This window comes from Bidens hawaiensis, unplaced genomic scaffold, assembly GCF_021521415.1.
Source record: "Bidens hawaiensis isolate Kalapana, Puna unplaced genomic scaffold, B.hawaiensis_p1.1 tig00018938_1, whole genome shotgun sequence".
Lineage (NCBI taxonomy): Eukaryota > Viridiplantae > Streptophyta > Magnoliopsida > Asterales > Asteraceae > Bidens > Bidens hawaiensis.
In genome coordinates this window covers 394,981-459,674 of record NW_027492874.1, presented here as the reverse complement: position 1 = coordinate 459,674, position 64,694 = coordinate 394,981, and the positions used below count along the sequence as shown (strand labels likewise).

The window sequence follows — 64,694 nt, the reverse complement described above, 5'->3', positions numbered from 1 at the left end:
ATTGCATTTGATTGTCTCACTCATGTGTTGTTTAACTTTACAATGGTTCGGTTGTATATATATGGAGTGGATATTAGGAGTTATTAGTATAAGGCCGTAGGCCCATGAATCACAAACAGGGCCCAAATTGATTCAGAATATGTTGGAAGCTCTCAAATGTTTAAGAATTCAAACTCGTGCGTGAGCTATCAACTCCATTGATTGGGCGGGTTAGGGACATAGAGTTGAGCCTGAAAACTTGGCTCTCGAGGCGATTTCTGTTGGGTTATCAAGTCATGCCTTCAAGCTCGGTTTAACTCATGATATGAGTTCAATTTTTTTATTTTTTTTGTGGAAGGCAAATTTCTTTATCTTTGGATGTATAAAGACTTTGTCTTTGTCACTAGGCCACCAACCGCAACCGCATGATATAAGTAAATAACGAAACAATTACCATTAGAGATGCTTTAACTAGTCCTTTCCCCAATAAGTATATGTATTATTTTAACAACTAATATTCTATTCTTAAATCCACTAAATTTGAACCCTCTACCTGCAAAGGGATGGGGTACGTATTAGACCACTAGATACCATTGAGCTAAATATACATTTAAACGGTTTGTTGGCAATGTTTCAAATGGATGTTTCGATTTCTGGCTTTTTGTAGTTCAATTATGTTCGATTGTTTAATTCATTGTGTACAAACTTGGCCCAAGGGTTAACACCTGGATTAACACTCAACTTTCTTTTCTAGTAGCGTGCTTCTATAGTTCTAATTGTTTTTGTTCTCTTTTTGTTTTTTATGACCGATAAGAGGCACTCGTTTCTGAATCATCATTGTGCTTGACACGCCTCTCTTTCCTGGGAGTGTCCCGATCAAGTTTATGACCACTCTAGATGAGACATGGTACAAATTATGCAGCATGCCAAATCAACAAAGGAAACATGATGTGTTTTCCTGGCCTTGAAAATGATTCACAATCCTTCTTTTGTTACTGTCAATTGTCATCATTTTTGGGGATCATTTTTCTCATGTTCTTTTTAATTCATGAAGCTCTCTCTATAGATGGTGACAGTTAATGCTGCCTATATGCAGGATATGTACTATCTAGTTACTGGCACTACTAGATGCTTAAATCTAACATTTACTTCTTACACATTTTACCAATTTTCAGTCTTAACATTATGGCAATACATTACTTCCTAAAATACTTAACTAATTTCAGCTTGACTTGAGTCACTTGAAGTTGAACTTGTGTTTAAGTTAATTGTTTTTAATGGGAATCCCTTTATGTAACCTTGTCAAGACCACTAGTAGCTAGCCAGAGAATACTGAAATGCAGTGGTCGTAATGTAAACTAGGTGTCAACTTGAACCCAAATGGCCATTTCATAAGAAAAACGTGTGTACTCCACACCTCCTGTTAGCCTTAATTGATTGATAGAATTTTGATAAAAGCTTATAGTCAATTATCTAATTAATAAATTTGATGAGTTTTTAATATTATAATAAAATGATCAAATTACAATAGAGAGGCAGGTAAGCGGACAATAAGCTGCGCCGCCACCCCCCCTTTTGAATGGCGAAATCGATCATACTAAAAACAAAGTTATCGTTTTTCGGCGTCGCTAAATTACTGTGCATGACCCGCTGAACTCTTTTCAGAAGCGTAGCCGCATCGGGCAGGAGACCCAAATGTATCAAAAGCAAAAGGAATGAAGGAGTGTTGATTCTCAATACACGCTTTCTAGTGCTTAGCATTTTTTCCTGATTCTACCTTTAACATGGCCTGCCTAGTAACAAATTCGGTGTCCCTAAGCCCGATAAGAGGGGACACCCCAGTAAGGTCCACACAAGCATACTCCCTCCCCAAATCCAAACACAAGAATGTCCGTTGGTCGGAGAGTAGACCTTCCTTCACGAGGATCCGACAAGAAATTCACAGGAGCCTTTTTTTACCGAGATTCCCACCTGTTTTAACACATCACAAAGGACATCTCTGACCAAATCATGTCTATATTTAAACCCTAGAAGTTTCTCCGGTAGTCCACTGCTGACATGTGTTGCCTAACCCTTAAATGGAGATGACAGTCAAAAAGTCTTGAGCAAGATGAGCTTTAAGACATTATAATACCGCTCTCTGATGAGGGGACATGCCAAACTTTTCTCCTAAACTTTGGACGGTTTTACTATAAAGGGCACTCGCCAAAGCATTTTGGGCTTTGAGGGGGGGGGGGGGGGTCCTTACTAGCGAACCCGCCAAGATCAAGATCGGGAATAGAGTTGTGCAAAAAATCCAACGCACACCCCAAATCGGAATCTAACCCATCAACAACCACAATCACGCAAAATGTGGTCCTGTAACTTCCAAGATTGTGCTCTCAAGGTTACGAAAGCATAGTTGGAAACATCCCCAAATGGAATATAACCCTAAACCATCAAGACGGATAGGGAGAGAGGCTAGTCTTTATTGAAAATCCTCCAAAATCGGACCTCCACATACCACAATATCCTAAATCGCCGCTCGGAGCCCTTTGTCAAAAACTAAAAAGCAGAGACAACATCTAAATTAATGTAAAGCATATTTTAAGTCTTTTGAGTATTTGTAAGTAGTATAAGGTTTAGTTTGTATATATGTATAGTCAGTAACCGTTTAAAATACGTGTCTAGTTTAGGGTGTGTCCGATTCCAAATTGACGCATTGGTCTTCATTGTCGATGGGCACCATGTAAACATACAAGTGATTTGATCGATCAATACAATTGTATTTAGGTTTCATCATGTCTTTATTGTTCTTGTTTGATGATTGATTTTTGATCTCCCGTGCCACTACCTCCTAACTCGTATCACTCTATATTCCTATTTCCATTTAGTCTTTAAATAAATTCAGATTACTCAAATAACTTGATGACACTAAAATCACCAACAGTGGTAGCGTGCTACTATCATTCTATATGTTTTTGTTTACTTTTGTTTTTTTGATCGATAAAAGGCACTTGTTTCTTAATCATTATTGCACTTGACACGCAGCCTCTCGTTCTTGGGAGTGTCTAGTTTGAAATTATGGCCACTCTACGACCGAGTCCTGGTACAAAATTATGCATCATGCCAAAGCAACATAAGGAGATATGATGAGTTTTGCTGGCCATGAAAATGACTTCACACTCCTACTATTATTGTCGTCATTTTTGGGGATCATTTAAACAATCATTTTTCTCATGATCTTTGTGCTTCTTGATACTTCTCTTTGGATGGTGACTGTTAATACTGCTTATGTGAGTACTATCTGCTAACTGACAGTACTTGTTGCTTAAATCTAACATTTTCTTCTCACACGTTTTACCAACATTACTACCTTCGTATCTAATTAACTTATTTCGCGTGATTTAATTAGGTTAATTGTTTTTTATGGGATTCCTTTTATGTACCCTTGTCAAGCTAGACTCTAGCTAGAGGATATTGAAATCCAGTGGTTGTAATGGAAATTAAGTGTCCACTTGCACCCAACTGGCCATTTCATGATCAGCACCAATTCCCTTTGAAAAGGAGATCCTTCTTAAAATGTAATGCATGTACCAATCAAGGCACTATATCCTTATCAACTACAATGAGTAGACTTTGAATTTGACATACATCTTTTTGAAAGGCTAAATTGATTTAATATTCATACAATAGTAAGCTGCAGTTAGCACCAGAGGTAGTGATAGTAGTATGTGTTTGTTGTCTTGAAGAATAGAAACATATGTCTAGATCCTACTGGGACCATTTAGTTTCTTCTTAATTAACCTCTATATTTATTTTGTCTGCTAGAATTAATACCTGTGGTATCCCTGTGCATTTATAAGTCTTGAAACTCTCTCTTCTTTCTCATGTCTTGTCTCTATCTTTGCTAGACTACCTGTATATCACTCTGACATAGAAGTTAAAGATCTAAAGCCTAGGGTCGTCCATGCTAGAAAAGCAAAAAAATAGTTCATAACACAAAGATACATATATACACAAATATAAGTTCGGATGAATTAGCTCTGTTAACTTACTTTTTTTAGAACGGCCAACGGAAGTAAAATTATATTAAAAAAAAAACATACAACCGACCCGGAACTAGCAAGACACTAGCCCGAGGACCAAGATACACCCAATACACAGAACGTTTACAAAACACGCATAGCGCGCTATACCTTGAACCTACACCGATCCAATCCTCCCAAGACAAGCTAGACCCACCCGACTATTTTTAACCAAAAGGTATCCGAGTGCTTTTATATCCCCCACCACGGTTTCCACCGTAACCGCCATGCCATTAAACACTATGTCATTTCTCGCCTTCCCATAAGCACCACATCGACACCACACAAACCGTGTAGAACAAGTTCGCCTTTCATTTTTAAAACCCTTTATAAATTTATATCTCAAGAATATCTTGATTACTAAACGGGGGACCTTACACCAAATTGAAACCGCTTGCCACGCTGCTTGAGCCAAACCGCACGAGACAAAGAAATGCTCGGTTGTCTCTTCCCTTTCACCATGTACAAACTGGACAATCCAACGACTAACATTACATTTTGCCAATAAGGACAACACCATAATCCTATCCAACTCCGCTCACCACGCTAGAATACCCACTTTATCAGGACCAGTTGTGCCACTTTAATTTGAACCGGGGTGGCTGAGCCTAACCTCATTAACTTGCATGATGGCATTGCATGTGTAAGTGCAGTTATGTGGAAACTAAAGAAGTATGATATTATAGCTCAGTTTCTAAAGATATTACTTTCTAATTAACATAGTATTTCAAATGTTTTGGTCCTAATTAATCCTGTGATTTGTGCACTTGATAATTAATTCAAAACTTTTAACGGAATGTTAATTGTCACCGGACCATCAAAGTTAAGGTATATCGTCAGCTAAAAAACGAGTATCACCGACGGATTACAGAACTTACGTTTCTACACAGTCAAAAAAAGTTTCAAAGCTGCGAAAGAGGGGAGTTAACTTTTAAAATAGATTTGTGTAGTGGTATTCTATTCTTTTTGGACCTTGTTTTCAGATTTTTGGTAAGGTTGCTCCAAAACAGCTATTTCTTTTTTTACAAAATTCTTCGAAATATAACCAAAGTAGGTAGCTAGGCCACATTCTTAGCTTTGCTGTTTTCCTTTTCAGTTTTCCCAATAATTAATCATAAAAGTGAAGCATCAATGATTTAGGGTATGATCAATTCTAGGGATCGTTTCCTTTTCTTTGCTTAAACTATTGGTGCAGTTTCTATATAGGGTTCCATGCTGATATAATTAGTTATATAAAAGAACACCATATAATCAATGAGTTTAGGGTTTGATCAATTCTAGGGATTTTTTCCTTCTCTTTTGTTAAACAACTGGTATTGTCTATATAAGGCTTGATGCTGCTAAAATTAGATTAAAGAACACCGAAAACATGATTCTAGTATCAAACAATATAAGGTGAGGTTTCAATCATTCTAGGGTTTGACTTATTCTTCAATCTCCTTTTCTTTTCTGAAACTATTATTGTTATCTATATAGAGTTTCTTGCTTGTTTGAATATTTACATCATACAAAAATACAGTAAACAATTAAAAGCTTCACTGGCAGCTGCAGCCATAACAGTTTTGCTGCAGGCTTCACAGTCCATATATTTCTACAGCAACCATATCCACCCGGTAAAATCCCACACATAACCATGCCTCTTCCAGCGAAACCCCTGGCTCCAAATAGTCCATATATTTCTATTTTTATCAGAGTTTTAAGTGCATTTGAAGTATCCTTTCTGAGCTCTTAAGTATGTTTTTATATATAGTTAGCTCTCATGTTTTTTTGCTAACCATATATATTTGATTCACCAATCAATCCAGCAAGAAAGTAGTTAATTACCTTCAGCTTTATTTCCAAAAAATTAAGAATTCACCTCCCTAGCTAACCCTACCCCTTTATCAAAAAAAGAACAGTTAAAGCTTTAACTTTAGAGTTATCTTTACACCTTTTTTTATATCAAGTCCCAAACAAGCCAACTACAGGTTTAAATTTCTTTGATACTCGTTAATTAGGAAACAATATTTGTAATATACATTGGAAGTTTATGTTTATTCATTATATTATATCTCATTGCATCATAATATATGGTTATCTCAGGCGGTCCCCGGCCAGAGCAATATATAAGCAATGTAACTGTGAGATATCTTTTGAATTTCTTATTCCTTTGGTCCCTCATCTACATACAGTAGCTAGCTAGCTTTATCTAAGCTGTAATCCTTCTCTGGATTACGCCACAGCTTTCTCCAAGATCAACATCCTTCAAAACTCAACTAATAAACTAATTAAATATCCTTTTTACATTCATTGTAAAGATTATAAAAAAGGTTGTTTTTTCTTCAATAGCATGTCTAAAAATGTTACACATGAGAGGAGAATACTTTTAGAGAAGGATCAAGTCCCGTATCGATAATCAACACACGAATATTAAACAAATAACTCTCGTTTATATTAATCAGAAAATCTTACTCAAAAAACTGATTACAAACCCTCAAACCCTAACTCGGTTTGACTCTTGATGAACCCTAACTCGGTTACATCTCGTATGTGTCTCTAGATGAACCCTAACTAGGTTGCATCTCACACCACCACAATCTATAATGTCAAACCATGACATGTTTATATAGACTAACCTAACTTGCTAGCCAAGACATATCTATTATAATCACAATACAATTAGGAAACATATCATAACTAGGAAACATAACAAACTATGACCAGCTTGTCAACATTGGTCCCTCAAGTTCACCGACTTGTGACTCGCAGTCTAAAATTACTTCCAACAATCTCCCCTTAATTTCTGACTCGAAATAGGTGGCACTTCAACTCCGAGCATATCTCTTTTGCCATGTTTGATTTGACCCATGAGCTTGACCTTCTCGGCTTTCACAACCATCTTGGTCTTCATCATCTCGATCTTGATCTCCTAGAACTCTCCTTGATCCATGACTGTGTTCTTTCGGCTCCCCCGAACTCGACTACCTCTGTAACCATGTTCATGACCATTCACCCGGTCGTATGAAAACGCATAACCACACCTTTGGCTGCAATCCCGATCATCTAATCGAGCGAAGAGCAATCTTCCTTGATCCTCTTTTGCTCCCGAACCAAAACACGAGCACATCGTTCAAATCAAAATCTTACAAACTTGATTGCTTCACACAACCGACTTCTCGTCTCGTTCTTGATTGATTCACACAATCACTCTTTGATCAATCTGTCACGGATTGACAACTTTCTTCTTCACCGGTATCACACCGTACCACCCGAATCACTCAGGTAAACTTCACACCTCTCACAGTTGATCAATTTTTCACGCAATCTGAATCGCTCAGATTGATGTCTCGTAGTTGCCTCGCACAACCCCCTTTGCTCCACTTTGTTGGAACAAATACAACCAATTCAGTCCGTCCTGAACCTCTTTTTAGAACCAAACAAGTTCGCTCGCAAAACCCCGTTCACAAATACCTCTTGAAAGAAAAATACATATTATGCATAAACTTTTATTTGTAAATTATTCTTTTTTTTCTTACGATAATCAACACACGAATATTAAACGAATAACTCTCGTTTATATTAATAAGAAAATCTTACTCAAAAAACTGATTACAAACCCTCAAACCCTAATTCGGTTTGACTCTTGATGAACCCTAACTCGATTACATCTTGTGTGTGTCTCTAGATGAACCCTAACTAGGTTGCATCTCACACCACCACAATCTATAATGTCAAACCATGACATGTTTATATAGACTAACCTAACTTGCTAGCCAAGACATACATATTATAATCACAATACAATTAGGAAACATATCATAACTAGGAAACATAACCAACTATGAGCAGCTTGTCAACATTGGTCCCTCAAGTTCACCGACTTGTGACTCGCAGTCTGAAATTACTCCCAACAACGGAGAATAGTAAGTGTTAAATGTGAAAAAGTGGATCAAGACTCTCACCCAAGGAGCGTATATGTAGGGTTAAGTAGTGTTGTTCTAGTAGTACTTTGAAACGACGAGCGAGGGGAGAGGGGTCAACGTGCCATGTCTTGTTGTGCGGTTGTTCACTATTAGAAAACAAAATTTACCAACGGGTAAAATTAGCAAAATCCTGAAAAAGAAAATTTATTTCTTAGAAAGTCCGTTGGTGGGTTGCCTCCGTCACATCACACAACTTACACAGCAATAGATAAATTTTCGGTTTTTTAAAGGTATGTCCGTGATCTGTTAGAAATCAACGACGAATCTCTGGTGATAGAACCTAATATACTAATATACATGTGTGTAGGTATCCTTACACTACAAGAAAAAAGGGGGCATACATTGAGAATGTTGCCGCTAATGCCCCTATCCACGTGAATTTTACTCTAGCGTTGATTAGGCCGTCAATCTTGAGAGAGATCCAACAGTTGGGGTTTTATCGTACAAAACTCATTAGCTTCGACGTGTCTCTAATGCCAGAAAGGTAACAGACCGGGCGTATTTCCCTCCATCTTTGTCATGGATATTTGCGGATAGTATTCCTTTAGGTCTTTTTAGTAATTGTCGGGTAAGGGCATATTTGTGACTAACAATTAATTGATGATCCGTCACAAAATTTAAAGATAAGATTTATGTAAGTCTTTTAGTATTTTTCATAAAACCTTTTATATTCACATCTTTGTTCTCGATCTCTACGGTCCTAGTGTTTACTGACATACCTAAGGTAGTGGTATTAGAACTAAAGTTGCCACGCGTGGTCTTGTATCCTTCACACTATAAATTAGAGGATTTGTCGCTACACTGTTGGCGAAGATCTAACCGTCAATGATAGTTGGCGGCTGCCATGTTAATTAAAAAAAAACCAAGCATTGAAAAATCCCGAACCCACAGAATAAAATTCCTAGCTCCGTGATACGGTTTATTCGAGACAACCGTCAATCTTCCAAGAACACAAGAGAATAAGAGAATATAAACCCAAAATAATAATTCTTTCTTATTCTTTTTCTCAAACAAAGATTACAATATACAGGAAAACAAAGACATAAAACTAGAAAAAAATAAACAATAAGGAAACATAATTTGATTATAATAAGGAAACTAAATAAAAGATAAACTTAAATAATAATAAAATAATATACTTATTAATATAATAGGATCGTATCACTCCGCCACTGGTAGAAGAATCACCTACATTTTGGATCTTCACCAATGGCGTAGCTATGGACCTTTCCATTGGTGAAATGCATTGACGTACCAGAACCAACCACCCGTGGAGCTCTGGTCATGATTTAGTGGTTTGGATGGGGTTAACCCATCACTAGCTTGTATATGTTTATACGCATCATTAATCATTTAGCACTTGTTTTCTAGCGTATGTTTTTATTCGATTCAACCACTAGGTAAGATTGTATTGTTAAAACTTAAAACTCCATACAGTTAGAAAGAACACAAATTACACTAATAATAAAAAGAATGTAATTGCCCAAATTAGTGTCCAACCCCAAGTTTATTTTCTCTAGATGTATGTATGTGTGTATTATATACTTATGTTTCTATCTTCTTGCATAATGTACTTTTGAGTGTGGATGATCAAGCATGCATACGCACACCTTAGAATTGACAGATAAAGCGGGTCATATGTGGTGTCAATAAAGCATTAAGCCCCTTTCTCTAAATAGGCTAGAATGGTCCATGTATAGTTGAAATTTGTATACATATACATTGAGTTGTTTAACTTTAACCATACACCATCATACATCACTGATATATAAGCACGTGATTACTAAAGGATAGACTAGTTGAACTTTCTTCACTAATTAATTACCAGAATTTTTATTGTGTGGTATGAACCTGTGAAACTTTCTTTTCGGCTGATAGACACCATTAAGTCGCAAATTCGCCATTCCTTTTTCTTCACTTTAGTTTGCAACATGGTGAGATTCTAAGAAATATTATCTTTTCATATTTACAAAAATATAATAATACGAATATATTGGAAAATATTATAAATAGAGATATGCAGATATAGACATACGATGCTTCCTTTTGTTGCAATAATTGGAAGTCAGATTTTTATACAGCTTGCTGATCAAGAACTTGCATACTAGATTCTTCCTCAATTTAATTCCATTTGGAATCTGGAGACTTTCTTGAAACTGCACAAGAAACTTTGCAATTGAATGCTGCCTGATCTGCAGTACCGAAGGCAGATGACAGTTTCACTCACCGTGAGTTCATTTTTGTGATCTATATCTTTCAATTTGCAGGTATTAATTAGCCATAAAATGGATATATTATATAAATTTCACTTATTTATTCTCATTATCTAATCTTTCATCTGTTGCTAGTTATAACAAAATATAAAATATGCTAATATATCATGTTTTAGATCTGGAAAACAAAAACCCTAGTTTGTTGTTCGTATCTATCGATCATCAAGGAATATTCAATTTGCAGGTATTAATTAGCCATAAAATGGATATATTATATAAATTTCACTTATTTATTCTCATTATCTAATCTTTCATCTGTTGCTAGTTATAACAAAATATAAAATATGTTAATATATCATGTTTTAGATCTGGAAAACAAAAACCCTAGTTTGTTGTTCGTATCTATCGATCATCAAGGAATATTCAACTGAAATTTGTCATGTTGAAACCCTACTTTGTGATCTCCCTAAATTTGTCTAGATTGGAGACACACTTCTTGCTCATGTTATGAAATCGTTTTCGAAATTAAAATTTTTAGTGTTTAATCTATTAACCTGGTCTGATGATTAGTATAGCTTAACCAAACACCATTTCAGAAAACTGAAATATAATCATTATATGAAGATAAGTAACCTGTGAACAGTTGTGTGTTTAGCTGCTTTTTGCAGCCAGATGATGCAAACAGGAAGATGTTCAACAATACTTCAGGAAGAAAAGATTTTCAATCAAAGCAAGAAGGCGATAGCAATCATGAGAACATGTTACCAATGTATACATCAACTTCAAGACAATGGGCAGGTTTCAAGAACCCGCGAATCGTAAGGGTATCTAAGGCTTTTGGAGGGAAAGATCGACATAGCAAGGTTTGCACAGTAAAAGGATTAAGAGACCGAAGGATTCGGCTTTCGGTTCCTACAGCCATTCAATTGTATGATCTTCAAGATAAGCTAGGGTTAAGCCAACCTAGCAAGGTCATAGATTGGCTGCTTGATTCAACTAAAGATGATATTGATCAGCTTCCACCCCTCCAAATGCTAGTTGGAGATTTTAGTCAATTCAATCCATTATCAGCAGCCTTTATTCCTCAAGATTTAAATTCACCTCAAATTTCTCTCTCTCAATCTCTTAATCCTCCGAATGCAACATTTGTGAAAGATCATGACATCAATGGAGACCATCAAAGAAAGAAGAAAGGAAAGGAAGCACTAGTCGAAAACAAATCATACGACCACGAAAGTGGAGGTTTGAACTTTTTCCCCATACCTCAATATTCTTATCCAGGATTGTTTCCATACAACCCTTACTCTAATTGGGAACCTTGTTCAAATCTTTCAATGTCTCAATTTGGAAACCAAGGACTAGTTTCATCTCAAACTGATTCTTCGATGGCTCTCCCATCTGCATCCCAGTTATTTTTGGGTCCTCCTACCGCCATCACACCTTCAGCTTTCCCTCCATTTATCATGCCCAATTTAGGAGAAAATAACCATGATCTTGTTAGACAAAACAATTACTTTCATTTGTTAAGCTCAAGTTCCCAACATGTACCACCAAATTCGCTCATGCCATTATTCAACCCGAATGATTCTCAAGAGAAGGTACCCTTTGGTTTGGATGCGCATCTCAAGGTTAATTGTTTTCATAACAATGATGATAGGTGATCTCCTTTAATTGAGATTACAAAGACAACACTTCATATCCTTTATAGTTTTCATTATCTATTACACATATATGGTTTCTTGTATTTAATGTTAAGGGTGTGTGATATATATACCAACTTCTTCAGGCGTTTGAACTCCTTGATTTTGTAGTTATATTTATCTGGATCCTCTTTCAAATCCATGGTTTTTTGTGTAAAACATTTGATTTTGCAGTAAATGGGTTTGTTCATCATTTGAATTTCAATCAGCGTACTGATATTAGTCATGGTGAACTGCAAGGGGTGCATTGTTATTTGATAGACACATAAAAATGAGTAGCTAGGATTGAGTGACAAATGTTCATATGAACATATTAGCCAGAAAATGGCAGATGAATTGTTTCTTATGGAAGTTAATATGAGATGTGAAACTCCTTATAAGAAACTAACAAGGGCTACTTGGATAGGTTGGTAAGTTGAGTTGTTTAATCTAATCGTTTGCAGATTGTTACACCGTTGGAAATCAAGAAACACCAAATTATAAACACAATTGATATAGGAATGAGATTTGAGAATAAAACAAACACAAACTGCACTTGATTGATATAGGCTAGAACTAATCATAATACAAATTCACACACAAGACTCGATTGTTGTTAACTAACCCTACTTATACTAGACGAACTGGCCGGTGCAAATGATGAATGTGATGTTTATTCTAAGCATTGGTTCTATAACCGCTAAACCTAATGACCTAACACAATACTTTAATGTTTAAGTTTACATAATACATAAGGACTCTTCTAATTTAAAATTTATAATTTTGACCCATATATAAATATAAATCTAGCTTAATAAAATCAACATAAGCGTCTCCACTCTTTTCAACACTTAGTAATTAATATTATGTAGCTGTAAAACCTACAAAGAAATATTGTGTTCTTCGTTTTTCTGTATTGTGTGTTTCATCCCTATGAGTGTAAACAGTATCCATATGAAATCGTTGTTTTATGCGATTTCCTGCCGGTTTAATTACATGGATATTATGAATTTGAAATTTAATCTTGATTTTATGTGAGTTTGAGAAAGATGTTAGAAACTTCAGTGATTGTTAGCAACACTCATGTCACATCCAGATTTATGTTTTACTAATCAATCCACTAATGTTTTAGTACGCATCATGATATTATGCTACATAGAAATCTGAACCAATGCTTTGATATGTTATTATTATCTTTCACCATAATTAGAGATTGTGAATATGCGTAAAACTAGTTGCGGATCCATGTAGTCACTTATCACATATAAGATATTACACTTCAAAGTTTTTACAGATGTACACTTAGTAATAAACAATATATGTACAGTATATAAGTATACAGATCGATTTAATGTTACTCACTGACAATCTAATCCTACAATGTTCACAAATTACAAATGGCCGTTTGAAGGTTAGGCTTGACATCAATGCCCCCTCCTACTTTTAAATGGTAGTTTTAAACTTTTAATTAAGGATTCGTCGAAAGCTCGCTTGAGGGTGACGTAAATTTGGCGGCGGCGTGGGATTAGAAAGAAAAATGGTCTGAGGTTATCAATGAAGAATTGAGGCTTATTTGAAAGTTAAGAGAAATATAAGTTAAAGCTGTGTTACTTTATGTGAATTATAAGAGTTTGTAGAATGTGAAAATAGATTTGTGCATCTAAAATAGATGTTGGTGTATGCGCAACCCCCTATGAGGAAAAAAATAAGATGAATTTTAAAAGAATGCAGAAAGAGTAATATAGAAGTGTAAGAGCTATGAATTAAAAGTTTAATAGAAGGTGAACTTGCTAATGTGGGATGCGGCCTTGCTTCTTGGACGTGAGTTCTTGGGTTCAAATCCAGGCATAAGATGTATTAGCTATTAGTATAAGAGTAAGAATAATGTAGATTTGCAACTAAATAGAGAAAAGAAAAAAAAAAGATGAGGTGAAGTTATAGATTTTGAAATATAGGTTCGGGCGTATTTAATTTCACCGCCATAAATCATGTTGTGAATCTGATCATTAATTAGTATTGGGTCGCAATTACCAGTGGAATTGTAGGAGGGCGCTGGCGAGGATGTCTTTGTTGCAAACTATCTATGCTTTGATCTAAACAAATATAAAAATAAGCAAGTCACGTGATTAAGTAATTTTGTCTAGAGTTAAATATCAACTTTAATTCTAATAAGTTAAATAATAAAAAAAAACAAATTAAAGAAAAATATTTGTTAAAAAAGAAAAAAATATATAATGACCAAACTTATAACTCAATTAAAGTTCAGGGGTATGAATGTAAATCATTTAAAGGGATTTATTAAAGTTCATAAGCCATGATGACTTTATTAAAGTTCGGTGATAAAAATGTAAATCGGTTAAGATGATAATAATAGAAAAATGGACATGCATGTAAATCGTTTAAAGAAAAAAAAAACTAATGAAGTTAATGACTACGATAACTTATTTTAAAGGATAAAAAATGTAAGTTGTTTAAATTAAAAATAAATAAATAATAATTGGTCCAATAAGAAAAAGCCACGTGCACTAACCAAAATATCAAGTTCACATCAATTCAAATTATTAAGGTGGGGTATACTTTAACCCATTTTAACTCCACATAAGTTTCACATCACTCATTTTTTTCTTTTTCACTCTATGTCATCCAAAGAAAATGGTTTAACCCCCATTTAACACATAATTAATATAACAAATCAATACATAATTAATGCATATTGTTCTTTTTAACCCGTTAAAAGCATAACCCATAGGCCATTTTAATACACTTAACACAAGTGGGGATTGGTTTAATCCATCTTTAAAGTGTCATGTCACTTTAACCTATGTATAGGTAAGAGTATACCCCATAGCCTAATAGTTAGAATAAGATTGCAATTAAGTTATCTAAGCCTTCTTTATTTGAGAGTCTTATAAAATAGGCATAAATTAAGTTAGGAATAAAGTTTAATGTTATGATGTTAAGTTGCAATGCATGTTCTAGTTTTGTGAATACGTGGTACACTTGCCAATAGAAGGTCTGAAGGCATTTCTATAACCATCGATATATTACGCAAGTTGACACTCCAACTTGATTCCTCAAAGTCTAAGGCGAATTAAAACAACCTTATCTTTTGTCGGTCGATCGTATTCATGAAATAATGACTGGACATGTTAGGTGTCAAATCGTAACAATGTTGCAGGAATCAAAGATTTGGTAATTGGTGTCATTTAAACATCATCATCATCATCATCATCATCATCATACTCAGTATATCCCACCAATAGCAATGCTATGGTAGGGTCTGAGGAGGGTAAGATGTAGACAGTCTTACCTCTATCCCATAGGGATAGAGAGGCTGCTTCCGGTGAGACCCCCGGCTCGATAGTAGTTTTGCATCAAGCCTTGGACATAAGGCACATAGCACTCAATCATCAGGGACACCGGCTGATTGGTGCATGTGCCCTTGTCTTTCGGCTATCAACGCCACCACATGATGCCTGATTAACCTTCCGCCACTTTTAACGTTATTTTCACGAGATTAGTAAAATAACGTCAAAATTAGTGCACTTTTACTTTTGCCCACCCGAGGGTTCACACATATATACATTATATGCGCGCACCGCAAGCAGGGCGTGTAATTGGTGTCATTTAAACAATATACGTATTTGCTTTGTCTCTTTAGTTGTTCAAGGGTCATTAATCAGGCATTTTTGCTATATTCCTTAGATTTTATATATTGAGCAAAAGACTTGGTATCCCTTACGTGCTCGTATTTCTATTTTTTTATACTCATGTGCTCTCAAGATCTAAGTTAAAATCTGTTTTATTATTAACAAAGAAAATTAAGGAGTATAATTGTACACAGTGGCGTAGCTTAGTCGGGGCCACGGGTAGCCCTGACCCCTCTGTTTTTTCGCTCGGTAGTGTAACTTTATTTTTTTTTCGGCCGAAAAATTTTATACATAGTGTAAATTTACCCGTTTCCGACCGAAATTTTGAGCCCAGCCCCCTCCGTTTTTTGCTCGGTAGTGTAAATTTATCTTTTTTCGGCTGAAAATTTTTATACATAGTGTAAATTTACCCATTTCCGACCGAAATTTTGAGTCCGGCCCCTCCGTTTTTTCGCTTGGTAGTGTAAATTTATCCTTTTTTGGCCGAAATTTTTTTATACGTAGTGTAAATTTACATGTTTCCGACCAAAATTTTGAGCCCACCCCCCTCTAGTTGATGAATTTTTTATATATATTGAGTTCGGCCACCAAGCTTCGTCACTGATTGTACATCTTAATGTATAAATATACATTGTGAGACACATAAACACACGCTACAAGAATCTTTATCTGACCTAGCAACCTATCCCCACGTCACGTTTATCCCGTTTGGCCTGAAATTTGTATGCATGTATACATTTATATGTATGTATGTATAGTTTTTATCTATATGTATTATGTATATAACTATATATGCGTATGTACAATGTATGAATGTATGAATGTTAGTATGTTTGCTATGTTAAAGACGGATTTTGTATTTGTGCTTTGTTGAACTACATACCTCCAAGTACGGAATTTGTATGAACTTCGCAGTCTTTTAATGTTAGTTTGAAATTTAAGAACTACGTTTGTGTGTAAGCCCAACCCCTGGTACGTTGGAAAATTTGTGGCATTTCAGTTACACCTACATTGAGTTTTGATTAACTTCAATATCAACAATTTGTGGCAAAACACAAAATAATGTAGGAAAATTACTTAATTTGTAGGTGTTTCAAGTCACAATTGGTAGAGGAAACTCACGATAGTGATAGCAAGGCGGTGGTGGCGATAAACAGTGGTGGGTGGAGGTAGTTTGAGAGATATATGCGAGCTGGAGATTTGATAAAATGATGAAGAGTGAGAAGCAAAGGTTGATTTGTTTCGCTTTAGGGTGAGCCAATACAACACTTTTTATTTATTGCGTATTAAAATAATTAAATATTACAGATTTATTTTTGTTGACGACATGTCGCCGGCATAGGGGTGCCGACATGTTTCTATGTAATAAAAGAAAATAATAAATGAAAATAAACTAGTGTATCCTAACGTCATATCCTATCCTGGCGACACGTCGTCGGTATAGGTTGCACCAAAATTAAATGTTGGTCAAACCTTATGAGAACAATGCTTCTCTAAGTATAGAGATGTAATATTCCTTCTATATGTAAATTTTCTATACTTATGTGTGAGTTAGTGAGTGAAAAAAAAAAGGGGAAAAAATAATAATAAATGAAAGAATAAATAAGTATGGAATTGAATAGAGATTAGAGTTTGAGATATGAAAAGTTTTTAAAAAAAAGTTAAAACTTTAGAGTTATATGTGTTTTTTAGCCAAGTTACATATATAGAGACACATAAACTAATGTGAGTGGAAAACATATTGTAATTAAGAAACATAGCCAAGTATAGCCGGCTAATGAATATTGATTTTTCAAGCTCACAAACTTATAACTTGAAGTCCATAATTTACCTATTTGAGTTCTAAACAACTATTGTGTGTTTACCTTTGCAATCATCAATCCAAAAATCAAACTTCAATTCTTTCTTACAATCCATTTAAAATTCAAGTGTCTAAAGATTAAAAAATGAAAGTAAGTAAATAAATAAAGGGTCCCTTAAAATTCAAGTTGAATAGATTTGGGCGGCTGGGGATGGCATTATATAGTATACATCAGACAACACTTCTTATCCTATAACATATCTTCCCTTCAATCTAGATCTGATCTGATCTGATCTGCTCTGATCCATTCCAACACACACTCCGGTAGTAACTTCTTATCCTATACTTTCATATCTTATTAGTTTCACATTTTATGTTTCAATTTAATATCTAGTCTCAAATTCATATGGATCTGGAATTTGGTGTGTGTGTGTTAGACCAAATGTTGAAATGTAAATTATGTAATATTGTAATTACTGTTATTTACTTAATTATTTCTTCGCTTAAACATGAGTTTCAAAGATATGTATAGAATAATAATTACCAGTGATCTTGTTCTAAAATCAGCTAGCAATGAAGAATATAAGTATGTATAACTTAGGGTTTGATCCAATTATCATGTTTGTATAGAGTTTTGTTTAATAAAGTAGAATTCAACAAATAATGTCTTGGTTCATAAGCAGAAATCATGGGCCGTGGAGTCAGTAGCGGTGGAGGACAGAGTTCACTCGACTACCTCTTTGGAAGCGATGAGCCAAAGCCCACCACACGCAAGACAGAGGTGGTGGCTAGAGCTCCAGTGGAGCACTAGCCACCACCTAAGCCTACAGCTGTTGTACCCCAGCCGGAAAATACAAAACAGATTCCGGCTGGGATACAAGGTACTCAGACCAACAACTACTTTCGGGCTGATGGTCAGAACACTGGAAACTTTCTCACGGTATAATTTATTGTTAAGTTATGATGTATGAGTATGTATTATGTTTCGGTGTTTGTTTAAACGGTCTGGTTTTGTGCAGGACCGACCTTCGACTAAGGTTCATGCAGCACCAGGCGGTGGGTCTTCTTTAGGTTACTTGTTTGGTGGCAGTGGTGGTGGAAAGTGAAACCATGAAGGGGTGTTTGATGTCAAATTGACAATTTAGACTTTGCTTATGGTCTCCATTTCTTGGGATTTATTTGGATTTGTAATATATATTATATTGTATTGGATTATATCAATCATTGCAATCTTCCCCTAATTCTTTGGTTTATTTGTTATTTTTGTTAATTCCAATATTGAACTAATTCAATCCAATCAGTTTGATAACTAATGTGCATTTCATAATGTGAGACAAAAACAAAAAGATTTGAGATTGTGTTGCGTTTCATAATGGTACCGAACATATGATCATATGACAAGAGAGTTAGTTCTACATTTTTAAATTTTGTTGCAAGCTTTGTTGAACCACCACCGACCATTCAGCTCGTGCAATGCAAGAAACCAGAGGAGCCAAACATGGTAAATGCAAGCAGATCAGAGACAGTGGTGTTTATTTACTGACCATGACTCTTTGGAAAGTCCAATGATCACCTACAAGAGAGATGTTTGGGTTAGACCATGATCATTTAATGAGTTGCTTAGTAGTTGTGTCAAATTGACTTTAGACTAAACGAACCTTGAAAGTTAAAGTCCAACATTTGATCTGCTTCTTAAAGATTCATACTTGCTGTGTCAGAGTCAAGGGATCATGTTCTTCAAGTTTGGGGTGACCTTCTACAACCACAAAAACGCGATTGGTGTACATACAGAGCATAATAAAGCACTATAAAAAATTAAAAAGGTTCCTATACCATGGTTAGGAATTGAATTGGCAGTGTCTTCAGCTGCGGTTGATGTATTCATTGTGTTTAATTCCAAAGACGACTTTCTATCTCCTGAAACCTGCATATTAAACAAAAAATAAACTCAGCTTCAAGATTAAACTAAAAGTGACAATCTTGTGTTTCTCAGATTGTCTTGATTTTTGCAGATGCACGTAAATTGAATAATTTGTAACAATACATAATTGTGTCATTTTTTGTCATTTTATCAAATAATTCTTACAGAATCAAAACTCATCAAGTATTATCATGGCCAACAACTTCAAGCAGACACACATCCTAATTCCTAACACCATCTCCTGCAGGGCATTCTATTACAACCCATTATACACCTCTGATTATTCATCATCACAAATCATTATAGGACACAGTTGATTAATTTTATATGATTGGTTCTTCAAAGGCATACACAAGCAACACCCCCCCCCCCCCGATATACATCAGGTTCGGTTTATTAAGCCAATTAACTGGATCACATACTTACCCGAACCCGAAGAGCCACCATGATCCGAACCACGAGCCTTGATTTTCTAGCATGCAACCATGCTTATTTGTCATTTGTTATTATATTATCTCTTTTATTTAATTTCATATTTTCTTTCAAGTCATGTAGTAGTGGACTAGCGGTCAAGGTAGTTTCCTATATTTTAGGGGTAGTTATTTTAATTTCTATGTAATTGTTTCGGATGAAAGGAAATAGGGCAGATGTTTATGTTGAAAAGTTTTTCTTGGTTAATTTTATCTCAATGAATTTTGAGTAAAATTGATTTTGTCTATGCTAGCTCGATTTTGGCATCTCGAGTGGTGTTCTTAGACACGGTTTCTTATCCGGAGTGGTGTGTCTGTATCTTCGGTTAAAAATCGCAGCCCGACTGTTTGTTTCGGTGGTGAATCTGTATCCGAAACGAGCCGTTGATCTATCCGTTATATATACAATTTCAATTCCTACCCGTTACCGGTGATATTGCTATCCCCCCCCCCCCCCCCAATTTAAGAGAAAAGGTAAAACCATAATGGCTAAAAGCAGTAAATGGAGCAATGAAGATACATTTGTAGGTTCTGTTACCTAGAAGAACAAACTTGTAACTTATATCTCAACTTACCTAGAAGTGTGGACTTAAGAGCATTCACAATGAGAAGCTCTATCCCCATCCATATAATTTAACCAACTACACATATATTCATAAAATTTGTTCACTTCTAATAAATCTTCCACATCTGAATCCGTATATACATTGATAATCTATTAAACAATACACATATCTACTCACAACCATATTAAAATATAAGATTTGGGGGGGGGGTGAAAAATGAACACCCAAATATGGGGTTTTGGTTTAGTTTCCCATATAATTTGGGGTATTGGGTATGAGGATGGGGACTCCAATGTGGAAGTAAAAATTACCAATTTTACATATCTTCCCTATAATTGGGTATGGGGTAGGGGATGGGGACTCCATTCTGAGAGCATTCTCAATCCGTTCCTCATCCCTATCTCTATAATTACACTAAAAAACACTACATTTCTCTCTCCTGTTCAATTAAATAATATTTTTTATACCTTTATCATTACAGTTTACTCTCTCCTCTATTCACAACCAATCCAACAAATAATAAAAAATAAATAGGAGAAACAATGTTTCCCCAGATTTACAAAAAATCACTACATTTCTCTCTCCACCCTATAATTTACACTCACAATCACTCACAACCTCATCCTATAATTTGCAAACTTCCCTCACAAAATTATAGGTAATGGGATGAGAATGCTCTGAATGCTCTAACATTGATCTTACTTAAACTAAAATCTTCGGTGAAGCATAAATACTACATAGAAGAAAAAGAAATGCAACCTAATAAGAAATCACATCCACTAATTTCATTAAGTATAAAAGTTAAAATGAATTTAATTGCTATATTTTCTATTAACGTCTATGCAAGCCTAGAACTTTGAAGTTTGAACTAACTAATATTACGATACTAACTAATATTACGATCTAATTCCTAGATTTTCTATTAACTAATCTTTTTGAAATTTTGATACTATACTTCATTTTAACTTCTTGTTTTGATGGTATCTGATTCTTAAGTTTATTTTGGAAACTGTGCCTTGGAGTGATACGTGATTTGCTCTGTCAACATATATGTACATCAAATCTGTACTACTTGGACTATTAGCTACTAGATGCATATGATTGTGTTATTTATGCTGCCTGTATAAATCTTTATTAGTTGGTTAGTTAGGAAATCTTAAACCACTCTCTTATCTTTAAAGTATATTTTTCTAATCATCTGCAAGTGCTCGTTTTCTTGAACTAATATAATGTTACTATGTGATTTTTTTTAATAGCCATCAACCTTCTTACAGCACCAAGAGTTTGTTATAACTTATGATATATCATTTAACCATAAAAAAAATAAATGCTAACCTCATGGGACGGAGACACGTTAGAAGTTGCTGGAGTCTTCACATCTGAAGCAGCTGACGTGGCGCCTGGAGTTTGGTGTTCAGGACTTCTTGTGTTATCCATCATAACATTCTCAAAATCCTTTTTCACATCTTCAACTACAACCCTTTTCCTGTCATTTATAACACCCAAATTAAACCAGATTAACTATCATAAAGCACATTAAATTATCAGATACATGAGTCCATTTATCAAAACAAAATGGCATTTTTAACCTTCTTAAATCATCAGCAGCTGGCTTCTTGGACCCTAAGTTGTTTGAGAATAAAACCCCACGCAGAGGCTTCCCGTCTATAATCGTCTCAATTGTATAGCAATTTGTCATGCCTTTTGTCACTTTTGCTTGAAATGTTCTCTTCCCATTTGCATTATGATATTCATTTAAATAAATATTCTGTCCATCTACACACCAAAAAAACACATAAATATCCCCAAGAACATCTAACGCCACTGATTCAAAATAATATGTTCAAAATCATACTTGGTGAAAAGTGAGTACGTGTAGGCATTGGCATGTGTTTATTAGCATTAAAATTCGTCTCCATTGGACTATCACACACAGGATTCACAGCTTGATGTTCTTGACTTTTCAATCTTAACTGCTTCCTCAAAGATAACTTTTCTAACTTTCTTTCATCTCGCGCATTTTCAATTACAAGCCCTAAAAATCCATAATAGTTAGCATATATATAAATAGAGCGAGGTTCATTATAGAACACTACATTATTGCGAGAATAAAAAGAAAAAACCTAAGTTGTTAATTTTATCAATGGTTCATATTTTTTTTATAAGTACTTCTTAAATACATCCATGTGTAGGTAATATAAGATTAGAGGTTTAGAACCTACACCTAACTTACACGTGTAGATTCTACATAAAAAAAGGAAACTTCCGTTCTTTTGGAATTTCAGAAGAAATTAAGAAAACATTGCATTTCAACCATTTTCTTATATTTTACTGAGTGTGTTTGTTTGTGTACTTCTTATACTTTAAAAAAACAGTAAGATTGGAAAAATCAATGATTATTTTGTCCTATGTGTTATCGCAAAAAATTGTGTTCTACTTAGAATCCTACCCTGTATAAACATACATACATGCATAAACTGTAAAAATAATTAAAACCTGTGTGTAAGTAGAACATATCATCTAGCGCCTCAAGACTCTTATTACAGCCACCCATGAATATAAGAACACCACCATTATGCGGATGCAAAGTGCTTCCCGCCATAGAAAATCTAGCAGAGGGCCCCACTCCTACCGTCATAATCTTGGTCCACTTAAAAGTTTCTGCACATAATTTATAAAGATCAAGTTCAAACATATACAATTCCAAGATACTGATTTATATATCACAATATATTACCAAGATCAAACATATATAAGTCATCAAAAAGGTCTTCAGCATCGGTAAAACCTCCAAACACAAACAAGTTTTTGCCCAATGCAATTGTTGTATGACCAGCCCTAGGTGGCAATGGCTCGCCATTGGTTACCAACTTTGTCCAGGTAAGCGTATCTATAATAAACAAATCACATACTATTAAATAACTTCAGATGAATCATAAGCCTCGGGTCAACAAAGTCAAACTTGAAACCTGTATCAAGCATCTGCACATCAGATAAATAGTAGTTTTGAGTATCTTCCCCACCAATGACAATAATTTTGTTCGACCACGAGACACATGTATGACTGTTACGCTTAGCTGGCGGGATCCCCATTGTTGCCACGCGTTTCCATACCATTGTCTCTGTATTTAATATGTATAAATCATCAAAATACTCTTCAACGAGAGTGTCAGAAGACTTGCCACATCCCCCAAATATAAAAAGGCGTTTGCCAATAGCCGCAGCGCTGTGTCCTTCCCGTGCTTCCGGGCCCTCCCCTCTAACCGACGGAGTCATCCACGTATTTGTAGCTAAACATACACATTACTTATTATCCAATAAATCAAATAATTCAACAATTAAATACCAATAGCACAACTCACAGGTTTCCAAAATATGCAAGTCTTTGAGAGGTACGTTTCCATCCGTGCCCCCGAAGACAAACAACTTATCACCAATCGCGGTGCAGCTGTGGCTATCTCTAGGCACGGGCAGGGCGCCTTGCATTTCCAGTTCACTCCATGTTCTCTTAGCTTAACAATAAATAATTATTAATCAAAATGAGTTAATCATAACATTTGAATCAATTGAATTATTCGTAAATATTATTATGATTTGGGTTAGCAATGTGTAATATGTTAAACTAGAATCTCAATTAAAAACCCTAATAAATGAATTAAAATGGGGTTGCATAAGTAACGTACTGGTGTTGTAAAGGTGAACTTGATTAGTCTGAGTGTTGTCTTCGCCGTAGCCACCGAAGACGTAGAGGAGTTGACCACCACGAACGGCGTTGCACGTGTGGCCCCATCGTTTACCCGGACCTCCGTTTTCAATCTCCAGTTTTTCCCACCTCATCATCTTATTATTATTATTATTATTACTGCCGCCTGCGAAACGAAATGTGGTTAGGTTTTAGTAAAATTGGCAGAGGGTTTTCCAGATTTACAGTGTCTAGCGATTGAATTGAATTGAGATGTTTAATTTAGGGAAAGAAAGAAGGAGAGATTTGGGTTTTAGGTATTCTTTGTTGGAATATGTGAAATCGTCATGTGGGGAAACTACAAATGTCTCTTTTGGATTTATTTAGACAATTAATTGTTGAAAATTTTAAACTTTAACCATTAAGTGAAATATATTCAAGAAATTGATTATATATTGTTAATACAATTACAATTCATTCATTCATAATAATTATCTTTTTTAACAAAATAATAGCAATACCAAAATACCAAGAGTAAAGATAAAATAATCATTGTATCAAATGTTACACGTTTTGTCCTTTATTTTTAATCAAGTTAAGTTTTTCTTTTATGTCAAGTCACACAAGGGTATTTTTATTCTACGCACCCCACACTGCTCGCCACCGCCACCACCCATCTATCTCTCTAACAATGCCACCATATAAGGAGAGAGAGTTTACGAAATGCTCTTTGTAAAGAACGTGGTTGGGTTCTTCTTTATAATGGCACCACATTTCGCAAGGTATGCATTCAACTGTTGATGGTTGTTTTTAGATCTTAATGCTTGTTAGCGAGATCAAATTATTCGCAATTAGGGTTAATTACTTAAGTTTTGTTATTAGATTTATTTATTTTTTTACTTGGGGATTTAGGGATATTATGGGGTTCCAGACCACCATTGTCATCAATTAAAATTTAAAACTACAACCACAACATCTCTTCTTCACAAAGACTAAGCCTAATTTTGTCATACCAATGCAGCTCGACATCCTCAACATTCCTAAACATGTTTAACTTGGACATGAACAATAGTTCGTTTACATATCTTTAAACTGAGATTCCATGATCACTTTCGCCTCTATTTTTCAAATAGTACCTTGGTGAGGTGAGGCAATGGTGGTTGATGGTGTCGGTGGTAGAGAGAGAGAGAGAGAAACGGGGGGGAGATGGTGATGTGTAGAAAGACTAACTGCCCTTGTGTGACCTAATTTAACCCAGAAAAAAATTAATTGGGTTAGGGCCGAAAGACAAAACGTGTTACATTTAGAAAGATTACGTAAAAACCGCATCAATTTAAAAGATAAATGACATACGTTGAAATTTGGTATAACTATTATTTAATTGTTTTTTATTTGATCATGTTAGTTAATTGTTCTTAATTTGTTATCTAGTGTGTGTGTTTTTGGTATTGAAGTCGTTGCCAATGATATCATTTTGGAGTTATGTAATCAAGAAAAAACATTAGACTATGATAAGATTTGGTGGCAAACATTGTTAGCCTACCGAACTTGAACATCCCAAGTAGTTGTTATTTATGTTTTTTATTGTTATCTTTCGTGTCGGTTTCTTAATAATTAACGGAAAAGTAATATTGTTTGTTAATATTTATTATTATGATAGTTGCCCGTGTAATACACGGACGGAAAATAATACATTTGTTAGGTAAATTTAACATTTAAACTTATAATTTGTAATCTTGAACTTAATAATTTTTAAACTTATAATTATAAGGCTAACCATAAAAAAAAATATAAGTTAAGAACCTAACAATTTGTAAGTAATGAATTTTTTAAATTATTACAAAATAAATATTCAAGAAACACTTATATTGTCATTTTTTTCATTAACACTAAAAATCTACTATTGATAACTTTAAACCGTAAAATAATATTGAAAATACATTTAGATGTGCATGTTTATTAAAAATCATCACTCGAGTTTTCATCTCACCATGTGTACGTCAGAGAGTTCTACTCTTGTGGCAGCACAACGATGTCAAGTGGCAGTTGGCGGTATGGTTTTCCGGGGAATATCCAAGCCAAACTTTATAGCCAACGTGGGCCCGGTTAAGACAACTTAGTCTGATCATAGTGGGGCATCAGGGCTCTTCAAATTTGGAGAGTGAAGTAGCCTAAATACAAGAAAGTCGTCGTTTTAAAAAAGTTAATAATTTTTTTTTAATAAAGTTACATCTCCAAAATATCTATTTTACTTAAAACATCATACAACATTTGTAAAACTTAAAAACTACATGAACCTTTGAAATCAGAAAATCCACTACTTGAAAACGTTAGCTTAAATTCGATTGCCCATGTATTTAACAAAACTTATAAATTAACTGGTGACAAACTTTCTTTGAAATACAAAAAAACTTAATACTTGATTTAAAAAACAAGTCAGCAAGATCATGAAATATATATACAGAAAATAAAATAAGGAATCATCTAAAAATGTGAAATATTATATATTTGTTTTAGCAGTTACCATACACTATCGGAAATCTTGTTATAATGTAAAAGATTGACTTCGAAATTTTTGGCAATAATTATAATATTATATATTTGAAATATTCTTTTTGTTTTATTGCTTTTAAAAAATAAAACGTTTATCGTAATTAAGAATGTCAGTTACATATTTTAACTTTGAATTATAGTAAAAAAGAGTTTAAAATTGCAAAAAGAAATACTATTTTAGAAAATTGAGTATTAATAGTCAATTAAGTGATTATTGAATTTGATTAATAATGGATTAGGTGGAAATATTATACATAGTAACATATTGTGTGGCATCCTATGTAGACAAACTAATATAGTGTCATGTGAATAATATGTTTTGTTTTAATAGTATAATTAGATTTAACATGCTACTCCGTGTAATACTAAGGGGGTGTCTGGGATTCCTTATTTTGTCTTCTTGTAACTTTTTATTAAATTAATAAATTACAAAAGTGTAACTTATGGAACTTGTTCTCTCACAATATAATCAATCTCGAAACCTTATTACTTTTCAAAAAGTTTATAAGTTATAAGTTACTGAAAATAAACAATCCCAACACCCCCCACCCCCCCCCCCAAGCCTATGGTCTGGATAATCATACCAGTCATACCACGACCCATTTTTGTTTGGGCCTTCTAGTTATTCAACACAGTAAACTTGGTGTTAACCAGCCCACCCATTTTTTGGGCCTTAGTCATCACAGTAAATTTGGTGTTACCTAGCCCAGGGAAGGAAAAAAAACATAAAGGTCCAGAAAACCCTGGATGGAGAGAGAGATGTACAAAATAAAAACATTCATCGAGTTAAAAGGTCCTTTGATTTAAAATAGAAAATGAAAAGTTAATAAGAAAACAGACCTAATAAGAGGCAATGTTAAGGATAAAATTATCACATGTTTAATATCAACGCGTTAAGCAATATAGTTTAAAAGAAACCAAGCAAAATAGTTTTTTTTAGTTTTTAGGGTAAGCGGTGCATGGGGTAAGATGGGTAAGAGGTTGAGTTATCGCAACGGTTTTATCGGGCTCGGTAATTGGATTAAAGTTTCATGTTCATGAAGCCGATGATGTTAAGGTATTGTAGAAATATGTTTTCAAATTGAGCTTGATTCACTTTTATTTGGGCCTATCACACAAAAGCTTATAAAAAACCCTATGACATAGACTCCCTATATAAGCGTGACACTCCAACCCCTCTATGGGGTGTCTTCTTCTTCCATAATACATTACATACAAAATTATTCCATAATGAATCAAAAGCTAACTTGAGCGTCGTAGGTTGGTCCAAAGATCTCGCTCTCTGACCCTAATGTGGTTTTCATGATTTTGAAAATATGTGACTAGTCCGAGAAGACGTAGTCGTGGAGTAGAAAAAAATAACTGCATTTATAGTGTAATTTTTTTTAATGAAGAGTGGACTAATTTATAGTGCTATTTATCTAATATAAATTTAAATAGTAATTGGGTTGAAACGGTCATGGAGATGTTGGGTAGCGACTACCACTAAACCGTTATTTACATGAGTGTCGGTATCGTATCATGACTAGCCAAATTGGTTCCGACCGAACATAGGTACCTGCATCATTAATTTTGGAGTCAATCCCGATATAATTTTTATGTGAAAAACGTATTTGACTCAGATAGAGTATAATTTTTATATTAAAACTATATGAGTGTTTGTATCATATGTCGAATTAAGTTTCATTTTCACCTCTCATACAATAATTAATATAATCATTATCTTAATATATTTATTATTCACTTTACTTTTGCCTAATAACTTGCAGTACTTAACTTAAAAAAAAAGTAATATGACTTAAAATCGAACCAAGTTTCAAAAGTGTTTCAGTTAAGTCACTCAAACATTTTCTCCTCGAATCAGGTCATTAAATCTTCAAATCGAGTCTTACCGATTTTTTTGTGCGTCAAGAAATAAATGGAGGATAAGATATGTCGGAATTTGCAATATATATAGTTAAATTTAAAAAAAAATTAAAAACCCTGTTAATTATATTAAAATTTAAAAATACATAATTTAATTCACGTCGTCACTCAACGTCAACATAAAAAAAAGATAAAAGATTTCCTATGTGAAACAAAAAAGAAAAAGGCGAAAAAACATGTTAAACCTTTAATTTAATAAAATATGAAAGTTGAATGACTTAATTATAACACTTTTTTAAAGTTGAGTGGCGTAATTGAAACAATTTTAAAACTTGGTTACCCTTCCATTAAAAAAAACAACAAAATAGGCAACTAAGTTTTGAAAAAGAAAAATTCTCGATTTTGTGTATTTTTTTTAAATGAACTTTTATTCAAAACAAAGTATTTTATAATTCACGTCGTCACTTAACATAAACATAAAAAAAGATAAAAGATTTTCTATGTGAAACAAAAAAAAGACGAAAAAACATGTTAAACATTTAATTTAATAAAATATGAAAGTTGAGTATACATAATATAATTCACGTCGCCACTCTACGTCAACATAAAAAAAAGATAAAAGATTTCCCATGTGAAACAAAAAAGAAAAAGACGAAAAAAACATGTTAAACCTTTAATTTAATAAAATATAAAAGTTGAGTGACTCAATTATAACACTTTTTAAAGTTGAGTTGCCTAATTAAAACAATTTTAAAACTTGGTTACTCTTCCATTAAAAAAAACAACAAAATAGGCAACTAAGTTTTGAAAAAGAAGATTCTCGATTTCGTGTATTTTTTTAAGGGAACTTTTATTCAAAACAAAGTATTTTATATATCGTAAACTAAATGAGTATTGGTATCATGAGGAAACAAACTGATTCCTGCCTAATGATATCAGTGTCAATGTGCCATAACGAACCAAGTCATATTCATGTTGTATCACACGAGAAGTGGCACTAGTGTTTTTTAGAACAGTGACAGCTTATAGTATAACTGGGTGGTCAAAGGTCAGTTTGCGGCCAACCCCGATTCTGAATTTAGAACGACAATTTACGGTATGACTGGGTGGTCACAGGTCGGCTTGCGCCGACCCTGGTTCGGAATTTTGAACGGCAGTTTACGGTATGACTGGGTGGTTATAAGTCGGTTTGCGGTCGACCCCATTTCAGAACCTCTAGAGAGTTTCTCCTATAGAGTTACTCCCATAGGGCATAACTCTAATTCTCGGGCACTCCTTGCGTCCTCGGAGAAACCATCCCCCGATGCCATTTAACACCCGTTGCACCGCCACAAAAGTTGAAAACCTATGGTGTAACGTAGGAAGGAAATGGTGGTTATATTCAAACACCAGCCTCCTGGTGTGTAAATAAGTCTATAAGGCCCGTATATGGCCTATACGAGTCGTATAACCCTAACTTATTGATATGCGTACGGAGGTGACAGTGTGACAACGTTTTTCATTATATACGAGTCGTATTGGTTTTCTAGCTCGTATAGCCCACTTAACTCGTCTGACCTGTGCGAGCCGTATATACGACTCATATACAACATGTCAACCTGCACTTTGACTGGAGATCTATATTATTTTCTTATTTTCTTGTCTATACAAGCCGTATAGATGGTATACGACCCGTACAAACCATGTATTAATTTTTTTGCTCCAACCATTTAAGATTTATGTAATATAACCAACTCAGATGTTATTTATAATATATTTTGTAATTTTAAAGTAATCTTAAAAAAGAACACATATACAAGTCATAAAGGCTCTATACGAGTCGCATAGCCATATACGGCTCGTACAGGGGCTATACGGTACACATGTAATTCTTAACCGAAAATAACTTGACTTTGTACCTATACGAATTGTATAAACCTCATACGAGTCATACATACTCTCCTGGTGTTTAAATAACGTTCTTGGTGTGTGTAACTCAAGACGAAGAAAAAAAAGCCTTATTCACACTCGCTAATATTATAATGACAATAACACTTAACTATTATTGTTATTTTATCTTTTGTTGTTTGAAATAATAGTACACCGGTAACATTGGTAAAGCAGAAGATAAAGATGAGCATGAAGTACTATGTACTTTTGACAAGTAACGTCATAGTCTTTGCAGTGATCGTGGTACCTAAATTAACACCCGCCCTTCATTTTTCTTACTACACAGACTATCCTATGACCTATTTTTTACATTTAATATAAAAGATAAAATTTATAAAAAAATAAACATTTTGAGCTCCAACTTTGAGGGGACGCCGGTATGGTTCTCCGGTGGAGACCCACTTCGAGCTCCAACTTTAGTGTTTCTTCATTGGCGCCATCCGTGCATAAAAGCTAGAATTAATTTTCTCAGTTTTTTCAAAACCTCTGGAAAGATGGTTAAGGTTACTCCGGTGCCAAGGCCAGCGAGTGACCAAGAAACCCCGGTAACCACAACCCCAGCTACTGGGGGGAACACCGGCGAGTACACAAATTTTACGAACACTACCCCGGTTACCCAAGCCGGGGCAAGTGCAGTAAACAATCATCCCCTGGGATTCATTGATACCCAGTTGGAGAAACAACAAACGAGGCTCCCCCGCCAAACACTTGATCAAGTTAAAGAGTGGGCAGAAGCACGTCAGAAAGAATTCCAAACTGAGTTGGATGAACGTTTACGTTCACTCCAACAGGCTAATGACGAGTTCGGGAACACTCGACAACAGCTCAACATGAGCAATGAGTGCGAGTACTTGGACGATGATTGGGATGAGTCCGACAGTGACGCAAACCCTCGTCATAGAGCGAAAGGGAAGCGCAAGGAAACGGACTTCCAACCGAAAAGGAATTTTGGAGAAACTTTCAAACCAAGGAACGCGGGGAGAAACCCACGTGACTTCTCCAAAACCTTTAGACCAACTATTGCAAATGCGGGAACGTCCAAGTTTGCAAGGGACATTGCGGAAGCAATCGCCCCGAAGAGTGCCAAACAAATGTCCAACATCGGCACTTATGATGGTATATCCGACCCAGATGATCACTTGAACAGATTCATAGCGGGGGCAACCGTCAGCAACTGGACGGAACCCACGTGGTGTTATATGTTCCAGATGACGCTGGTTGGAGCAGCCAGGGCGTGGTTTGATCGTTTACCGGTCCACCACATCTATGATTGGGCGGACTTCCAACACAAGTTCAGCCAACACTTCAGCCAACAGAGGAAATATACTGAAGAGCAGTGGACGATCCTCAACTGCGTTAGAGAAGAGGATGAATCTTTACTAGACTTCATCACTCGCTTCAACTCGAAAAAGCTGAGTCTGGGTACCATAAGCGAAGATCTTGTTCGCGCCGCTTTCATCCAGGGCGCCGAATACCCAGAGCTTATCCGCACGTTGACGGGTAAAGACGGCATGCCATCCACATGGGATGCCATCATGACGGCGGCCAAGCGCTTTGCCGAAACGGAGAAGCAACTGGGTAGGGATCTTCCCCAGAGTACAAACCTCTACACGCAGAGGACTAGAGAAAACAACGTCCGGACCGCCCGGCAAAACAAAAAGAGGAAGCAAGGTATTTGGCAGTCAAGGGTAAACTTTGACACCTCATCCAGCTCTCGCCCTCTAGTAGGCGGAAGGGATAGCACGCACCCATCAAGCCGAAACCCCCGGTGGACGCCACTCACCAAAAGCGTCACGGAGATATTTGCCACCGAAAAACTCCCATGGCCAAAAGCTCCAATGGTCCGGCAGCGACATAACGCGGATCAGAGCAAATCTTGTGACTTCCACGGGACAAAGGGTCACACCACTGAGGAGTGTATATCCTTGAGGGATATTGTTGAAACATTCGTCAAGGATGGATAACTTACACACCTTGTGGCATCAATCAAGAATGGAGGGAAGAATGATAACCGATACAAAAGCAACGGACGAAAGCCCGTTGACATCAGCATCCACATGGTTCATAGTAACGTCAGAGGAAGAAAAAGACGAACGACAGAACCATGCGCGTGGAAGGAAGCTGAGGTGCGCTTCCCGCGAGTGCCAGGAGGACCCGGCAAAGAAGGCCCTATCGTCATCAAAAGCCAGCTGGGGCACTACATCACTTCCCGCACTTTTGCTGACAACGGCGCCTCGTCAACGGTTATGTACAGGCAGTTCTTCGACAAGCTAGACGACGAAGACAAGGAACGCCTGGAAACGGTCTACGCCTCGATGGAAGGGTTCGACGGCAGCACAAACACCCCCTGGGTATCCTATCTTTCCCCGTCATTCTCACATACGGGAAACACTCCCGCACAGAAGACGTGGACTTTGTCGTAATGAGGAAGCCACACCACACATACGACATTCTCTTCGGGAGAGACGGGATGGCAAGATTCAATGCCGTGGTATCTTCAGTCCACGGCATGATGGGATGGCCTACAGCTGAGGGTGTAGCGATGATCACCGGTATTCCCTAGGTATGCATCGCATCTGTCTCATCAAAACCCAAACCAAAGATGGCTAAACCAACAATCACCGAACCAGAAGAATGGGCCTTCAATGGCAAATACCCTGACCAGGCTGTTACCATTGGCCCAACAGTCACTGATCCTACGCGCACCTTACTCAAACGCTTACTACAGAAAAACGCTGACATCTTCGCGTGGACACCAGCTGACATGACTGGTGTACCTCGAAGTAAGGCAGAGCATAAGCTCAAGTGTGACCCGGCTTTTACGCCAGTCATACAAAAGCGCAGAGTAATGGGGGCGGAACAAGCTAACGCGTGTAGAACCCAAGTCAAGGAACTCCTTGACGCGAGCATCGTACGCGTTAGCAGATATCAAACATGGGTTGCAAATCCCGTCATGGTACCGAAGTCTAACAAACAATGGCGCATGTGCATGGATTTCAAAGACTTAAACAAAGCATGCCCCAAAGATTGTTACCCGTTACCCGAAATTGATCTTAAGGTAGATTCGTTAGCACCGTATCGCCTTAAATGCTTCCTTGATGCGTATAAGGGGTACCATCAAATCCACATGGCCGTTGACGATCTGGAAAAAACCGCATTTCGGACGCCCGATGGCACATTTTGTTATCAAATGATGCCATTCGGACTTAAGAATGCCGGGTCCACATACCAACGCCTGATGGACAAAGAGTTTCATGCCCAAATTGGGAGGAACTTGGAAGTCTACATGGATGACTTGGTCATCAAAAGCCCTGACCCAGAAACGATGTTGAAAGACATCGAAGAAACTTTCAACACGCTCAGAAAGATAAACATGAAGCTCAACCCGAGCAAGTGTTCCTTTGGGATGGAAGAAGGAAAGTTCTTAGGAGTCATTGTTACTAAAGATGGCTTCAGAGCGAACCCTGAAAAGGTCGAAGCCATTATCAAAATGGAATCACCTACTACCATCAAGCAAGCTCAGACACTGAATGGACGCCTAGTCGCACTTAACCGCTTTTTGGCAAACCATGCGGATAGGTCGTTCCCATTCGTGTCAACATTGAGAAACTGTTTAAAGAAAACGCACTTCCGCTTGACACCAGAAGCGGAAACAGCTTTTCAGGAAATTCGGTCACGCTTGATCGAACTCCCAACGCTCACAGCACCATAAGCGGAGGAGGAATTAATCCTATACCTTTCCGCCAGAGATAGATCAACCGGGGCCGTCCTGCTAGTAGAGCGAAAAAGCATCCAGATGCCAATCTACTATGTTAGCCGTGTCCTAACAGACGTAGAAACCCGGTACTCTACCCTGGAAAAATTAGTCTTAGCACTTGTACAGGCTTCACGCAGGCTAAGACGATATTTCCAAGGTCACCCAATCACCATTCTCACCAACTTCAAACTCGCAAACGTTCCAGGCAAACCCGAATTGTCAGGACGCCTAGCCAAATGGGCAATATAATTGGGAGAATACGCGATAAAGTACAAGCCGAGGCCAGCCATAAAAGGCCAGGTCTTGGCCGACTTTATTGCAGAAGTCCTCGCTTCGCGGGAGAAAGAGTGCCAGGAGGAGGCTCAACCCTCTCCAGCACAGGACATCGATGATGTCTAGCGACTCTACACTGATGGAGCAGCCAGCAACGAGGGCTCAGACGCAGGGTTGAAACTAACCAACCCAGCAGGCCAAGAATACACTTACGCTATTCGACTGGATTTTCCAAGTACAAATAACGAAGCGGAGTATGAAGCATTCTTGGCCGGGCTGAGAATTGCGCGTAAGATGGGAGTGAAAAACTTGGAAGCCCACGTGGATTCCATGTTAGTAGCCAACCAAATAAACGGGACGTACACGGCCGTGAACGACACAATGGCCCTGTACCTCGCACAAGCAAAAACCCTTATGCGCGACTTTAACGATTGTAAGGTCATACACGTGAAGCGTAGCGAAAACAAATCTGCGGATGCGTTAAGCAAGCTTGCATCATTAGCCTTCACCCACTTGGGAAAGGACATCCGCATTGAACTCCTTGGAGCACCATCAGTCCCGCACAAGGAAATCTGTGTCATCCAAACCGGCACAGAAACGTGGATGACACCAATAATAAATTACCTTGCGGCGGGTATACTACCAGAGTCAAAAACACAGGCAAGAAAAATACGCTGTAAAGCACTGAACTATCAACTCATCGATGACATCCTTTACAGGCGTAATTTTCTTGGCCCACTCCTAAGATGCGTGGACAACCAAGATGCTGGCTACCTCCTAAGGGAAGTGCACGAGGGCATCTGTGGAGTACACGCAGGTCCACGCGCTGTTGTAGCTAAGCTAAATAACGCGGGATACTTTTGGCCGGGGATGCATACAGATGCGCTGGCATACATCAGAAAGTGTAGGTCTTGCCAACTCTACGCACCCAACACGCATCGCCCGAAGAATGAACTTGTTCCAGTCACCTCTTCATGGCCATTTGAGACGCGGGCCATCGATGTGACAGACCCATTTCCCACAGCAGCAGGGAACGTTCAGTTTCTGGTGGTAGCCATCGACTACTTCACCAAGTGGATAGAAGCAAAACCCTTAGCCCAAACAACCGCAAAACATATCAAAAAATTTATTTGGGAATTTATTATTTGTCGTTTTGGACTTCCCCAGAATTTGGTGAGCGATAACGGCACCAACTTTGCTGACAAGAAGCTACAAAAGTGGCTGGAAGAACTTCAAATCACCCACACCTTTACCTCAGTGGCGCACCCGCAGGGTAATGGTGAGGTGGAAAGAGCAAATAAGAGCATCGTCGACGGCATAAAGAAAAGACTCTTGGAACACAGATCCGGCTGGGTGGACGAAGTTCCACACGTCCTTTGGGCAAACAGAACGCTGAAAAAGGCCAGTACGGGAGAAACCCCGTTCAGCCTCACTTATGGCACTGAAGCCATGGTCCCGGTCGAAATTGGTTTACCCTCACCAAGGGTCTTGATTCGGCCAGAAGACAATGATGCGGAAAGACGGTTAGACCTTATGCTAACCGAAGAACGCAGAGACTTAGCCGCAGCGCGTGAAGAGAACTACAAGCGACAAATGCAAAAGTACTACAACACGCGGGTAAAACTCTGCAACTTCAATGTCGGAGACTACATACTGCGTAACAACGAGGCTTCAAACCAAGAACGCCCAGGAAAGCTGGCCCCGGTCTGGGAAGGGCCATACATTATCAAAGAAGTTTTGGGAAATGGCGCATACCGGCTCGAAAGACTCGATGGCACCCCCATCCCAAGAACATGGAATGGAGTTCAATTACGCAAATGTTACATGTAGATCAATTCCAAACTTATAAAGAAAAGGCCTAGAGCCACTTCTAATGGAAATGATTCTCCTTTATCACATTGTGTTGATAGCCTTACCTTTATACTTATTCAAAACACTGATATGCCGGTATTCACCGCATAAATAAGTGGGGAAGTAAGTCGTTGCGTGTGGAAGGCGGCAAAACCCGCATAAACACAAAAAACAGCAAAAATTTCTAAGGAAAAGATGAGGAAAACCTTCACGCAGGTCAGTTATAGGTGAAGTTTGGTCATCCCACTAAATGAAAGTGACGGTCCTACCCGCACAACCATGATAGAGGAAACTGAACATTAACCTATTGACAACCGCGCGTCGAAAGGTTAACTTATTTAAAACACTGATATGCCGGTATTCACCGCATAAATAAGTGGGGAAGTAAGTCGTTGCGTGTGGAAGGCGGCAAAACCCGCATAAACACAAGAAACGGCAAAAATTTCTAAGGAAAAGATGAGGAAAACCTTCACGCAGGTCAGTTATAGGTAAAGTTTGGTCATCCCACTAAATGAAAGTGACGGTCCTACCCGCACAATCATGATAGAGGAAACTGAACATCAACCTATTGACAACCGCGCGTCGAAAGGTTAACTTATTTAAAATACTTCGACAATTTCTAAGGAAAAGATGAGGAAAACCTTCACACAGGTCAGATATAGGTAAAGTTTAGCCAAGTGAAAGTGACGGTCTTACCCGCACAATCACGAAAGAGAGCAAAACTTTAACCTATCATCTGCCACGTTGAAAGGTTAACTTATCCAAACTACTCAAGAAATTGCTAAGTTAAACTAAAATATGCGTGAAACAAAGATTCAAAAATAAGAGGGAATATACCCCCTTACCTTGGTAACCAAGAAACCGTAAGACAAGTGCGGGTATAGTGTCAAGGCGAAACCTTTCACATACTTAGCACCTGCAGGGAATTGAAGCCAAGAATACCTTGGTAACCAAGAAACCGTAAGACAAGTGCGGGTACAGTGTCAAGGCGAAACCCTTCACATACTTAGCACCTGCAGGGAATTGAAGCCAAGAATACCTTGGAAGTCAAGTAACTATAAGACGAGTGCGGGTGCAGTGTCAAGGCGAAACCCTTCACATACTTAGCACTTGCAGGGAATTAAAACCAAGAAGGATCTTCTGGGCCATGCTTGTGGAAAGGGAAATAACATCCCCGCATAGCGGGAACGTTGAGAACTAGATTGTTTGAAGCTCCAAGATGGAATTGGTTGTTTAACATAATTGATCACTATGTTTAAAACTACCAAAACCTCGTGGAGAATCTACACAAGTGAAACTCAACGCTCCTGACTTGCGAGGAGGTTACACACCTACCCACATCATACCCAAAGATCAAGCAGAAAAGTCGGGAATTTCTGCACGTGACATTAGGAAAACCGCGGGAAGAATTCCCACGGAAAACCTTAAAACTAAAAACCCTTTTCAAAACCCTTTGCTTAAGTCCAAAAGTTCACCTCACTTATTAACAATTCATGAGAAGAACATTGGACTGGGGGGACTTGAAGAGGTAGGTCCCAGCAGGGCCCAGTTGGACCCGCAATACTCACCTTGAAGAGGGACGTCTGCGCAAAGACCAACTGGTTCCGCAGGACCCGCCATGCTCAAAGAGATGAAGACCTTACGCGCAGTACGCCAGCTGTTCCCGCAGGAAAAGCCTCCCAATGGTGAAGTACCCCGCCTGTTCCCGCAGCTGCGGATACAAGCCATCAGGGAAGGCTACCCGCACTAATAGCAAGGCTACACGCACAAGGCACTAACTCTCAATAATTCAGTAATGTCACCTGAAGAAGGAATGAGCAAGGCGGGAATACTCCCGCCCAAATGAGCCAGTCCGTACGCTTTTGGAGGATCTTTTGTACTATACCTGTCAAGGTATGGACAAAATAGACAAGATCTGACCAAAGCAGCCCATGAACCAATCACAGGGTGACAGCTCACTGACAACAGTACGACGAGGAGCACGCTCTAGTACAAAATGTCACTATCAGCCGCTGCCTACTCACCAACCCTTGTCGTGGCACGTACATAGCCTGCAGTTGGTGGAAAAGGAATAGTACACAGCCGGCCATGTCATTATCAGCCGCTGCCTACCCACCAACCACCAGCATGGCACGTGCGTAGCCCATAGTTGGTAGAAAAGGAATATTATACAGCTGGCTGTACCTGCTTGGAAACCTACCTTCGGCTATAAATACTCCAACACCTTGGAACGGTATCATATACTATCTTATACCATCACATATCTGATCTGCTCTAGCTATTTCTCTTAATATACATTTATATTCAGAGCAATCTAGTCTGATTCTCACGCCGTAGGGTGGTCACAAGGAGGTACCCCCCCTTCTCAGTGACGAGCTCACGGTGTCTGTTTTGCAGGTCATCAGAAGAATAACCATCTTTGCCGGACCTAACCCTCGTGGGAAACATCTACTTGACCCTAAGATTATCCTTAATCTGTCGGGGTCACTTAGTGTTTCTTCAACCGCTTTTGTGGATTATATATGTGTGATATAATTAAGCCACGAAATGTATAAATCAAATGAACCAACAAAAAATGGCGATGACACGCATGATGAGAGGCCCGAAGGCGGTGTTCTCGCAACCATCACGCGTGATGGTGTCTTCATCACGCACCACCCCCGGTCCCCTAATAAAACTTTTAGAGTAACCGCAAGAAAAATAAATCAGAAATCTTGATTGCTATTGCTATTGTGCAAAGTTGTGCTCTGTTTGCCGTCATAGGCTCATAGCAGCGTATTGTATTTCTGTCTCTGCCATCTTAAAATTTAGAGTTTAATAAGTAGTGATTATATAAATTTATTAATTTACTATTCAATCTCTCAATAAATATATACGAACTAGGATTTATGACCCCGCGCTTCGCAACGGGACCATTAAACCGAACAAAAAAACATATTTAAAAGGTTAAACCACGAACGTGTTGTGAGTCTATGCGAAATCAACATGTATCGATGCATCGGGTTACGACATCAAAAGTAAACAAAAGAAATAAACCTGCTAACATACAACTTACTATCATACGTGGAACCAAAAAACCCAGCATGTTATAGTAGCGAACCAATACAAACTCGGTTAGTATTGGCAGTACCAACACAAATTGGTAAACATGAATTAGCAAGCCAAAAACGCAAATATTAAAAGCGTGGTGTTAAACGTCGAAACACAGATATATAAACACATGACGATGGGATAATTATAAATCATAAAAAAGGTTTCGGTTATTTTAAAGACCAACCATAACAAATACGAAAGCAAAGTTTAAAATTTTAACCGACAAATAAAATATGTAAAACCGACACCTGCCCACGTTTACAATGCATTCTTGAGTTTTTTATTTAAGAGTTTTGAAAAGAAAAGATAAGAAATTTTTTCTTTTTTCATTCTTGAGTTTTTGTTTTAAAAGAAAATAAAGATAATGAAAAGAAAAGTTATGGTTTTTTCCTTCAAAACTTTTCAGCCAAATATGGTCTGATTGTGAATTGTGAAAGGAATGTTTATAGCTCATTACAATATTACTAATTTACCTCATCACAATTATCTTTTTCATGTTGCTATGAGGATATAATTGTAAAGTTATAATTTTTTTTATATTTTCCTTTTAATTTAACTCATGAATGTAATTAACACTTTTTTTTCTTTTTCTTTAACTATTATGTTTTTTAAACCCAAGGTTTGTTAAATATATTTTATTTTTAAAAGTAAAAAAAAAAACAAAGATGAATAGTAAATATGTAAGGGGAATAAATCCCTCTTCTAATATATATAATGTCTAAAAAGGAAAAATATATACAAAATAAGAGTTCATGAGTGAGATAAGAAATTAAGAAGAAAAGATAGAGAACATGTGGTAAGTTAAATAAAATTGAAGGAAATATAATATTTAGTTATTTAGTTGCATTATAAAAATGGAAAAGGATGGAAATCAAGAGAATGGCCTGAATGCTGCAACTATAGATATAGATATTAGATACTTAGATAGAGCAGACAGTGATGGTAAATGTGAATCACTAAATGATTAGTTGGGATGTAACTAGACTCGTTTGTTTGGGCCAGAAATGGTAAATTAGTTGAAAGACTGAAATAGGAAAAAGACACAAGCTGCGCAAAATGCATATATTCACATGTCGAGTTTGAGTGAGTACATCATGTCATAAACATATCATGACCTTCGGTTATAGTCTTATAGACCAGTCAGTGGGACCTATGCAAAGTTTATTCTCTTTCGACCCATTGTAACAGCATTCACATCCCATCTCTCATGGTTATGTGAGGGGATTGGTAAATTTTAGGGTGAGGTTTTGAATGATTGTAAGTGTAAATTATAGGGTGGAGAGAGAAATGTAGTGATTTTTTGTAAATTTGGGGAAACATTTTGGGAACATTGTTTGCCCCTATTTATTTTTTAATATTTGTTGGATTGGTTGTGAGTAGAGGAGAGAGAAAACTGTAATGATAAAAGTATTATTTAATTAAACAGGAAAAAGAAATGTAGTGTTTTGTAGTGTAATTATAGAGATGGGGATGGGGATGGGGAATGAGATGTGAATGCTCTAAGTAATGTAATACCAATCATTCATAGGATTGTAAACGAACCAACTGTTCGGTGAATTGTTCGTGAACTATTTAACGGGAACTTCGTTTATATTATCTCGTTTAATAAATGAACGAACAATAACAAAGAATTCCATTCAGTAACATAGCAAACAGACACGAACAGAGAACACGTTCGTCCAATTGTGTTCGTGAACGTTCTGTAATATATTCGTTTAGGTTTGTTCGTTAACGTCCATCCGATTATGTTCGTTTACATATATATGCTCATTTATTAAAATTTTACTATTGCTATCTTCATTTATTTATTTATTTATTTATTTTTCACTGTTACTATTTTGGTATGCTTATATTATAGTTACTTTGTTAAGCTTTTTTTTTAAATTATATAGTGTACTTTTGGATTTTTATGTGATTTTGTTTTTATTTAGCGTTTATTATTGTCAAAATAATATATGTTTATATTTGTTTGTATATGTTTATTTGTGTCCGTTAGTGTCAATTAGTGTTCGTTGTTCGTTTGTGTCATTTAGTTTCTAGTAGTGTCCGCTTGCGTCCTTTTACAAAAGTAATGAATGGACACATATGGATACAAACAAGCTCAACTCGTTAACGAATGAACACAGGCACAAAATTTCGTTTGTAAAGTGTTCATAAACCGTTCGTTTGTCTAAAAAAGTTTAACGAATGAGCACGAACAAAATCTCGTCCGGTTCAATTTATTTACATCTTAAATTCATACATACAATTTGCTTGTTCGTGTATCCAACATATTACGAATAATGCTACTTTCTCAAACAAAAGTTTATGTGGAAAAAACTTGAATATATCAAAGTTTTCGGGTTTAATCGGATTAAGAAAATGTTAAATTGGGTGGTAATAGATAGACTTTATTTGTTGATTGTTAGAAAAACCTTTATTTTTGTTTTGTTGATTTGTCTTTCAAAAAAATAAAATAAAAAAGTTATTTTGATTCGTTTCTACTAACTTGACCCTCACCGATTAAAGCACCACTAAATGCTATTGCGTGTATGAGTGTCATTTGATGAAAGAAAGGGACCCACTCAAAAGTGCAACTGAAGAAACACTAAGGTGCTGTTTGTTTTTGCAGACATAAACTGTCTGTAAGCTGATTTCATCTGTTTTTATGTCTGCAGCTGAAGATGTGGTCTGAAGCTCTGTAAGCTGAAAAAATAAGACTGTTTGTTTTTATAAGTTGATACTGTCTGCATAAACTGAAAATATGTAAATTATCAAACTTATCTCACTGGATAGAAGTTATTTAACATTCAAGTTACATAAAATTATAATATTAAAAACAAGTTTAAAAAACACATAACATAAAATAAACTCAAAGCACATAAAATAAACTCAAATACCATAACAAAAACAAATGGCTTAACAAAAACAAATCAAAGGTGGTTTGGGTCAAATACCATAAACCGACACACTCTTTTTTCTTAAAATGTATTTTCCTAAAGACGAAAGTTTATGGACCAAAATAAAAGAAATCATTTATATATGTTGACTTCTCTGAAAACTACTACCAATCTTGCCATATATCTCTGAAAACTACTACCAATTTCATAAATCTTCAACAACTCTCAAACAAAAACAACCAGACAATCAAACTCTAAAATACACACTTATAGCACATCTGGTACACTAGAATCTATCTACTGATTACAACAATCATAAAGACTAAAACTGGAAAACAAACGGATTCAAGAATCAAAACCCTAAATTAACAGAAGATGAACAAAATTGATGTTTGAGAGAGAAACTGAACGGATTGTATGAATCACGATAAAACTTCTCGACTCTTTCAATTTATATAAGCAGACCAAATCAGCCCAAAACACAACCACCAGAACGAGGTGGTCGAACGGCGGTGGTCGAACGGTTTAATGATGAAGCAGCGGGGGGTCGACGGAGGTGGTCGAACGGTGGTTATGGCGGCGGTATGGCGACCGAACCAAGGGAGAGAGCAGGAGGCGGTATGGCGGTGGTTATGGCGACCGGAACCAAGGGAGAGAGGAAGAGAAGGAGTGTACCTGGAGGAGCAGAGGCGGTGGCGATGGCTGCCGGCGAGTGGAGGAGCGACGGAGGCGGTGGCTAGGGTTGGAAGGGCTGGACGACCGGTTGTGGAGGATGAAGACGTTTGAAGCATGTTTCAATAGCTTTTGTTTTAAGAAGTTATAAGCTGTTTGCAGATCTTATTCTTTTAAAAAAACAAACTGTCTTCACAGCTGATTGTCTGCGCGCCTGCAGACATTACTCTCCTGAAGATGTTTGAAGCAAAAACAAACATCACCTAAGTTATCCCGGCAGATTACGGATAATCTTAGGGTCAAGTAGATGTTTCCCACGAGGGTTAGGTCCGGCAAAGATGGTTATTCTTCTGATGACCTGCAAAACAGACACCGTGAGCTCGTCACTGAGAAGGGGGGGTACCTCCTTGTGACCACCCTCCGGCGTGAGAATCAGACTAGATTGCTCTGAATATAAATGTATATTAAGAGAAATAGCTAGAGCAGATAAGATATGTGATGGTATAAGATAAGATATCAGATGATATGTGATAAGATGTGATATCCCTACCGTTCCAAGGTGTTGGAGTATTTATAGCCGAAGGTAGGTTTCCAAGCAGGTACAGCCAGCTGTATAATATTCCTTTTCTACCAACTGTGGGCTACGCACGTGCCATGCTGGTGGTTGGTGGGTAGGCAGCGGCTGATAGTGATTTGGCCGGCTGTGTACTATTCATTTTCCACCAACTGCAGGCTATGTACGTGCCACGACAAGGGTTGGTGAGTAGGCAGCGGCTGATAGTGACATTAAGTACTAGAGCGTGCTGCTCGTCGTACTGTTGTCAGTGAGCTGTCACACTGTGATTGGTTCATGGGCTGCTTTGGTCAGATCTTGTCTATTTTGTCCATACCTTGGCAGGTATAGTACAAAAGATCCTCCAGAAGCGTACGGACTGGCTCATTTGGGCGGGAGTATTCTCGCCTTGCTCATTCCTTCTTCAGGTGACATTACTGAATTATTGAGAGTTAGTGCCTTGTGCGTGTAGCCTTACTATTAGTGCGGGTAGCCTCCGCTGATGGCTTGTATCCGCATCTGCGGGAACAGGCGGGGTACTTCACCATTGGGAGGCTTTTCCTGCGGGAACAGCTGGCGTATGCGCGTAAGGTCTTCATCTCTCTGAGCATGGTGGGTCCTGCGGAACCAGTTGGTCTTTGCGCAGACGACCCTCTTCAAGGTGAGTCTTGCGGGTCCAACTGGGCTCTGCTGGGACCTACCTCTTCAGCAACAAATTTCAATACATGTTTCACGCCCATTTTTGGCCGAGTTATGATAACCATTTTCGGTTGGAAATTGACGTTGGTCAACAAGAAACACCAACCATTTTCTTAGTATTAGACTATTATCCTCTGAATGGTTAGATTACACGTAGTGAGACGTGATAAAGACCTACACTGTCCCATAACGCCCCAAACACCTCCCCCCTCCAATTTTGCTCTTGGGCATTATAAAATTGCGCCCTTTGTTTGAAGAGTCCGGCTGCGCCGGGGGGGGGGGGGGTATGATACTTTATACCACCACACGTTTTTTTATCATAACTCTTCCTTGTTGATATGATTTACATATGTCGCATAACACCCCACAAGAAAGGTTATGACTATACACAGTGTTAGTAAATTTCGAAGTTCATCAGTTAGTTTGCAAATTAGCAAGAAGCTCTTCTTCTATGACAACGGGGTGGGGTTGCGTGTGAGCCGAGTGACATAGGTGCACAATAGTACTTCGTGAATCGCGTCACATAGATCTCTTTTTTATGGGTTCTATGAACCGATGCCTACTGGTTCATCTAGGATAAACTAATCATAGATATGTTGTCATTAGAATGAAGAGCAACTATAAAAATATTCCTCATGTATCATTTGTAGCAAAATTATGCACTGGAGCTAGAAATCCGGACATATTGAAGAGGTTCCTATTTACTAAGACACAGCATGGATGAGTCACTTATTTTGCACATGTTGCCTAAATTAATCGATTTTGGGTGTTTAACTATATATAGTTTTCTTTTTATCTTTTTTCCTTGCTCTTTTAAACTCTCACGACCTTGAAATATTAGGTGTCACTTTACATGATAATATGAAACAAACAAATAAGTTTGGGTTTGTTTTAACTATATGTTTTATTTTAAGTTACATTTGTATGTATTTTTGTTATGGATAATATCAGGTTAATGCCTCAATGAAAATTAAAGAATAATTGAAACAATGCGTGTGCACACGTGACACGTGCTTTGCCGATAATATCAGGTTAATGCCTCAATGAAAATAACTACATTCTTTTATCCACCATTTGCAACACATTAAACCACTTCATAAATTATAGAAACCTCTCTCTCACACAACAAATGAGGAATATATAATGAATGCCAGGCGTCGTATTTAAGATAGGGTGTTAAGGTTAACATATAATTTAAGTTGATCACAAGGAAAAGAGAGAAATAATTTTAGCTCTCTATTGTTAAAAGTAAAAGAAGAGTTATGGGTCCAATTAGCGTTCAATAACGGCGCCATGTTGGAGTTAATTCCCGAACCGAGTTATGGGTCGGGAAGGTGGGGCCGGTTCGAGCTTATGGATCGATCTCATTAATTATTTAATTATTGCGGTTAGAGATAATTATCTATTTTATTTATTAGATAGAGATAGAATTTTATTTAATAGATAAATAGGAGTTTGTGTTTTACTCAAAATGTAATCGAGCCTCTATATAAACCCCAAAGAATTCATGTAAGGGTTAAGAGAGAATTGATCAAGTTTTAAGTTATTTTATTGATTAATAAAATTGGTGAGTTGTGCCAAATATATTCTCGTGTTTAATTCGATTCGGCCTTTAATTGGTATCAGAGCCAAGTTCAAGAAATCGATAAGGAGGGTTTGGTTAAGCCGTGATCGAGGAGATCGGCGATCAACGAGTAGGCTAATCGTGTGGCAACAACTTAGAAACAACAGCGTTCTGATCGGAGTTGTTGCTGGTTAAAGTTGGAAGTCGTTTAAGAACGCGCAGCTTGCAAGGGAAAGTTTCCTTCCGGTGATTTGGCGGTTCGATAAACTTGATTGTGGGTTTTAGTGTTTCTAGTAAAAAAAAGAGAAAAGGAGTTCTTTAATTCAATTCGGTAACAGTGGGTTCCGATCTGGTTGTTTGTAGAAGTGGAGATTTCGTATTGGTGAGATTATTTGTTGGAGTTTGGATCCTTTCACAAGTTACGAAAAAAGAAAGTAAAGAAAAGAAAACGGAATCTCTTAGCAATTAAAAGAGGATTGCCATCTCCACTTTGGTCGGATGGTAAAGGCTTTGGCCTTTGGGTGAGAGGTCCAGGGTTCGATTCCTGGCAATTGTGGTATATTGTAAATAGTAGGAGGAAAAGCATTAACATTCAAAAAAAAAATTAAAAGGAGGATTGTAACACTAAAGTTGAAAGGTGGTTTTATTTATTTATTTATTTTTTTGGGTAAACAAGTTGGTTAATTAATTATTTGTTTGGTTTTTATTTGGATTGGACGAGCGGGTTCAATCGGAGTGAAGTTTTATTCGGGTTAAACAAATTAGGTTTTAACCAAGGTTTGATTTATTTTGTGAGCAAGCGGGTTCGGTTCTGAAAAGAGGCTCGGGGTTGATTTGGCTGAGTAGTTGTTCCAACGGACCGGAGCAAAGGGAGTTCGTTTTGATACGTGTTACAACGATTTATGTTTTGGCCAAGCTTTTGATTTGAAGGATGTGCTCGTGTTTTGATTCGGGAACATAAGAAGATCAAGGAAGATTGGTGTTCGCTCGATTAGATGACCGGGATTGCATCCAAAGGAGTGGTTATGCGAGTTCATACGACCGAGGGAATAGTCGGGGACAGGGTCACAGAGGTAGTCGAGTTCGGGAGAGCCGAAAGAACACAGTCATGGATCAAGAGGAGTTCCGTGAAGTCAAAACCGAGATGAAAAAGACCAAGATGGTTGTGAAAACCGTGAAGGTCAAGTTCATAGGTCAAATCAAACAGGGCAAAAAAGACATGCTCGGAGGTGAAGAGCCACCTATTTTGAGTCTGAAATTAGGGGGTGATTGTTGAAAGTAATTTCAGACTTTAAGTCACAAGTCGGTGAACTTGAGGGACCGATACTGACAAGTAGGTCATAGTTGGTATATTTCCTAATTACGTTATGTTTCCTAATTGTATTGCAATTATAATAGGTAATGTCTTTAATAGCAAGTTAGGTTAGTCCTTTATAAACATGTCATGGTTAGACATTATAGGTTGTGGTGATGTGAGATGTAACCGAGTTAGTGTTCATATGGAGACACACACGAGATGCAACCGAGTTAGGGTTCATCAAGAGTCAAGGATTCATCCGGATTGTTTTTTTTTCGGTTTCTTGCACACCCATAAGACTGAGATCTTTGTGATATCCAGTTCGATCATGAGGACGTTCGGGTTTTACCACCAGTAGACCTTTGAGTGGTTGGGTTTTCCCCGGAATTGGAGATAACTTGGAGGCGCTTAAGGGCTCTATGCGGCTGGGTTGGGCCAGCTCAAGGTCGGCTCCGAGAAAGAAAAAAAAAGTTTTGGGCCGAATGCGACATTTTTTTTTGCCTTAAGTAAAAGACGTATTTTGTTCGGTTTAAGTAATTTAATTTTTATATGAGTTTACTTGATTATAATTTGTGTAGTGTAAAAAACTTTTGTATAAAAATAAGATTAAACATGTCTAAAATGAGACTAGAACCCATAACCATTTAGTTGAGAGTACTACCCTTTTGACATTAGACCAAGCTAGTGGTTATGCAATTGAGTTTAAATATTAAATATACATATTGTATTTAATAAAAATAAATATATTTTTTTTTACAAAAAGTTTCAGGTCTAGTGAGGTGTCGAGCATGTGGCCGTCAACCACCCTTCCACCCTTAAGGGCCGCCCCTGGGCCAGCTGGCAGTGTCCTTTTGCCGTTGGGGTCACCTCATACGAAGTACTTAGACAATTCTGTTTGTTGGCTGTTAAAAGAAAATATTGTATACTATACGAATTGAATCATTAACCTCCTATTCTATACTCAAATCACACTATTAAAGTGGGAATCGCATCTCATGTGTTTACCAACTAAATATCTTTTCAAAGAAAGTAATCCAAGCTTTCATGTTTCATGCAGCGATTCAGTGACTTTAGCCAAATCACAAGTTTCATGGGGAGGTGTGGAAGTAGGGGTCTATGGAGTATGGATGCTTGACAAAGTTGGGCAGTGTGTTGTGTCTAATTGGACATAGGGAGATGGAGGTTATGTTGTTGGTCTGGACGATCCTTGCATGCAAAGACTTGCCATTTCAATTCTTCACGTGGGTGCTTCTCTATGTGTAAATGACTGCTTACCCAACCATGGACAATGCATTCATTTCTTCGTAACCTCGTATTAAGGTGGTCTTTGAGGCATGGCAGGGTAGTCGACGGCCACAGGCCCGACACCCCGCTAGGCCCGAAATTATTTTTTTTTTCAAAAAACAATTATATGTATTTTTATCAGAAACATGTGTATAATTAATGTTTCAACACATGCAATTACATAACCACTAGCTTGGTCTAATGGTAAAAGAGTATGACATCTAACCAAAAGGTTGTAGGTTCTAGTCTTATTTGAGACAATTTTAAGCTTATTTTTATACAAAAGTTTTTTACACAACTTAAATAATAATCAAATAAATCAATTTATAATTAAATTTTTTAAACCCAACAAAATGTTTCCTTTGCTTGAGGCTCAAAAAAAAAGTTCGCCTTTGACCCAATTTTTTTTTTCCGTCTTTTCGATGCCGGCCCTGCCTCATATTAATAAAACTTGTTTTTTAATAATGAATGATTTTATAAAAGAAGACAACTAGCAAGAGACAAGGACCAATTACAAAAGACGCCACATGAACTTATAATCTTAAGACTATCTGTTGCGGTCTCTTCATCGCCACCGTGAGCGGCCAGTCGCGAACACCACAATGTCTCGCCGCCACCGGTCTCGCGAGCAAGCGGCCACGAGCCGGGGATAAAGCAACCGTGGTATGGGGATTGTGAATAAGACCGTTGGCGTGGGTAAAACAAAATAAAAAAAATCTTTTTTACCGATATAAACCCCGCCACTAATTTAAAAAATTACCAATAGTCTCTACACTATTTCAAAAGTTATATATTTCATATTCTCATCTACAATTTTTTAAAGTATGGAACCATGGGGTGGTTGTTATCGACCATAAATGTCTTTTAGTCAAGACGACGATAACGTGTTTGCCGCTATCGAGATGGTACAAAACTTGAGTAAAATGCCACCACCGTCTCTCAACTTTTTTGTTTTGTAGACACAAGAGGTTAGTACCTAGGCCACTAAGGACAAACGAGCCCAAAAAAGAAGAACAAATGAGGGGCGGGAGGCTCGAGCTAAGCGGCCGAAGAAGTCGTTCCAAAAACAAAAACAACTCATTGGACAAAAAATGAGAAAAAGGCTTTGTGTCCTGTGTGGGTTGAAATATCCGAAGCTAAAGATTCAAGCCTAAAGATTCACATGCGGCGAGTGGAAAGCCGGAGTGTTCAACAAGTACGAAACAGTAAAAACGTGGGATGAGGACGAGTTGTGGCAAATACTCAAGTCGTGCTCGAAATGGATCGAGTTAGTTACACCAGACATTGATGGTGGCTCAATGCCAAAGCGTACGAAAACTACTTCGTCCGTCTAGTGCATATGTCTCATCTTGTAGCTCGGATTATAATGTAGGGATCAACCTAACGTGTCTAGGCAAGAAGATCAACCACAAGTTCAGCGTTGAACACTCGGAAGGGGCCAGGGAAAAAGATCAACTACAACTACCGAGGTTGTTCCGAAATTTGTCGAAGATTTACACAAAATATCGACTAGTATTGAGGCGGCAGCCGGGGTGAAAGTTTCAAAAGACATATTTAAGAAGTTAGACTTTACCAAGGACTTTAGCAACCTCGACCACATGCATCGATCGGTATTCGAAAAAGAACAAGCGCTTGTTCTTGAGAAAATCAGAGCAGATAAAGAAATAAGACGAAGAGCTGGAGGCGACGGAGATTGAAAATAAATTTGTATTTTTATTCTTAAATTTTTAATTTTTTTAATTTGTACTTTTTTAGGATGTTTAATTTTTTTAATTTGCATTTTTATGTTATTAGAATGTTTAATGTTTTTTTATTATATAAATTAGTTTTCAAGTTATATTATTATGTTATATTAAAAAAACAGATAATTTGTTGAAGTCACCGCTCGCCTGAACCACAACAGGCACATGCGGCTTCAACAGTGGCTTTAGCGAGTGTCCAATCAACATCCAGTCAACACTGCATGATACAATTTTACTGGATGAATTCGGAGTATAGCTTCAGCGACAACACATTTGGGCGGGAGTTTTCCCGGCTTTGTGCGGGAATGTTCCCGGCTTGCTCACTCCTTCTTCAGGTGACATTACTGAATTATTTAAGAGTTAAGTGCCTTGTGCGTGTTGCCTTGCTGTGCGGGTAGCCTTCCCTGATGGCTAGTATCCGTTGCTGCGGGAACAGGCGGAGTACGTCGACCATTGGGAGGCTTTTCCTGCGGGAACAGCTTGCGTACTGCGAGTAAGGACGTCACGTCTCTGAGCATGGTGGGTCCTGCGGATCCAGTTGGTTTCTGCGCAGACGTCTCTCTTCAAGGTGAGTCTTGCGAGTTTAGCCTTTGCGCAGACGTCCCTGTTGAAGGTGAGTCTTGCGGGTTCAACTGCGCAGACGTCCCTCTTTGAGGTGAGTCTTGCGGGTCCAACTGGGCTCTGCTGGGACCTACCTCTTCAGATACTTTGTATTAATTACATATGTATGTTGAAAGTATAAAGAATTTGATTCGGACATTAACTAGAATAAAGATTTTAGTTATTGTTGAAGCATATTTAAAAAATTCTCATTAAAGAGGTAAATTAAAAATATATTTGATATTATTAATCGATGATTCCTGAGTAAATGTAATATGTTTTTTTTTCTAACAACTAATTTGGATCACCGACGGGTTACTCACCATCACACTCATCTCCATCCACTAAAATAACTTTCCTTTTAGGCTACGTGCAGTGGAGGGGCTACAATTGGGGACGAATTGTGACACGTGACGCCCAGTCTGCATGGAGTGGAAATTTGTTTTTGGGGTGTAATGGTGTAGGGTCTACAAGTTGGGCCCACAATGTCTTTTTTTATTATTTTTTTTATAATTAAACTAATCAAATAAAAACCAATTTATTTAAATAATTAAATGAAAATGCATTAAAATTAATAAAGAAATAAAAAAAAACATAACTAAAAAAATACATAACTAAAAATATTAAAAAACATAACTAAAGAAAAAAATAAAAAAAAAACATAATTAAAAAAAAGAAACTAATATCCGTAATATTCGCGCATTTTTTCACGTCGGCGTTGAAACAATAATGCGGCATCCTCGTGAAACCCCTCCGCTTTGAGGGATTCGTAGTCCTCTTTCATTTGTTTTAATTCGAACGTCTGATTCAGCTTTTCTTGTTGTTTGTTGGATGCTCGAAGGTCGGCTCCCATTACGGTGGCATTTGTTTCCAAACGACCGACCAACTCGTTTATTTCAACGGACTCCGTATTGAATCGTGTTGACGGCGAACCTTCCCCCTTATTTTTCCTCAATCTCCCGCGTGGTCGAGGCAACTCCTCTACCTCATCGTCGTCGGGTATATTAAAATCTTCGGCTAAATTAACCGTGTCGTCCAGGAAGAAGCTACGAGCATCGGAGGGTGTGTTTGGTGTGCTCGGATTTGTCGATGACGATGTCTTCGACCTTTTTGATTGTCGGGATGAGCCGGCTCGTCGGGCGACGGGAACGGTTGGTGTCCCGGCCCATTTCGCGCAACCGCGTGGTTTTTTTCAATAATTCAAATACTTGAACGGTTTCCCGGGCCGGTCAATAGTTTGGCCCTGAGCTCGAAAGTCGCTCAAGGCTTGAGTTATAATGTCGACGTCGTTATGCCCGCTACGCCAGCTGGGCCCCTGCAAACGATTAAATATGCCGGCAAATTTTTGACAATCGGCGTTAAGACCCTTCCAGTGGGCTTGAACCGCTTCTTTTCCAGGTAGTCTTCGGGTTTATTGGTTATCTCGAGCCAAGCTTCAAATACTTTCTTCCAAAACACCCCGGTGGTTTGAAAGTTAGCTACAAATTAAAATTATTTGTCACAATTAGTATACATTTTAATAAACACTAAATACATTTTTAATAAATACTTAATATTAAAAACCTACCGACGTTGGGATCCTCCGAAATGACGATCCAAGCCCTTGCAAGGGCCACCTCCTCCTCGTCGCTCCAATGCTTGTATGGATCACGTTGCGCCATCGACTCTCCCGGTTGTTTTTTTTTTGTGTTTACGGGTCGACTTTTTGCTTGAACCGGAGGCCCGTGACGTTTGCGTATCGGTACCGTCACCGGATCCGACTCCGGTGGTGTAGACCCGAACGCCGGCATTGTGTTTTGGGGGCTGAGATAGTTGACGTACATGTTTAGGTTCGGGTCGGAAAATTGATACGGATAACTCGGTTGGTTCAGGTTCCTCGGGTTCCATTGTAAGTTCGATTGGCTCGATTGCGAACCATACGTTTGACCAAAACCAGGGAATTGGTAGTTCGGTTGGTTCGGTTGGCTCGATTGCGAACCATAAGCTTGACCGAAACTAAGGAGTTGGTAGTTCGGTTGGTTCGGGTTGTTTATAGGATTCATTTTGTTTATTTTTTGTAAGAAATTTGGTATGATTTGTGTATAAAATTGATATAAAATGGAGAAGAAGGGTGTATGTTTATATATATATATATATATATATTGTTAATTTTTTTTAAAGTTGACTGTTTGACAACGGTCATTTTATTATAATATTATTATTTATCTTCTTCATCGGGCGACAAGATTACCCCGCCCCCGCCCCTTTTCGCCCAATTATCGCCCGGGGGAGGGGGGGTGTTCCACCCATTTATCGCCCCAAATTAGCGCCCACTACACTCAGCCTTATTGTTACATGTGAGACTTGAGTTCATTATAGGTGTCTCACTTCAACCTCTCAAGCTAGAATTAATTAAAAAATTTTAAACCCGTCATAAATGTTTCACTTCCATTTGAGCTTTTTGAATAATTGGAAAAGTAACATTGTTATTATTTTATTAATGACGATTACTAAAATAAAAATAAAAAGCAAGCGAATTTATACAAAATGCATTTAAGATGTCGTTTCATCCGTTCCCAAAACTCTATATAAAGCCTTCCCAACACTCCATAACTTGCTCATTCAAACTCAGACATGTCTTCCTCTATTACACTTCCTAATATTACTGATGCTTCTTCAGCCATTAGCTTCACTCTCTTCCTATGCCTAGTAGTCTTTGTCTCCGTCTTCGCTTACCTACTCGCTCCTGGCGGCCTCTCATGGGCTCTCTCCAAACCCCTTCCAAAAACCGCCATCCCAGGCCCCGCTGGCGTCCCTTTTCTCGGACTTGTGTTCGTTTTCACTTCTTCTTTGACGCACCGAACCCTGGCCAAGCTTTCCACTATTTTTAACGCTAAACCTCTTATGGCCTTTTCTGTTGGGCTGACTCGTTTTATCATCTCGAGTCACCCTGAGACCGCCAAAGAGATACTCAACAGCACTGATTTTGCTGACCGTCCTGTTAAAGAGTCCGCATATGAGCTGTTGTTTCACCGGGCTATGGGTTTTGCTCCATACGGTGACTACTGGCGTAATTTGAGGAGGATCTCGGCAACTCATTTGTTTAGCCCGAAGCGTGTTTCGGGTTTTGGGGGTTTCCGCCAAAATATCGGGTTGAAAATGGTGGAGCAAGTTTCTTCATCCATGGAAGAAAATGGTCATGTGGAGGTTAAAAAGATCCTTCATTTTGCTTCCTTAAACAATGTCATGATGACTGTGTTCGGGAAGTCCTATGATGATTTTGGAAATGGTGGTGATGGGTATAAGCTCGAGAAGTTAGTTAGTGAAGGTTATGTGTTGTTGGGAATATTTAACTGGAGTGATCATTTCCCAGTTGTTAGTTGGTTTGATATCCAAGGTGTCAGGAGGAGGTGCCGAGATTTGGTTTCCAAGGTTAATGTTTTTGTCGGGGAAATCATTCAACAACACCGAGATAAACGGTCTGGTATTGTCGGAGCTACTGCCGTTCATGACGGTGATTTCGTAGATGTTTTGCTTGATTTGGAGTCGGAAAACAAGTTTAGTGATGCTGATATGATTGCTGTTCTTTGGGTGATTTTTTTTTGTTTATTTTTTATAAAATAATTTGGAGATGGAAGAATAATATCTTTGTTTTTCTTTTTATAAACTTTAGAAGATTATTATTATTTTTAATTAACATTTGTTATATTTGTATAGGAAATGATTTTTAGGGGGACAGACACGGTGGCAATCTTGTTAGTGTGGATTCTTGCACGAATGGTGCTACACCAGGATATCCAAGCCCGGGCCCAATTGGAAATTGCGAGGGTGGTCGGTGACAGGCCCGTTACTGATTCGGACCTCGACAACCTTCCTTACCTTCATGCAATCATTAAAGAGACCTTACGTGTTCACCCACCTGGCCCGCTTTTGTCTTGGGCTCGCCTTTCAACCCAAGATACTCATGTGGGCCCGCACTTCGTGCCCGCGGGCACCACTGCAATGGTGAACATGTGGGCCATTACCCATGACGAGCGCATATGGTCCGAGCCAAAGCGATTCTACCCTGACCGTTTCTTGAAAGAGGATGTTGCAATAATGGGTTCGGATCTGAGGTTGGCTCCGTTTGGTGCTGGGAGGAGGGTTTGCCCTGGGAAGGCAATGGGGTTAGCCACGGTTCATCTGTGGTTAGCCCAGCTTCTACAAAAGTTCAAATGGGTTGAAGCTGGTTCGGTTGATTTGTCAGAGTGTTTGAAGCTATCGTTGGAGATGAAGAAGCCTCTGGTTTGCAGTGCTGTTTTAAGGGCGTAATGAATATGTTGCTTATGATATTATTAGTAGTTCCTAGCAAGTTCGTGACGTTAGGGTTATGTTAGGGGTAACGCGGGCTTCTTACACAAAGCGTTATATGTTTTGTGGCATTCTCATGAAATAATGTAATTCCCCGTACTATTTAAGTGGCTATATCAATATCTGCCCGATCCATTTTATTTAAATATATTATTAGCTTGTTATGGCATGAATTAATAAGAATGCCCATAGTCTGATAATTTTTACTGCTTGTTAATGGTTAATGGTTAGTGAGCATTAAAAAATACTAAAAATTAATGGTTAGTGAATATTAAAAAAAATACTAAAAATACAAAGAAGATGCACAAAGGTTAATGGTTAAAAAAAATAGGTAAAAGAAGTAGCAAAATTAGTGAGCAACCTCCGCGATCGAAACAGTTTCGGCTCAAAATTAGCTACCGACATTGTTCGCTAGCAAAATGATATATTGTAGATATAATTACCAAAACTGTTTCCCTTGCAAATGGGATCACAAATCATTAAAAATCATATTACTTTGGATATTGCAACTATTGTGACAAGTTGTCTTCATCGTAAATACAGTTGCTTGTTTTGACAAAGTAAAATAAAATTAAATTGGTTCCAATATGCTAGGCCGGGTCCCTGAGAATACAGAAAAGAATAATAATAAACAAAATCTAGGGCAGGGGACATGCAAAACTTAATAACTCATATAAATTTTGATAATATTTTTGGAAAAAAAAAATTATCTTCACATTTTTCTTGATATGAAAGTTTCTTTGCTCTTCTTCTATTTTCACTTTTAACGTTTTTGACTAGCCTATAGGTATTTATGCGGTATAAGTTTTGAAATTTAACACATAAATATTAAATTTGAAAGACGAATTTGAAACTCTGAAACATAAACAACTAAACACGCAGTATAGTCCTTAAAAATAAAATCAAAAGGTGAAAATTTTAACGTTAAAACAATAAAAACATCAAGAAGTCATGATGAAGTCATCCTTAATTCTTTATTATTAACCTTAACATCTTGGTAAAAATATATATATTGTTTAGTTTTCCATGGAAAATTATGAACCAAATCCAAATTTCATATTTCTAATATTTATGTGATAGGGCATACGAGGATAATCATGGCCCTGATATTTAGCTATTACCTCGGTCGGTCACTTGATCTGTTGGAGTTAGTCACTCGGAAGCCGGCGACCTTATGGCTTCTGCGGGTGTCTCTAGTTTAGTGCTTCTGTGTGTTTACATCATACATTAGTGGTAAAGGGCAGACTTTTTATTTATATTGTTAAATGTTAATGGGTACGGGGTCTAATAATCCAATGAGCGTAATTTAATCAAAGACTCAAACTCTCAAAGCGTGTCTAATTTTTCAAATGGGCCAAACAACGGTCTCCATTGATACGATCCTATATTATTATTATTATTATTATTATTTAAGTTTATTTATTATTTAGTTTCCTTATTGTTTATCTTTCTTTAGTAATTTGTTTTCCAATATAATGTAATCTTATTTATGAAAAAGAATAAGAAAGAATTATTATTTTGGGTATATTTTCTCTTATTATCTTGTGTTCTTGGGAGATTGACAGTTGTCTCAAATAAACCGTAACAGCCATCCCTGCCGTCCTTATGGGCTGATATATGCTACCAAATTAGGGACCCAAAAAATAGTCACTAACCTAGCATATGAAAATAACTTGGTTGCAAATGATCTTAATAAAAGGTAGATGATTATAAATTCTTCTTGACATATTTCTGGTTTGTTTAGTAGAAATCGAACACACAGAACTCAAGTACTTCCATACAATTTATCTACCACGAAAAACGGATAGAAAAATTGAATTACCAAATCCAAATCAAGATTTTTAGTTGTATATATGTTAACTTATATAAATTAATTTTAGAACTAGCGTGATACAAGATGTTTAAAAGAAATACAATCAAGCTATAGAAATTAAGTAATTAGATTAAAAAAAACCATATTTTATCAAATTAAATGGTTTTATATATTAAAATTATATTTTCTAATGGAAGATTCATAAGAATGTGCGGTGTATTCTTACACAGTTTTTCATAATCACGAAAAGATGCACCTAGTGATTTTATAAGTTGTAATTATATTTTTTTAATGGAATAAAGAATTATAACAAAAGTTGATAAAATGTTTAATTACGAATGACATAAAAAAGAACATCATATATAAAATTAGCATTAATAAAACACGTTTTTTATTATAGTTTTGAAAGAGATGAATGAAAACTCTATGGATCCATGGAGATTGTTTAAATATATGAAAATAAAATTGTTATTCATTCAAAAAAAATCTTTATTATCTTAGACATATAAATATCGTTTATTGGATTTTAACACATTTATCTCATACACTCAATAGTGTTATATCAATTGATATAATAAAAAAAGACATGCATGATTTCATTAAAGATAAATATTTTTATTATATTGACATAAATACATATATATTTTTAATCATATCATTTAGGTAATTAGTTATCTGATTAAATAATTAATTAATACGTTTTTTTGATTACACTGACATAAATATGCTTTCATTATGAATAGTTTGAGCGAAAAAATTAGGGTATGATTGAATCTCCAAGTGACATATGTCTCAAGTTATTTTCTTTTATTTGAATAAGTAGAATTGAATAGATTTGTAGAATAGTTTTAAAAACGGACAATTTGATTTTGAATTTATGCCACAAATTTGCAACTAAAACAGGTCGCAAACACCGTAAAACAAAACGTTGGTAAATTGGTCGTTTTCTCGTCACAATATCAGTTGCAAATAGTTTTTGGAGTACTAAGGTTAGGTTGAAATTGCGGTTGCTAACAGTTTAATTGCAGATGATCACTTTTGTAGTAGCTAGAAGAACTAGAAAAGTTGTTTGAATAAAAACCAAACTAGCTAGAATGAACTCTAAATTTTAATTGCACAAAAACCAAATGGATTGGAAAGCTACAAATGCACAAAGATTGTTTAAATCATAACAGGATGAAACCAACCGTACAAGAACTGTTGGTGCATTTTGTGACCGTCGCTATGCAATTCTGATCAGCGGAAACGATGTACGAAGTTAGGACAACTTCGCCATAGGCGAAGTTAGAACAACTTCGCCTTGGGCGAAGTTGTAACAACTTCGCCTACAGGCCCAAGCCCGTGAAGTTGTTTATATATATATATATGTGTCTTGGTTAGGTTTGAGTATCCAGAAAATTAGAGTATTGTGTGTCCAGTTCAAGTAGCTAGAGAGAAACCGAGAGGGAGAGTCGTGTGGGACGGCCCGAGGTAGAGCTCACCTCGGGTCGGCCGTCATTTGTTTATGTTCGGTATGTAACGTGGTTTTGATTATTATAAAAGATCTGCAGATTTGTTTATCCCATTCGTGTATTTGTTCGTGTGTTTGTATGTGTGTAATCGTGTTCTTCGTCTTCTACACCAATAAACGAGTCTAGGAGGATTCCGCACTCCTAGACATCGTGCGGATCAAGTATCGATCGGCGACGCCCCGCGTGGGAACCTACAAGAACCAAATTAGTTAGGAAGCTTGTTTGAATCAGAACCAAATGTGAGGAATATTTAGATAGCTTGGTTGAATTAGTAGGATTGTTTATAAATTACAGTCTCTTTTTGTTAAGGTTGCATGTGTACTATTTCATTCAAGACTCATTATTCTTTCCCTTTATTCTCTTGTATCAAGACTTTATGTCCCAACTTAAAAGTTAAAATCGAATTATAACTATACTAGTGTTATATTGTTTTCTGACGTCGCAATATCAGTGATCCCACATGGACAAATCAAGGGTCAAGATAGATTCTCTATTTCACATATGAATCGTACAGAAAACCCTAAATGATTGCAGCATCCACAACAGGATGGGTTTCCCGAGGTCCGGATACACTTGGCAAGCGGCAGACCTAGATCCACCGGACTTCGCCGTTGTAGCCCCAAAGTTCGTTGAAGAAGTTTGTTTCTGCAAACGTGAGAAGGACGGATAGATGTGGGCCCCTTTATATATTAATTAATAAAAATCGATTTCAACTTCCATAAACAAGTTTTGGATCTTATTGATTTGAAGGAAACTAACCGCTCATGTTGGTTGCTGAAGACGGACGGTTTAAATCAATCATTTGCCGGCGAGATCCTCGCTGATATTGCCCGGGGTCTGGTTAGTGTTTCTTCATTGGCGCCATCCGTGCATAAAGCTAGAACTACATTTTTCTCCAGTTTTTTCAAACTTCAAAGATGGTTAGAGAAATTCCGGTAACCACAACTCCAGCTACTGGGGAGAACACCGGCAACACAGTTTTTACAAACACTACCCCGGCTACCCAAGTCGGGCCAAGTGAAGCAAATTTTACGAACACTACCCCAGTTACTCAAGCTGGGGCAAGTGCAGTAAAAGATCGTCTACTGAGGTCCACTGATACCCAGTTTGAGAAACGAAGGCTCCCCCACCAAACTCTTGATGAAGTTAAGGCATGGGCGGAAACACGGCAAAAGGAATTCCAGGCTGAGTTGGACGAACGCTTGCGTTCCGTGCAACAGGCCGACGAGTTCGAATGCTTTGACTCGGAGGAATCCGACTCCGACGTAAACTCTCGCCACAGGGCGAAAAGGAAGCGTAAGGAAACGGAACCCCAACCGAAAAGGCAGTTTGGACAAGCCTTCAAACCAAAAAATACAGGTGGAAGTTCACGAGACTTCTCCAAAACGTTCAGACCGAACGTTGCAAATGCGGGAACGTCCAAATTTGCAAGGGACATTGCGGAAGCAATTGCCCCAAAAAGTGCCAAACAAATGCCCAACATAGGCACTTATGATGGTATATCTGACCCAGACGACCATTTGAACAGGTTCATAGCAGGGGCAACCGTCAGCAACTGGACGGAACCCACGTGGTGTTACATGTTTCAAATGACGCTGGTGGGGGCTGCTAGGGTTTGGTTTGATCGTTTACCGGTTAACCACATTTACGACTGGGCAGACTTCCAGCAGAAGTTTAGCCAACACTTCAGCCAGCAGCGAAAGTATACCGAGGAGCAATGGACAATCCTCAAATGCATACGGGAAGAAGATGAATCTCTGCCAAACTTCATCACTCGCTTCAACTCAAAGAAGTTAAGTTTGGGCAATATCAGCGAGGATCTTGTTCGCGCAGCCTTCATCCAGGGCGCGCAGGACCCAGAGCTTATCCGCACCCTAACGGGTAAAGATGGAATGCCATCCACATGGGATGGCATCATGACAGCAGCCAAACGCTATGCGGAAACGGAGAAGCAACTGGGTAGAGACCTTCCGCAGAGCACAAACCTTTACACCCAGAGGACGAGAGAGGACAACGTCCTCACCGCCCGATTGAACAAAAAACGGAAGCAAGGCATTTGGCAGTCAAGGGTAAACTTTGACACCTCATCCGGCTTACAGCACCGATTGGGTGAAAGGGATAATGTAAAGCTGCACCGGAACTCCAGATGGACGCCACTTACCAAAAGCGTCACTGACATATTTGCTACTGAAGAGCTCCCATGGCCAAAGCCTCCAGTAATCCGACATCGTCACGATGCTGATCGGAGCAAGTACTGTGACTATCACAGAACAAAAGGCCACAACACTGAAGAATGCATAGACGTAAAAGACATGGTCGAAACATTCGTCAGAGATGGGACGCTCGCGCACCTCGTGGCGAAATAAAAGCTAAGCAGGCAGGCAGGTGCGTGTGGAACCATGGCTGGGGTAAACACGAATAAAAAATCAGCTTCAATATGGAGACTACATGCTGCGTAAAGAACGAGATCCCGAAACAGGTGCGTGTCGGCTCGATGGCACTCCTGTCCCAACATGGAAGGGAGTTCAATTACACAGTTTGCATGTAATCAATTCCAATTTGTACAGAAAAGGCCAAGAGCCACTTCTAATGGAAATGATTCTCTTTCAAACGTCGAAGCTGATGATTTACATTTATACTTTTGTACACACTAATATGCCGGTTTTCACCGCATAATTACAAAAAACGTCATTGCATGGGAAGGCGGTCCTACCCGCACGAACCCAAAAAGCATGATAAACCTTCACGCAGGTCAGTTGAAGGGGAAAAAAGTTACCATATGAAAGTGCTGGTCTATCTGCATGAATCATTCGAGGGAACTGCACCAACCTATCAACAACCGCGCGTGGGACGGTTCAAAATTCTTAAGAGGAAAAGGTAAACCTATACGCAGGTCAGATATGGGTAAAGTTATGCCATCCTACTAAGTGCAAGTGACGGGTCTACCCGCACAATCACGAAAGAGGAAGCAAAACTTCACACCTATTATCAGCCACGTTCAAAGGTTAACTTATCCTCAACAGGTAAACCTACACGCAGGTCAGATATGGGTAAAGTTATGCCATCCTACTAAGTGCAAGTGACGGGTCTACCCGCACAATCACGAAAGAGGAAGCAAAACTTTAACCCATCAACCACGTTCACAGGTTAACTTATTCTAAACACTTGGAAAATTGCTATTTTAAACTAAGTATGCAAGTCATAAGTTTATAAAGCAAAGAATCCAATGAAAGGAATAACAATCGTATATTTCAATGATATATTACAACAGTGGCCGGGTAACTACCCGCCTAAAAGAAATCTATACAAAGCTAAGTCTATCCTAGCAGTGGGAAGGGATCTTCAGGATCAGGCTTCAGGGCCACCTCCGCTTGGACCAGCACCGTCAGAGCGCGGCTGCCCAAGGAAAGCCTTAAGGATGTTTAGCCCATCATCAGCAGCAGCAGCTTCATTCACCTTCTCCACCACTGGATGCGGGAAGGCAGCGTACTGGTTCACAGCTTGGTCATAAGCAGCTTCAGTATTAACATTGAATAAAGGGAAGTTGGAGGGCGGAAAGCCTCTCTCAGCAAACCCTAGACCAAGCAGGAAGCCAGTCTTCTCCCCATCCTCATGAGAAGCGTTGAGGGCTGCGCTCATCGCATCGTCATAAGAGGTCTCTGAAAGGACCCGACGCACAACCTACAAAAGAATACAAGTTAGAACATTTTCTAATTACGAGCGGAAAGCGTAAAGAAAAAGATAAAGATACCTGAGGCAACGCTTCTCGAAGCAGCCATTGGAGGGTAGCTTGACTTTCTTTGTAAGCACGTTCGGCTCCGCTTTTATCAAGGTTGGCAAGTTGAACTTCCTTGGCGGCAGCCTCTTCGACGCTTTTGAGTTTCCTTTCAGTGCGGTCAAGCACCCCCCTCTGGTCAAGGATCTCCTGCAGCTTCTTGGCATCTTCCATTGCCAAGGCGTCATGAGCATGCTGAAGAGCCTTTAATTTGCATTTAAGCTGCTCATTCTCTTCGCGAAGCGGCTCAGCAACAGCTTCAGCCTTGGCAGCCCTCTCAGTTGAGTTTCGCGCAGTCTCCTTAGCCAGCCGAAGCTGTTCATTCACAGCTTGGGCAGCCTTGGAGCGGGCCTCGAGTCGCGCCTGGACTTCAACCTCGAGGGCCTTGAATGCTCTCTCCTTCTCGGCGGCGGCAGCGGCCAACTGCCGGTTCTCCTCCCGCAGAGCCCGCGTCTCAGATATTTCTTTGGCGCGAGCTGCTTTTAACTTGTCGTTTTCACGACAAAGCAGCTCGACGCGGGGCTGCATCCGGGCTTGGAGAACCCGAAGCTCATTGGTTAGCCTACCCTCCTGGTAGCTAGCCATGGCTTCCCCCAACGCACCATGAGGAGCAGCGTGGCGAGCCCAATCCACGCACTCCACAGGGGTGCGAAGGGTTGTTCCTCGGCGTATGTTCCATCTTGGAACATACACTTCATTGGAATCCGACACTGCAAAAGAAACAAAGGCAGTTAGGAAAAGATGACAAAAATATACAAAGGAAAAAGAACCCTACGTACCTGTAGGGTCAATAACAGGCCGATAGCCGCCAAACCCATCACCTGAACCTAAAGGAAATCCATCCAACAGGTCAGGCAGACGGGAAGGTGGCATAGATCGGCGGGAAGCCCGGCGCGTACCTGATGGTCCGGCCGTCGGTGCCGGTGGCGCAGGTATAGTGGCAGCCGCTGTGGTAGCCATTGTTGGCGTCGCCTCCTCAGCAACAGTAACCGCCGGCTCCGTGAAAGATGCTGTAAAAATTGCACTCACGGCCGGCGGAGACACCTTCTCAGCTGGAACAGCCTCAGGAAGGCTGGAACCAACGGAAGCAGGCGCAGACGCCTGGGTCGACGCCTCGGGAAGGCTGACCGAGCCTTCCCTCATTGGCGGGGGAATACTTGCTCCAACTCCACCCTGGAATGCGTCAACATCCACACCTGCACAAGCAAAAGTGTTAGAAAAATTTATTTGAAACAACAAATCTAGACAAGAATTATGGGGGTACTTACGGGGTTTCTTGAGCTTGAACGTACGGACGAGCGGGGGCGAACCCGATGGAGCCGGCCTCTTGACACCGGTAACCGTCGTCGTCGCTGCCTCCCCGGAGGTAACAGCTACAGCCTCCGGAGCGGTGGTCTCCTCACCACCGGGCTTCCCCGCCACCTCTGCACTATCTGACTCCGAGTCAGATAGGACTACCGGGTCGGCCGTAGAGGCCACCTTCTCCTTGCCTTTCCCGACGGCAGCCTTTTTCTTCCGCACCAGTGGAGGACCTTCTGCGGATTCCTCAGAAGAAGAAATGTCAACTCCAGCAGCAGGCACAACATTGAGAGGTTCAGGGTAGAAGATAGGCTTACCTGGCCGTCGGTGGCTCAGGATCTCTTGGCCTGGCGGGTAAACCTCCACGAACCGACCCGCGGTCTGCTCTAAGATGGGCAACTCGTTCTCGTCCAGAGCACGAGTACCCATCCGCGCGGGACCATCTTCCTCCCGCGGGTTCAGGAGCGACTGAAGATCGTTCCCCTCTGAAATCAACAAGAAAGTTAGAAAAAATCGAAGTCAGCAAAATGAAACAAGACGTACCATAAGGGACAGAGTTCGAACCATATTCAAGGACGATCGGAACCTTATCCGCATTCGCCGCCTTCCACACCCGGCTCATCCCCAGCATCACCATCGCCGACTCCGGAAAACGGAAAACCGGGGACTGGACCCGGGATATCTTCGAGAACCATTCCGCCTCCTCGTAGTTGAGGGCGGGAAGGTTCGGAAGCGCCTGGCCATTCTTGAACTTCATGGCGATGGGGATGGCGCGAGCGGATATGAAGAAGAACTCTCTTCTCCATGAGCGAAGACTCCGCTCGGTGGTACAAATCTTTAAACCCTTGATACGGGTTGTAAGAGTGTACCACCCCTGGATGCACCTCCAAGTGTAGAAGGTCATCAGACGGTCAACGAGGGGCTCAAGGCCCAGTATCCGGCACACCCACTCAAAGTGCCGGACCTTGGCAATGGCCATGGGGTGCACCTCTGTCAGGTGCACACCGTGCCTCTCCAGGACACGGTACACAAACTTTGTCAACGGAAACCTAAGGTTTCCGTAGACAAAGAATGCAGCATAAACCCCGATCTTGCCACTAGGGGCATCGTACACAGTATGGTGGGGTTCAGGAAACTCAGGCTCGAGAGACTCGAGCATGAACTTCCTGACGATATACTGGTACAGATCGACAGGAAGAGAGCACTGGCATTCGCCAGCAGTCTTCTGGTCATCAGCATCATGAGAAGACATGGTGGAAGAAAGATGAAAAGAGATTTCAGGGTAATGCTTTACTGAACAGAAAAATTCGCCGGAAATTACTTGAGAAGAAGAGATGAAAGTGAAAAGTGTGAATTGCAAATAAC

At 38.4% G+C, this 64,694-nt stretch overlaps 3 protein-coding genes and 1 pseudogene across 9 annotated transcripts; 3 read left to right on the top strand and 1 right to left on the bottom strand.

Moving 5' to 3' along the window:
- The first annotated feature begins 9,713 nt into the window (after positions 1–9,713).
- LOC143557360 (transcription factor TCP5-like) lies at positions 9,714–12,018 on the top strand. 6 transcript variants are annotated; one of them, XM_077046449.1, is made up of 3 exons: positions 9,714–9,942; positions 10,090–10,236; positions 10,890–12,018. In XM_077046449.1, the coding sequence occupies exons 2-3, from the start codon at positions 10,189–10,191 to the stop codon at positions 11,880–11,882; spliced, it is 1,041 nt and encodes a 346-aa protein (XP_076902564.1). In that variant the 5' UTR covers positions 9,714–9,942; positions 10,090–10,188; the 3' UTR covers positions 11,883–12,018. The 6 variants fall into 6 exon arrangements, with proteins under 6 accessions (XP_076902564.1, XP_076902566.1, XP_076902563.1 ...); XM_077046451.1 differs by having other exon boundaries at positions 10,078–10,236; XM_077046448.1 differs by having other exon boundaries at positions 9,714–10,236.
- Positions 12,019–18,034: 6,016 nt separating this feature from the next.
- Positions 18,035–18,576, top strand: LOC143557359 (protein SPIRAL1-like 1; annotated as a pseudogene). The gene is made up of 2 exons (XR_013139558.1): positions 18,035–18,291; positions 18,371–18,576. The product of XR_013139558.1 is annotated as a protein SPIRAL1-like 1 (transcript).
- Positions 18,577–18,677: 101 nt separating this feature from the next.
- Positions 18,678–24,263, bottom strand: LOC143557357 (uncharacterized). Its single transcript, XM_077046447.1, has 11 exons — positions 23,992–24,263; positions 23,671–23,820; positions 23,278–23,598; positions 23,046–23,198; positions 22,805–22,969; positions 22,164–22,343; positions 21,898–22,084; positions 21,644–21,794; positions 19,185–19,275; positions 19,010–19,107; positions 18,678–18,924 (listed from the first exon to the last, which is right to left on the bottom strand). The coding sequence occupies exons 1-10, from the start codon at positions 24,146–24,148 to the stop codon at positions 19,052–19,054; spliced, it is 1,611 nt and encodes a 536-aa protein (XP_076902562.1). The 5' UTR covers positions 24,149–24,263; the 3' UTR covers positions 18,678–18,924; positions 19,010–19,051.
- Positions 24,264–53,215: 28,952 nt separating this feature from the next.
- Positions 53,216–55,071, top strand: LOC143557378 (cytochrome P450 78A5-like). The gene is made up of 2 exons (XM_077046468.1): positions 53,216–54,172; positions 54,299–55,071. The coding sequence occupies exons 1-2, from the start codon at positions 53,216–53,218 to the stop codon at positions 54,890–54,892; spliced, it is 1,551 nt and encodes a 516-aa protein (XP_076902583.1). The 3' UTR covers positions 54,893–55,071.
- Positions 55,072–64,694: the final 9,623 nt, after the last annotated feature.

What these genes read in the sequence shown, in the direction of transcription:
- LOC143557357 (XM_077046447.1), bottom strand. Translation starts at nt 24,148, where the DNA reads ATGATGAGGTGGGAAAAACTGGAGATTGAAAACGGAGGTCCGGGTAAA. An exon ending in AGTTCACCTTTACAACACCA is followed by an intron (nt 23,821 to 23,991) that starts GTACGTTACTTA and finishes TTTATTGTTAAG; the next exon opens with CTAAGAGAACATGGAGTGAA. An exon ending in CTTGCATATTTTGGAAACCT is followed by an intron (nt 23,599 to 23,670) that starts GTGAGTTGTGCT and finishes GTGTATGTTTAG; the next exon opens with CTACAAATACGTGGATGACT.
- LOC143557360 (XM_077046449.1), top strand. Translation starts at nt 10,189, where the DNA reads ATGCTGCCTGATCTGCAGTACCGAAGGCAGATGACAGTTTCACTCACC. An exon ending in AGATGACAGTTTCACTCACC is followed by an intron (nt 10,237 to 10,889) that starts GTGAGTTCATTT and finishes TGCTTTTTGCAG; the next exon opens with CCAGATGATGCAAACAGGAA.
- LOC143557378 (XM_077046468.1), top strand. Translation starts at nt 53,216, where the DNA reads ATGTCTTCCTCTATTACACTTCCTAATATTACTGATGCTTCTTCAGCC. An exon ending in ATATGATTGCTGTTCTTTGG is followed by an intron (nt 54,173 to 54,298) that starts GTGATTTTTTTT and finishes ATATTTGTATAG; the next exon opens with GAAATGATTTTTAGGGGGAC.